Source organism: Macaca thibetana, chromosome 20 (genome assembly GCF_024542745.1).
Source record: "Macaca thibetana thibetana isolate TM-01 chromosome 20, ASM2454274v1, whole genome shotgun sequence".
Lineage (NCBI taxonomy): Eukaryota > Metazoa > Chordata > Mammalia > Primates > Cercopithecidae > Macaca > Macaca thibetana.
Window position 1 is genome coordinate 72,509,038 of NC_065597.1, and position 67,648 is coordinate 72,576,685.

Sequence of the window (67,648 nt, forward strand, 5' to 3'; positions counted from 1 at the left end):
ATTACAGTAGTGAGCCACCATGTCTGGTCGACGAATTTTTTTATTTTTATTTTTATTTTTTTGTAGGAACGAGGTCTCACTATGTTGCCCAGGCTGGTCTCAAACTCAAACCTGTAATCCCAGCACTTTGAGAGGCCGAGGTGGATGGATCACTTAAGGTCAGGAGTACAAGACCAGCCTGGCCATGGTGGTGAGACCCTGTCTCTACTAAAATTACAAAAATTAGCCGGGTATGGTGGCACACTCCTGTACTCTCACCTACTCGGGAGGCTGAGGCAGGAGAATTGCTTGAACCCAGGAGGCAGAGGTTGCGGTGAGCCGAGATTGTGCCACTGCACTCCAGCCTGGGCAACAAGAATGAAACTGTGTCTCAAAAAAAAAAAAAAAACAAAAAAACTATGAAGCCCAGTAATAAGCCCTTGATAAGCCCTTGATTTGTCATTCAGATTGTATTTTCTTTGGATCATCTTTTGCCGTTTTAAAAACTTGGGTGAAATCTGTTCATTTCCTTTGTGATTTCTGACATCACTATTCTGCCTGGAAATCCTTTTACCCTAGTAATAGGCATATGCACCTGTATTTCATATCAGCACGACATTTAAACCACCAGCTCATGACCTCAGGGGGTCACCTTGTTGGTTTATCCAGCAGGAGTAAAGCCTACCTTGGAAATCTGAGGGTGGCCGCGAACCCACAAGTCCAGATTCGCAGGTGCGCGCGCTAAGGACTGAGCTATTGGGGCGATGGAAAGAGTCTCTCTCTGCGCCAAGGGCGGAAGGACATGTTAAAAAAAAAAAAAAAAAAAAAAAAAAAAATTAAAGCGCGGTTCCTTGGTCTAGGGGTATGATTCCCGCTTTGGGTGCGAGAGGTCCCTGGTTCAAATCCCAGACGAGCCCTTTTTCCTTCTCTTTTTTCCCCTTTCGCATTTTCAGCAAGGACGGGAGACTAGGAAGGCGAAGGGAGGCTGCTGTTGGCAGAGCCTCAGTGGGGACCTCCCGGGGTCCCGGGACGCAGACGGACGGGCCTGAATCGCTCGCCTTGCAGTCGGTCCGTCACCCTGAAATGGGATCCAGCGCTGCCAACTGCGGTAACCGTGGTTAAAGGAGACGACCCCGAGCAGCAGGAGGAGGTTATTTAGAATAAGGAAGAATGCGCCGGGCTCGTTTATTTATGGGCATACATTTTTCGTAGGGTTCGAGAGTATGGCGGCTCCAGTCCCAGGTGAGCCCTACCAAGGTTTAAAATTGCATGGTATTGCGGGGAGTAATATGTGTGGCGGGGGGCCAGTGGGAGGGGAGTGAGGGAGAGACGGAGGGGCAAAGGCCCGGGCATCCTCCGGCAGCACTTTAGTGTGTCCTGGCGGGGTGGGGGTCTCGGCTCCCGTCTCCACGCCCAGACCCCGAGGCCTTCCCACTGAGAGCCAGGAAATTCGAGGCTTGGATCTGGAGGGGAGGAGGAGATCCTTTCAGTCCAGATCTGCCGGATTCTCGGGCTCCGGGTGAAATTTGGACACAGAGAAGGACAGAGTGACAGCAAAAGGTGCCCCGGAACCGACGCCTGGACGCGGCCTCTGCTGCCCCAAGGAGCCTCTGCTTCCCCACGTCCTGGTGACTGGAGGTTCCGCCAGTTCCCCAGTGAAGGGGAAGGAGGTACATCGCTGACTCCGGCGGGCGCCGCGGGCCTAATGGAGCGAAGCGACGCTCAGTGTCAGCCTCTTGAATTGAGGTTCCGTGTGGGAAGCTCGCCTTCTGGGTTTTGGCTTCCCTGGGGAAGAAGGGAGGACCGGAGCTGGAGAAGCGTGGGACGCGGCGAGGTAGCGGGCCTGGTGGCTGGTTCCTGGTGCAGTCTCCAGGCCTTTACTGACCACCCATCGGCACCACGCCGCGGGGCTGCAGCGTTTCCAAGGCGGGCGTCCAGTGGTCGCTGTTCGCGGACCCTCAGCGCAGCAGCTGCCCGCTCTTGAGACGTTCCCATGTCCTGCCGGAGCTGGAGCTCCTCACTACGCGGCGTGACGGGCGGATCCCCAGCCCAGGGCTGAGTGGCGGAGGCGGGCGAGGGCCCGGGGGGTCCCGGATTGTGGGGGCACAGTGGATGTTCCCCATTTTGTGCGGCGCAGGGAGAAGAGGGGGCTCAGGGCTCCCTCCGCGCCCACCCGCGCTTGAACTTGTCTCTTCCAGACTTCAGGAAACCGGAGTCTCCTCCTAGCTCTGCTCTGCTGGGTCCCCACCTCTCGCCACGAGGACGCCACGAAGGCCACAGAGAGAAGCCGGAATCAGTAGAGTATGTGGCTCGTTGGTCTAGGGGTATGATTCTCGCTTAGGGTGCGAGAGGTCCCGGGTTCAAATCCCGGACGAGCCCAAGTTTTGGTCCAAAACATCGGTTTCTACCCTTTCCTACTTTAGATGAAGATCAGAGATCCAAACAACTCTGACAGGTCAGCGCAGTCCGAGTCCTTCGATGTTAGTTTGTTTGTTTGCTTGTTTTGAGAGGGTGTCTCTGTAGACCCAGCTGAAGCGCAGTGGTGTGATCTCACCTCACTGCAACCTCCTCCTCCTGGGTTCAAGCAATTCTCCTGCCTCAGTCTCCCAGGTAGCTGGGACTACAGGCACGTGCCACCATGCCTGGCTAATTTTGTGTGTGTGTGTGTGTGTGTGTGTGTGTGTGTTTTAAGTAGAGACAAGGTTTCTCCGTGTTGGCCAGGCTGGTCTCCAACTCCTTACCTCAGGTGATCAGCCCGCCTGGGCCTCCCAAAGTGCTAGGATTACAGGCGTGACTCACCGCGCCCAGACTTCGAAGATAATTTGTACAAAGATCCAAAGCTGTCTGACAGCACCCAGTGCCACATTTAAAATTTATTTGGAGTTTTGTCGCCAGTGTCGCCAGAGCCCTATCCCCTGATAAGCTTATTTTGTTTTCTGCTTTTTTATTTTTATTTTTTGTGACACTACTTTTGTCAGTAGGAACTCACTCGAGGCACTGAAGAAGAGGTAAGCCGTCCCTATATACAGTAAGAGCCGAGTCTTCACAGTCAGATACCTTAAAAGGTCTACCCTGGGATTCCCACCCAGTGTCCCTGGCTCCGGCGGCTAGAGCCTTAACGGGAGAAAGCCGGGCACTTGAGCAGAGGAGAAGGGCTATGGGCGTTTGCATCTGGGGTCCAGAGTCCTCTCCCTCCCCACATCCCGACACTCCTCACCTGCGTGTAGCCTTCTGGGGCTCCTCTGCTCCCCCATCTTAGTTCTGGAAGGAGTGCAGACCGAACCCAGGAGCCCGGGTATCCGCGTCCTGAGTCCTAGCGCCCACCAGGACTGGAGCCTCCTCGCATCTACTCTGAGGACAAAATCCACTGGCAGAATCTTCGTTTTTGTTTGGGATGCTGGGTTTGAGAACACGCCATGAACCAAGAGTCGTAAATAATCCAATTTTGAGCACTTGAGAACCAAGTGGAAAGAAACTCAAGCCGATTCAAAGTGACCAATATCTGGTTATGCCCTTGAGCCCCTGCAGAAGCAAAGAATAATTTGTGTGTGCGTGTGGACAAATACATTTGTATTCCAGATCTCACAGAAATTCCTACACCAAGAAATTTACAAGGAAAATGAACACTGCGCCCTAAAAGTTAACAAGGAAACAAGGTACCAGGAGCAACAACTCATTAACAGGAACAGAAACTAAATTGCAAACATTTCAGATGTAAAGTGTATCAGACTCATAATACAACTATTCCTACAGTGTCTAAAAATATGAAAGGCAATAAAGAAAATATCTTTGACAAGAGGACCTCCAGCCTTCTAGACTGAAAAAAGAACCAAATAGTTCTAGATATAAAAGCACACAGTAATGGAAACGGAACAACTAAATGCACATCACGGTAGGTTACAGTGCGGAGCAGTATTGCGAGGGCTTCTGTGAGTCCCAGTGAGCTCTGGGCATTCTGTCTGCAACTGCAAGGATGGCCGATACACAGCAGAACTCTCCTGTGCCTGTAACTCGAGTGGCCTCAAAAAAAAAAAAAAAAAAAAAAAGGGTTGTCATTGACTCTTTAAGTGCGTGCAGTCGCAGTCTGGGGACATTTTTTCTCTTTCTGAAAGAAGGCCATTTCAGCGGAGGGCACAGATTGGGAGAACACAGATTCATGCCAGCGTGGTGCGGAAGGAGACTCTGGCGGGTCACCCCCATTTATGGGAGAACGCAGGGTGGTGAAGGAAGTCCTGCACTAGCGGGGACGTCGGTGGGGACTGAGGCTGCTGTGGGGGACCCCAAGTGCGCTCTGGTTTCTGGGGCTGATTCATTACCTCACTTTGTTTTCACCACCCTTAGGCCACCCAGTCCATTTGTAGGTATAGAAAGAAGTCTATAAGGAAGCCCGGCTAGCTCAGTCGGTAGAGCATGAGACTCTTAATCTCAGGGTCGTGGGTTCGAGCCCCACGTTGGGCGTATATTTTGATTCTGGCTGTCTCTCCCAGAATCTACCCTCTATCTGTGGAGATAGAGGCCCCTGACAGATGCAGACTTGCTGATACCTTTTAGATGTACCCCAAGGGTACGTCTTTTCCTCCCAGCTCTCTGCCCCTGGCAATGCAAGACTTGGTGAAAGAAGAAACTCAGGCCGGGCGCGGTGGCTCAAGCCTGTATTCCCAGCACTTTGGGAGGCCGAGACGGGCGGATCACGAGGTCAGGAGATCAAGACCATCCTGGCTAACACGGTGAAACCCCGTCTCTACTAAAAAATACAAAAAAAAAAAAAAACTAGCCAGGCGAGGTGGCGGGCGCCTGTAGTCCCAGCTGCTCAGGAGGCTGAGGCAGGAGCTTACAGTGAGCTGAGATCTGGCCACTGCACTCCAGTCTGGGCGACAGAGCAAGACTCCGTCTCAAAAAAAAAAAAAAAAAAAAAAAAAAAAAAAAAAATTAGCCAGGCTTGGTGGTGCCCACCTATACTCCCAGTTACTTAGGAAGCTCAGGAAGGAGAATCGCTTGAACTGTGGAGGCACAGGTTGCAGTGAGCCGAGATGATGCCACTGCACTCCAGCCTGGACGACAGAGCGAGACCTTGTCTCAAAGAAAATTATAATTATATAATAAAATTATATTATGATATAATCATATTACTAATAGAATTATATGATACATATATACTACATATAATATAAACATATATAAAATATGTATGTTTAGGTATAACATACACATGTTTTTCATATGTGTGCATATTATTCAATACCGTAGACGTGAAATCTAATTTCCATGTGTAATGAGAGAATGAGATATCTTATTTTTTTGGTACGAAGTCTTCAAAATCCCGATGCGTATTCCGTACTTACAGCAGCACATCTCAAGTGGACCAGCCCTATTTCAAGCGTTTAAGAGCCATGTGAGGCCGGGCGCGGTGGCTCACGCCTGTAATCCCTGCACTTTGGGAGGCCGAGGCGGGCGGATCACGAGGTCAGCAGATCGAGACCATCCTGGCTAACACGGTGAAACCCCGTCTCTACTAAAATACAAAAAATTAGCCGGGCGCGGTGGCGGGCGCCTGTAGTCCCAGCTACTCCGGAGGCTGAGGCAGGAGAATGGCGCGAACCCGGGAGGCAGAGCTTGCAGTGAGCCGAGATGGTGCCACTGCACTCCAGCCTGGGCGACAGAGTGAAGACTCCGCCTCAAAAAAAAAAAAAAAAAAAAAAAAAAAAAAAAAAAGAGCCATGTGTGGCTCCTGGCTACCTTCCTGGCCAGGGCAGCAGGGGGCCATGGGGTCAGGTAGCTTCGACCTGCTCTCAACGAGCTTCATCTGCGGATCCGCCTTGGCCCGCAGAGATGTGGGTTTCTAGGGCGAAGGGGGGAGGTCGAGGAAAGAGTAGCTCTCCAGGGCCCACCTGGACCGCGCACCCCACTCTGATTACTCACAACCCAACTACCAGCCTCCTCCATACCGGGAGCCCATGTGGAGCTGAGCGACCGGGGCTGCGGAGGGTACAGCTTCTCTGGTCTGGGGCTGGGAAGGAGGAGAAGGGCGCGGGGCTCCAGCGAGACCGAGGCAAGTGCCAACCAGGCCAGCCTCAGGAGCATCCTGGTCCCTTGCAGCTGAGGCACAGACCTGGACGGACCTGAAGCGGAGCAAGGCGACTGGTGGATGAGGCTTCAGGCTCGGTCCCCGATTTTCAAGTTCTGTATTCTCTAAAATGACGGGGGAAAAGTAACCACTTTTGGGGCTCGTCCGGGACTTGAACCCGGGACCTCTCGCACCCGAAGTGAGAATCATACCCCTAGACCAACGAGCCTCCCAGGTGTGGGCTTCCACTGACATTTCAGACACCTGCCTCCAATCTGGCGCGAGTCGGCTGATTCCGAAGTGAATAGAGCTCATCCCGGTATCCAAGTGATTGGCAGAATTCTGGGGTCGCTGCGGGGAGACCCTGGTGAACCAGCCCGGTGGAGACAGAGCCCATCCGCACTGGGCTCGGTAGGGGATGCTCAGGGTCAGACCTGCAACCTGGAGCTCCCCGCTGTATTTTCCCCTGCCCCGGGGTTAACGGGTCTGCGCTCAAATCTGGGGCTGCTGACTCATACCCAAGACCTTGCCCTAGGAGGATGGCTGAGCGGCCAGCCCACCTTGCATCCGACTGCAGCCGGTGGCTGGCTCCATCCCAGAGGCGCCCCCATAGCCTCCCCTGGGTGCAGCCCGGAGCCTCTGCTCTGACTCAGAAGCTAGCTCTGCCCTGTCTCTGCCTCTGTCAGCAAGAATTGAGGAGGTTCCGGGAGGTCACTGGGGATGAGCAGCGATGGCAAAGGGCATGACAGTGACACACACTCTCTCCGCCTCTGTTTCTCTCTCACTCTGTCTTTAGGCGCTGGTGGCTTTGAGGTTATGATTAGGGTGAGAGTGGGCCTCAGGTTCAAATCCTGATGGGCCAATACTGTAACACCTTCTGGATCCTTCATTAAGGACGTCAGCAGTTTGGAAAGCCGGGGGACACGGCCTGGGTGTGGAGAGGATCCAGCGAGCTCGGCGTGTGGTGGGCGAGAGGGTCCTGCCCATCGCCACAGGGCGCCCGCCCTATTTTGCCCTAGATCAACCCCACCCCAGAGCTGAGCGCTGTCCCACTCCGGGGACTCCCTCCTCCCCTCTGTTTGGGCTTCTCGCTGCCGCGATCCTGGGTTCCCGGCCACACTCCCAGCGCTGGCATCGACATTTATGGAGAGCGGAAAATACAAAGTTTTGGGTTCCAGAAAGATAAAGAGGGGGGTGTGGGAGTTGGGGAGCAAAGATGGTGCTTCCTGCCACCGAGGTCTGTTGGCCTAGAGGTATGAGCCTCGCTTTGAGTGCGAGAGGCCCCGGGTCGGAATCCCAGAGGAGCCCAGGCCGCCGTGATTAGCTGTTGTTTGTTAGCCTGGGAAATTCAGCGAGCAAGAACAACAATGGAGCGAATGAAAGAATCTTTCGCAGGAAAAGCAGGCCCTGCCTCCCTCTCCTACGTTCTTCGGTTTCTCAGACTGCAGGTGCGACCCCAGCAGGCGGGGCCTTGGGCCCCGGGCCCGGGTTTAGGAACCCGGGGATCAGCTACACCGCGACCTCCTGGATCCAGGACTGAGTATTCTGGACAGCGCGCATCTGGCCCTTTTTCTTCTTTTAGGGAAGGACTGCGGGTAGAAGGACTTGACTGCGGGTGGGAGTGAATGAAGACGGTGTCCGCGGGCCCAGGTGGCCGCAGCTAACTCAGTCTCTGCGTCCCTCACTTGTTGACCCAGAGAAGTAAGCGAAGGCAATGGACGCCTCCCCCGGCAGGAGCCTCTGTACTGCGCGGGGGCAGGCGGGCGGCCCAGCCCCAACGGATGGAGCCCGGGCACCTGGTCACCCTGCCTCCCAGATTCGCGGGCGCAGTGGGCACAGAAGCCCAACTTCCTTCCCTCTTCGACCCCCTTCCCTCCCTGCGATCTGAACTGAACCTAGGACAGTTCTGAAGTTAACACCCCTCTTCCAAAGTAAAAGACCCAGACCATATTTTAATTTTTTAAAAAAGAACAAGTCGACCGGGGGCAGTGGTTCACACCTGTAATCCCAGAACTTTGGGAGGCCGAGGCGGGCGGATCACGAGGTCAGGAGTTCTAGACCAGCCTGCCCAACACAGTGAAAACCCATCTCTACTAAAAATACAAAAAATTAGCCAAGCGTGCTGGCGCATGCCTGTAGTCTCAGCTACTTGGGAGGCTGAAGCAGGGGAATCGCTTGAATCCAGAGGCGGAGGTTGCAGTGAGCTGAGATGGGGCGACTGCACTCCAACTTAGGGACAGAGCGAGACTCCATCTCAAAAAGAAACAAAAAAGAACAAGTCAAGCGGGGTGGCTCATGCCTGTAGTCCCAGCACCTTGGGAGGCCTAGGCGGGCAGATCACTTGAGGTCAGGAATGAGACCAATCTAACCAACACGGTAAAACTCTGTCTCCACTAAAAATATGAAAATTGTCTGGGCTTGGTGGCACGCACCTGCAATCCCAGATGTTCGGTAGGCTGAGGCAGGAGAATGATTTGAACCCGGGAGGCGAAGGTTGCAGTGAGCCCAGATCGCCTCACTGCACTCCAAGCTGGGCGACAAGAGCAGGACTCAGTCTCAAATAAAATAAAATAAAATAAAATAAAATAAAATAAAATAAAATAAAGGCCAGGCGCGGTGGCTCAAGCCTGTAATCCCAGCACTTTGGGAGGCCGAGACGGGCGGATCACGAGGTCAGGAGATCGAGACCATCCTGGGTAACACAGTGAAACCCCGTCTCTACTAAAAATACAAAAACTTAGCCGGGCGAGGTGGCAGGCGCCTGTAGTCCCAGCTACTCGGGAGGCTGAGGCAGGAGAATGGCGTGAACCCGGGAGGCAGAGCTTGCAGTGAGCTGAGATCCGGCCACTGCACTCCAGCCTGGGTGACAGAGCGAGACTCCGTCTCAAAAAAAAAAATAAAAATAAAAATAAAATAAAATAAAATAAAATAAAATAAAATAAAACAGAACAAGTCAGGTCTAGATTTATCTACATGGACTCAAATTTTTTATTCTCAAAGATCATAGGCATCATGTGTTAAAGCATACACCTAATTTTTTGGTGGGCACAATGGTGGGCAGAAAATAAAGAGCACACAGTTCAAAGTGAAGATTGAAAATAACCAAGAATAATATGTTTAAAAAAACAGCCAGTGTTCATTTTCTGGCGTTGATGTTGAACCATAGTCACGGAAGTCTTAGGGAAAACTGGGTGAATGCTACACAAGAGTTTTCTGTACTTTTTTTTTCTTTTTGGCAACTTACTGTGAATCTATAATTATTTAAAAATAAAGAGTAAAATAGGCTGGCCCAATAATGCACATCGAGCATTTTGGGAGGCCGAGGAGGGAGCATCACTTGAGCCCAGGAGCTCAAGACCATCCAGGCAACATAGAAAGACTCGGTAACTAAATTTAAATAAATCAATCAGGCCGGCTATGGTGGCTCACACCTGTAATCCCAGCACTTTGGAAGGCCGAGGTGAGTGGATCTCTAGAGGTCAGGACTTCAAGACCAGCCTGGCCAGCATGGTGAAACCGTGTCTCTACTAAAAATACAAAAAAATAGTCTGGCGTGGTGGTACATGCCTATAATCCCAGCTATGCAGGAGGCTGAGGCAAGAGAATCGCTTGAATCTGGGAGATGGAGGTTGTAATGAGCTGAGTTCGCATCACTGCACTCCAGCCTAGGTGACAGAATGAGACTTCATCTAAATAAATAAATAAAATTAGCTGGGTGTGGTGGCACACGTCTGTTGTTCCAGCTACTTGGAAATCTGAGGTAGGAGAATTCCCGAGTCCAGGAGGCTGAGACTGCAGTGAAGTAGATCACACCACTGCACTCCAGCCTGGGCAACATAGCAAGACCCTGTCTTGGAAAAAATAAAAAATAAAATGAACAGACTTACAAAAATTACAGGATGTCATAACAGTGTTGTCAGATATAGATGAGTTCTTGACATGGGAACAATGAGTCTAGGAGTGACATTAAAGCTCAGACATGAGAGAAAATAAGGGGCTAGTCAAGAAAGAGGAGGAAAAACGGCATTCCAGTCCAGAAACTGGTAGCTGATGGGAGTTGAAGCAAAGAAGGAAAATAATGGGCCGGCACAATGTCTCATGAGAGGACCCCTTGAGCTCAGGAGTTTGAGACCAGCCTAGCCAACATAGTGAGGCCCCATCTCTACAGAAAACACAAAAAAATTAGCTGGTGCATGAGGTGGGAGTATTGCTTGAGCTGAGGAGGTTGAGGCTGCAATGAGCTGTGTTCTCACCACTGTGCTGCAGCCTGGGTAACAAAGTAAGATTCTGTCTGGTCACGGTGGCTCATGCCTCTAATCCCAGCATTTTGGGAGGCCAAGGTTCACCTGAGGTCAGGAGTTCGAGACCAGCCTGGCCAACATGGTGAAACCCCAACTCCACTAAAAATACAAAAATTGGCTGGATGTGGTGGTGGGCACCTGTAACCCCAGCTACTCCAGAGGCTGAGGCAGAGAGAATTGCTTGAACCGTGAGGTGGAGGTTGCAGTGAGCCGAGATTGCACCACTGCACTCCAGTCTGGATGACAGAGCAAGATTCTGCCTGTAAAACAAACAAACGGTTAATACAGGTGTGAATTGCATGAAGCGCCCTTCCAAACATTAAGATCGCCACATGACTTCTTTTTTTATTCTGTTAATATGATGAATTATTTTGATAATTTTCTTGAATTTAAGGCCAACCTTGTATTCTTGGAATATACCTAGTTCACCCTTTATTTGATAGCTCCAGTCTTTCTTTCTTTTTGCTTTTTTTTTTTTTTTTTTTTTTTTTTTGAGACAGAGTCTGTCACCCAGGCTGGAGTGTAGTGGCGTGATCTCGGCTCACTGCAAGCTCCGCCTCCCGGGTTCACGCCATTCTCCTGCCTCAACCTCCCCAGCAGCTGGGACTACAGGTGCACACCACCACACCCGGCTAATTTTTTGTATTTTCGGTAGAGGTGGAGTTTCACCATATTAGCCAGGATGGTCTCGATCTCCTGATCTTATGATCTGCCCACCTCTGCCTCCCAAAGTGCTGGGATTACAGGCATGAACCACCGCGTCCGGCCTGATAGTTCCAATCTTCCTAAAAAGACGCAAAGACAATCACGGGACAGCCCTATCTCCTCCCTGAAAAATGCCCAAGATGGATAGTTTCAGACAGAGGGCACCAGTCCCCAACCCACCCCTGGCTCTGCAACCCTCACAGGCCAAGGATACAAGTGACCCCTAGCCCCATTCCCCATGCATCGCTGTGACACAGGGTCATGGTTATAAGGCCCCATAAGCCAACATCCTCCAGGAGGGATTCGAACTCTGACCAGAGGCTGAGGCAATGGCGCCATATTATTAGGACCTGGGCTGTTGAGATGCCTGTAGCGTTTTGTCGTAGCCTCTGATCTGCCTTCCTTGGGGCCCCCAGACAGCCTCTATCTCAGCACCCCCACTGGCAAATGTGTCCAAAACCACTCTAAAGCCCAGACATTAAGGTTTGACTCCCATTCCAAAGACACACCTTGGCTGGTTACAACCATAATGCAAACCTACACCCAAAGTCCAAGGAAGGTGCCAGGCTGAAGAAAAAGACCAACAAATCATCTTTCTTAGGAAAAAAACATTTAATAGGGACTTATGAACAGAATCCGGGTCTGGGTCTCTGGTGGCAGGGGGACAAGATAGTGGGTCTCCATGCCTTACTGTCCAGACCCAGGGTCTACATACCACAGGGAAAGGGTGTATGTGCTTCAGAAGGAATGTATAAGGCACTTGCTTAAGGGCAAGATTTATGGTAAATGCAATAGCAGCAAGGTTGTTTTGACCTAAGGGCAGAATTTATAGTTAGTCTTACACAAGAAACAATAGATGAACTGGAACTCTTGGAGGCTGTCCCAGAAGTGGGATTAATCAGAAATCTTTACGACAGATTAGCATCCTACATGGGATTGCCTTAGCCTCCAAAAAATCTGTTAGGCACGTTTTGGAGGGGCTGGGTGGCTGCATTCCTGGTCTCCTAATAACAAGGGCCACCGTCCAAACAGTGAGAGAGATAAGTAATGGCTGGGTCATACTGGTTTCTGGGGTTCTGGCCTCTCTCACAAGAGCCTGAGTTAGCCAGGGGACTGTAGAGCATATGGGAGGTGGTCTCTCCATGTTGACCTGTGGGCGGCAAGCCACCCAGGTGCCAAGGCAAGAGACCGAGGGCACAAGCTGTTCCAGTATAATAAAATATATAAAATAACAAGAGTTATACTAGATATAGATCATAGATATGATTATATATAAGTATCATTAATCATTAGTTTGTAATAATTACTCTTTATTCCAACATTATAATAATCCTCGCTCTACAATCATAACCTAGGAAAACCCAGGCCATAGAGAGATAGGAGCTGAGGGGACATAGTGGGAAGTGACCAGAAGACAAGAGTGTGAGCCTTCTGTTATGCCCGGGCAGGGCCACCAGAGGGCTCCTTGGTCTAGTGGTAACGCCAGTGTCTGGGAAGACGCCCGTTGCCAAGTGGACCGTGGTCTAGTGGTAGCGTCAGTGCCAAGGAAAAGCACCTGCTACTTAGCAGGCCGGGAAAGGGAGTCTCCCTTTCCCTGGGGGAGTTTAGAGAAGACTCTACTCCACCATCTCTTGTGGAGGGCCTGAGTGATGCCCGCAGTTATCCAGAGGCCTAACCGTCTCCCTGTGATGCTGTGCTTCAGCGGTCACGCTCTTGATCCACTTCATGTTCCATCCTGTACACCTGGCTCTGCCTTCTAGATAGCAGTAGCAGAATTAGCGAAAATATTAAAAGTCTCTAAAATGCAGAAATAATGGCGTAAGCTGTCTCTCCTCTCTCTCTCTCCGCCTCGGCTGCCAAACAGGGAAGGGCCCCCTGTCCAGTGGACACATGACCCACGTGACCTTACCTATCATTGGAGATGGCTCACACTCCTTACCCTGCCCTCTTGTCGTGTATCCAATAAATAACAGCGCAGCCTGGCATTCGGGGCCACTACCAGTCTCCGTGTCTTGGTGGTAGTGGTACCCCGGACCCAACTGTCTTTTCTTTTATCTGTCTTGTGTCTTTATTTCTATGGTCTCTCATCTCTGCACACGGGGAGAAAAACCCACAGATCCTGTAGGGCTGGCCCCTACAGTGACCCATAGTCTCAGCTGAACTGGGTGGGTGGACACTTCTCCCTTGGCTGAACTTCAAAGCAGCACATCCACCCCCAGGCCTGGGACTGAGTCTCCTGGGGGAGGGGAAGAAACTTTGGGTCTTATGCTAAAGGAAAGGTATCCAGGTTCTCTATCCCAGTCTAGGGGTGAGCAGACAGACCTTCCTGGGGTACAAAATCTCCTGTTTTTTTCGTTAGAAACCCTGGTTCTGGGACACCCACTGTAAGAGAAGACACAGCAGTTGTCAGCTTGATGAATTTGGGAGGAGGTCTTCAAAGCTCTCATGCTGACACAGATCGAGACTTGGGACTCAATGAAAGTTTACCTTCCAGTTAGGGGCCAAGCATCGGAACCTGTGTCACTTGTGATGATGCTGAATTCTGTGCATCAAGAATGGTAAAAGCTGCGCCCAACGTGGGGCTCGAACCCACGACCCTGAGATTAAGGGTCTCATGCTCTACCGACTGAGCTAGCCGGGCTGACATCATGGTTCTTGCTTCCCACCCTAATGTTCAGAATCCTCAAAGCAGGTGCTGCCAAAAAAAAAAAGGTTGTGGTGACTCTAGCCCTGAGGAGGTGGTGCAGGCATGGCTACCCGTGGAGCCGGCCTCTGGCATTCAGACAGCTGGGTGCACAGTCCTTGCCAGGGTCTCCGGACATCTGGGAGCCCCTATCCTCCCCTTCTCAACGAGTTGTGGGCAGACTGTGAATCCCTTAACCTCAAACCGGAGCCTCCAGTCAGCTGGAATTTGTAGTCAGGGACCATTAGCCATGGCTCCAGGCCGGGACCGCTCAGGGTGGTCCTGAGTGGGAGGTGGGGAGGAAAGGAACAACCTTTCTCTGGGGCCCAAGTGCGGATCCAAAGGGGTTTAGGTCCAAGCTTCGCTGCCAATATAAATCCCAATTCCTACTTAATATCGAGCCTGGCCTCTGTATAGCTCCAAACCGTTTCAAATGACCCAAAGAGCCCAACTCTTCCCACTTCCCTGCAGATCTGTGTGCACGGTGGAGGCAAGCGGCTCATGACAGGGGTTTCTCCATGTTGGTCAGGCTGGTCTGGAACTGACAACCTCAGGTGATCCGCCCGCCTCGGCCTCCCAAAGTGCTGGGATTACAGGCGATCCCGGCTGCCGGCCTGCGCGGCTTCTGAGTTAATGATGAGTGTGGAGTCAGCCGGGAAGTGGAGGCCAGGAAGGAGGGGCTGAAGGGAAAGAGTAGAGCAGCAGGGTAGGGCCTGTCCTGAGTGTGCGCCTCACGAAATGGACCCCCTCGACTTGGGACCCAGTTCTTTCTCATCTCCCCTTCCCTTCCTTAGATCGGAACAGGAACTGCAGGGCGGCCTCTGTCAAGCGCGTCCGTGAGAAGAGACCACCAAACAGGCTTTGTGTGAGCAATAAAGCTTTTTAATCACCTGGGTGCAGGCGGACTGAGTTCCAAAAAGGAGTCAGCAAAGGGAGATGGGGAAGGGGTTGCTTTATAGGAGTTGGGTAGGTAATGGAAAATTACGGTGAAAGGTGGTTATCTATTGTTAGCAGAGGAGGGGGTCACAAGGTACATGGTAGGGAGGTCATAAGATTTATTTTCCAAAAGAAGAATGTCACAAAGTCGACTGATCAGCTAAGGTAGGGCAGGGACAAGTCACAGTGGTAGAATGTTGTAATGTTGGTTAATCACTTAAGGCAGGAACTGCTGTTTTACTTCTTTGTGGGTTTTTTTTTTTTTTTTTTTTTTTTTTGGCTTCTTCAGACTTCTTGGCTCCTGCAGGCCATCTGGACGTATTTGTGCAGATCACAGGGGTTGTAATGGCTCAGCTTCCGCTCAGAGGCGTGACACCTCGACCTGTGACCCAGGGCCCAGCAGCAGCCTCTGGCGGCCTGGCAGTCATCGGAAATCGGCCCAACTTCCTCTTTGTCCACATGGGGAGCAGTCCCAGTCGCCCCTCCTGCTCCCAGCCAGGGAGTATCATCGCAGACCTGGTCATTCTAAAACCCTGGAAAATCCTAACTTGAAAATGTCAGTCAGGCCAGCCACGCAGGCGCCGGGGCTCACGCCTATAATCCCAGCACTTTGGGAGGCCGAGGCGGGTGGATCACCTGAGGTGAGGAGTTGGAGACCAGCCTGGCCAACATGATGAAACTCCATCTCTCCTAAAAATACAAAAAATTAGCCAGGCATTGTGGCGCCCACCTGTCATCCCAGCTACTCGGGAGGCTGAGGCAGGAGAATCGCCCGAACCCCAGAGGCGGAGGTTGTAGTGCGCCGAGATGGCGCCACTGCACTCCAGCCTGAGCAACTCCGTCTCAAACAAACAAACAAACAAACAAACAAATAACGTCAATCAACGGACAACAGACACCAACACCAGTGTTGGACCATCTGACAGGATGACAAAGATGGTGAAGTGGCCACCGTAAACATGCTTCAAGGAGCAACCCCTGCTTCATGCAAATGAAAAAATATGAAGTCTCAGCAAAGGAGTAGAAAATATAAAGAATAACCAAGAGGAAAGTTTAGGCCCGAGAAATACAAAACCAAAGGAAGGAACTTTAATGAATGGGTAGCAGCAGAATGGAAGAAAATAGAAGACTCCGCAAATTTGAAGACAGAACAATAGAAATTACCCGGAGAGAAAATAAACTAAAAAAACAAAACAAAACAACAACAAAAAAAAAACAGACCGGGCGCGGTGGCTCACGCCTGTAATCCCAGCACTTTGAGAGGCCGAGGTGGGTGGATTGCGAGGTCAGGAGATCGAGACCATCCTGGCTAACACAGTGAAACCTCGTCTCTACTAAAAATACAAAACTACAAAAAATTAGCCGGGCGTGCTGGCGGGCGCCTGTAGTCCCAGCTACTCGGGAATGGCGTGAACCCGGGAGGCGGAGCTTTCAGTGAGCCGAGATCGTACTGCTGCACTCCAGCTTGGGAGGCAGCAAGACTCCTTCTCAAAATAATAATAATAATAATAATAATAATAATAATAATAATATAATAATAATAAAACAGAACCTCGGGTGTTTGTGGGACTTTAACAAAAGATCTAACATCACAGTTATTGCAGACCCAACAGAAGAAAAATATGGGCTTTACAAACGAAAGCTGGCCGGATAGGGTGGCTCACACCTGTAGTCCCGGGCCCGGCTAAAATGTCTTAAAATGGCCGCGTGCGGTGGCTCACACCTGTAATCCCAGCACTTTGGGAGGATGAGGCAGGTGGATCACGAGATCAGGAGTTCAAGATCAGCCTGGCCAAGATGGTGAAATCCCGTCTCTGCTAAAAATACAAAAATACAAAGAAAAAAAAAAAAAAGATTACCTGGGCATGGCGGCAGGCGCCTGTAATTCCACCTACTCAGGAAGCTGAGGTAGAAAATTGCTTGAACCCGGGAGGCAGAGGTTGCAGTGAGCCGAGATTGCGCCACTGTTCTCCAGCCTGGGCGACAGAGTGAGACTCCGTCTCAGAAAAAGCAAAAAACAAACAAACAACAACAACAATTAAAAAAAAAAATCATCTTAAGAGCAGTTTTAGGTTCTCAGCAAAATTGGGTGGGAAGTGCAGAATTGCAAATTCTCCTCTGTGCCCACAGGCGCACAGCCTCTCCCATTCCCATGTATGTTTGTTTTTTGTTTGTGTGTTTGTTTGTTTGTTTTTGAGACAGAGTCTTGCCCTGTCACCCAGGGGCATGATCTCGGCTCCCTGCAATCTCCACCTCCCGGGTTCAAGCGATTCTCCTGCTTCAGCCTCCCCAGCGGCTGGGATTACAGGCGCCAGCCACCGCGCCCGGCTAATTTTTGTATTTTTAGTAGTGATGGGGTTTCACCATCCAGCCAGGCTGGTCTCGAACTCCTGACCTCAAGTGATCCAGCCGCCTCGGCCTCCCAAAGTGCTAGGATTACAGGTGTGAGCCTTCGCGCCTCCACGTTTGTTTGTCTTTTGAGACAGGCTCAAGCGATCCTCCTGCCTCAGACACAGGAGTAGCTGGGATCACAGGCACGCACCACCACGCCCTGCTAACTTTTAAAATTGTTTTGTAGAGGTGGGGTTTCACTATGTTGTCCAGGCTGGTCTTGAACTCCATGGGCTCAAGCTATTCTTCCACTTCGGCCTCCCAAAGACCTGGGATTACAGGTGTGAGCCACTGCGCCTGGCCGCCGCGATTTCCAACCACATTTCCCCCCTGCGCACCACAGGGGCTGAGGGAGGTTGGCATGGGATCCCGGAGGTCCTGACCATCATGGTGCCAGTAGGGGAACCCCAGGGGTGGCCACCTCTGCGCCCGCTCTCCCGAGGACCTGAAGTGCCTGATCATTTTGATTATTTCACAACCACGCCCCTGCCACCTGTGCAGCCCGGCCTTGTACGCCGCTAGCCAGCCAAAGCTCTCTCTACACTGGATCCCGGCCCCGCTTCATTTCTCTCTGAGCAAGGCGACTTTAGAATCAGTCCTATCGGGGATTTGAACCCAGCTACCAGACAAAGCCACCCACAGTTTTCCTTAGTTTAGTCAACGAAGTGAGCCACTGCTATTAGTCTTGCCTCTGCAGGAGAGCATGTCCGCAGTCGTAAAAAGCTCAACTTCTGCGGGACACTCTCCCTCGCGGGAGTAGGTTTTGTCTGGGAGTTCCAGCAGGCAAGCCTCACTCATCATCCTCACTCATGGAACCACTACTCCGGTCACTCGGGGGAGTCCCTCAGGACAGATCCGCCCTGAATGCCCCAGAAAAAATTCTCTGGTTAAACAGCCTGTGTCCCACGACGCATATGCCCCAAGGACAATGCCACAGACACAAACACTGATTTTTTATTTTTTATTTTATTTTATGTTTTTTGATACTTTAGTCTCACTCAGTCGCCCAGGCTGGAGTACAGTGGCGCGATTTCTGGTCACTGCAAGCTCCACCTACTGGGTTCAGGCCATTCTCCTGCCTCAGCCTTGCCAGTAGCTGGGTCAAAGGCGCCTACCACCACGCCTGGCTAAGTTTTTGTATTTTTAGTAGAGATGGGGTTTCACCGTGTTAGCCAGGATGGCCTCGATCTCCTGACCTCGTGATCCGCCCGCCTCGGCCTCCCAAGGTGGTGGGTTCTTAAAGTGTGGGCTCTTCCGGGATTTGAACCCAGGACCTCTTGGGTCTCCGAGGCTTGTCCCTGTGGTCCCTAAGCGAGAATCATACCCCGGACCAACTACTCATGCGGAAGAGGGGTCGGGGCCTTTGTCGCCCTTAATGAGCCCAACGCGGCTCCGCCTTCGCTGTTCTGGATCAGTCCTAGTTTCCTCGGTCACAAACTGTCCCCCTTTCCCGATGCTTGTCCCGGACGGGATTCTAGTTCCTATGGGAAGGAGGGGCACGGCGAGCTTCAACATTGCCACATCCTGCGACTCCAAATAGGAAACGCAGCTGGCGTTTTGGGGCTTCTCGCTCTCCCCGCCGCCTCTGGAGAACTGAGACCATCAGCTAGGGGAAGCCCCCCAGGTCCTCCTCCGTCCTCAGACAAAGGGCTAGGAGCCGGACTTGGACTCCCCAGAGGCGTCGCAGGCTCCCGGAACCGCACCTCTTCCCCGCCATGTGCCGGAGGGACGCGCCGCTGCGACCTCAGGACCTGGAAGGAAAAGGAGGCAGCTGAGCATGGTGGTTCTGGCCTGCAATTGCAGCACTTTGTGATGGGAGGCTGACGCAGGAAGATTGCTTGAGTGTAAGCTGGAGACCAGCCTCCAGAACACAGCGAGACCTCGGTTTTATATATATATACACACACATACACACACATATATATACACACGTATATACACGTATATATACACACATATATATGTGTGTGTGCATATATATACACTTATACATACACACACACACACACACAATTAGCCTGGCGTGGTGGTGAGCACCTGTAGTCCCAGCTACTCCAGAGGTGGAAGTGGGAGGATCTCTTGAGTTTGGGAGGTTGAGATTGCAGTGAGCTGAGATGACACCACTGCACTCCAGCACTCCAGCCTGGGCAACAGAAGGAGACGCTGTCAAAAAAAAAAAAAAAGAAGAAGAAGAAGAAGAAAGAAAATAAAAGAGAAGAGAAGAAAAGAAAAGAGAAAGAAAGAAAGAGAGAAAGAAAGAAAGAAAAAGAAAGAAAGAAAGAAAGAAAGAAAGAAAGAAAGAAAGAAAGAAAGAAAGAAAGAAAGAAAGAAAGAAAGAAAGAAAGAAAGAAAGAAAGAAGAGAAAGAGAGAGAGAGAGAAAGAGAGAAAGAGAGAGAGAAAGAGAGAAAGGAAGAAAGAAAGAAAAGAAAGGAAGTTCGAAACACTGGGCTTGTCCGAAATTTAAACTTAGAACCGTCCCACTCAAACGAAAACTACACGCCCAGAACAAGTTCCATGGTCACCCGGGACCTAGGGCCACGTCTGCAGAGGCAGACGCGGCGGGGGAGGCGTTTGCCCTCTTTTAGGGTCCCGTATCTGGGGTCTACTGCCCCAGCGCCAGGCCTCAGGCGCACTCAGAATTCCCAGGTGGAAGGCTCCGGTCAGGAGGCGCAGGCAAGTCCCGCCTGCAGCTGGGCAAGGCGAAGGGCTGCAAGCCGGGCGGAAGCGGGAAGTCGGATGGGCCCCGGCGCCTGCGGCTGCCACGGAGAGACCAAGTTCCCTGCGGCCGGGACTCCGTGAGAAAATGACGGTGTTCGGAAAATAGAGGAGGGCTCGTCCGGGATTTGAACCCGGGACCTCTCGCACCCAAAGCGAGAATCATACCCCTAGACCAACGAGCCAGCGCAATAACAATTTTCTGACGTCTGTCCTTGGTCTACACCCGCGGTTCCACTCTCCTCCTCCAAGCACCTCCCAGTCCCCGCCTTCAGTCCATCCCCACCCTGCCCCTCCAGGGTCCCGGCTACACCCCAATCTCAAGGCCGTCGGGGACGGTTGCGCAGGGGGAGGTTTCGGTTTCGATCCCAGGACGCTGGTAGAAGGTGCAGTGCGGCGGGGACCAGCCCCAGGAGGAACTCCTGCACGACCCCCGCCCTCAGGCGCACAGAGGCGGACCCCGCACCCTGGGCACTGCGGCGCCGCCTCCCTCGAGGGCCACCCGGCTCCCAGCGGCTCCAGGCGGCCCCAGCACCGAGAGGAGGGCCGGTGACCAGGGGATGCAGCCCGCGGGGAGGTGGTCTGTCTGGCCCGCGTGAGGCAGGGGTCTCGCGTGCTGAGCCCCAGCCCAGAAATTTCAACCAATGTGAAACCCGAGTGCAGAACCCTGAGGAGGAGACCACGCCGCCTCCCAGCAGGCCAGCCCGGGCATCCTAGGAAGGGATCCCGTCTCCGGCACAGACCCCTGGCTTCTGTTCTCAGCCGAGCCCCTTCTTGGCCTGAGCTCTGCCCAGGCGACCCTCGCAGCCCTGGGACCTCCCATACAGGGACCGGAGCTGGGATCAGAGTTCATTTCTTCCCAAACGGGCGGCTCTACGAACGCTCCAAACTTTTCTTGCCTTTTCCACTGGCAAGGGACCCAGCATTCTACTGCGAGCCTGAGGGGGAGAAAGGGTCTCCCGGGCTTGTCCCTGTGGTGAGGCCACTCTGCCCGCCCTAAACAGGGGCGAGGGTTTGAAAATGAGGAGACCTCCGTGATTTGACCCCGGAACCACTCACAACCGTAAGAGAGAGTCACGCCGAGTTTCCCCCCGGCCATCTCCAGAGTCCGTCCCTTCAGCCCTTGTTCCCGACGTTCCCGCTCCCAGGAGCTGCAGGGGCCGCACACACCCACGAGGGACTGCAGACAGGGGACACACACCGCGAGAGACGGCAGACGGGACACACGCCCACGAGGGTCGGCAGAGGGGACACAAGCCCACGAGGGTCGACAGACAGGATACACCCCCACGAGGGTCAGCCGACAGGACACACACCCACGAGGGACGGCAGACCACACGGGCCTGGCGGCGTCCTCGGTCCGCGTGGAGCTTAGGGCTCTAGTGCTCGCTCAGGATGTAGCGTGTCTCGGATCCTGGACTCATCCCCAACAACTTTATATAGAATAGGGACGTTCTGGAGAGCTCCAATGGCAGTGTGGGAAGCAGTTTTTCTTGTAACCGCCCGGCTAGCTCAGTCGGTAGAGCATGAGACTCTTAATCTCAGGGTCGTGGGTTCGAGCCCCACGTTGGGCGAGAGGTTTTGCTGGACCGATGAGTCTTGCAACTTGAAAAAATCAATTAAGTGCAAAAGATCGGAAGCGACTCCGTATACCTGGGAAGTTCTGGAGAGCTCCAAAGGACGTGTGGGAAACGGCTTTTCTTGTTACCTCCCTGAGCATGAGACACAATCTCTGGTCGTGGGTTCGAGCCCCACATTGGGTGGGAGGTTTTGTCGGACCGATTAAACTTGGAAGAAAGTCAAGTAAGTAAGAAAAGGTTGGAAGTGACTCCGTATACCTCCCAAATCGGGATTTGTTGGGCAAGCAAACACAAAACGCTCCACCAACCAACTGGCCTCAGGATATATAGGGATCCCTTTAGTTCTGGTTCATAAAAAATGGGCCGAGCATCGTGGTCCATGCCTGTAATCCCCTCACTTTGACCCCAGGAGTTTGAGACCAGCCTAGGCAACATGGTGAGACCCCAGCCCTTAAAAAAAATACAAATTTTCTCCAGGTTTGGTAGCGCGCCTATAGTCCCAGCTACTCCAGAGACTGAGGCAGGAGAATCGCTTGAACCCGGGAGTTAGAGGTTACAGTAAACCGAGATCGCGCCTGTGCACTCCAGCCTGGACAACACAGTAAGACTCTGTCTCAAAATAATAATAATAAAAAGAAATTGGCCAGGCGCAGTGGCTCACGCCTGTAATCCCAGCACTTTGGGAGGCCAAGGCGGGCGGATCACGAGGTCAGGAGTTCGAGAGCAGCCTGGCTAACACGGTGAAACCCCGTCTCTACTAAAAAATAGAAAAAATTAACCAGGCGTGGTGATGTGCACCTGTAGTTCCAGCTACTAGGGAGGCTGAGGCAGGAGAATGGCGTGAACCCGGAAGGCGGAGGTTGCAATGAGCCGAGATCGTGGTACTGCACTCCAGCCTGGGTGACAGAGCAAGACTCCATCTCAAAAAAGAAAAAAAGAGGCCGGGCGCGGTGGCTCAAGCCTGTAATCCCAGCACTTTGGGAGGCCGAGACGGGCGGATCATGAGGTCAGGAGATCGAGACCATCCTGGCTAATACGGTGAAACCCCGTCTCTACTAAAAAATACAAAAAACTAGCCGGGTGAAGTGGCGGGTGCCTGTAGTCCCAGCTACTCGGGAGGCTGAGGCAGGAGAATGGCGTGAACCCGAGAGGAGGAGCTTGCAGTGAGCTGAGATCCGGCCACTGCACTCCAGCCTGGGTGACAGAGCAAGACTCCGTCTCAAAAAAAAAAAAAAAAAAAAAGGAAAAAAAAAAAAAAAAAAAAAAAAAAAAAAAAAAAAAGAAATTAAAATTACATATATATGACATTTACATACACGTTCTATTCAGTACACAGAGCATTTGGGACCCTCTCTGCATAATATTTGCCTTAAGAGGAATTCCCCTTCTATTTCACCCTAGTGTAACCCTGGCAAAAATTCTCATAATTGCACACTACAGCACACCAGGGACTCTCACTTTCCATCAGGGAAGTGGTCCTCATTGCCAGCCAGTTATCAGGGGAGTCAAATTTAGAATCTCACCCTTATAATCTGGTTCTAGGCTAGGTACCATGGCTCAGGCCTGTAATCCCAGCATTTAGGGAGGTCAAGGCAGGAACACCACTTAAGCCCAGGAATTTGTGGGTGCAGTGACCCATGATTGTGCCACTGCAGCCTGGGCAATACAGTGAGACCCTGTCTCCAAAAACCAAAACAATTATTTATACCTATCTAATAACTGTCATATTAAATATTCTGTGAAAATAGCTAATGAGAGGTGTGGTGGCTCATGCCTATAAGAACAGCACTTTGGGAGGCCAAGGTGGGAGGATTGCTTGAGCCCAGGAGTTTGAGATCAGCCTGGGCAACATAGCAAGACCCCATCTCTACAAAAAATGAGCAGCATGTGCCTGCAGTCCCAGCTACTCAGAAGGCTGATTGGGGAGGATCACTCGAACCTGGGAGGTCGAGGCTGCAGTGAGCTGTGATCACACTCCAGCCTGGGTGACTGAGAGAGACCCCGTCTCAAAACAAAAACAAAAACAAAAACAAAACAAACAAACAAGAAAACATAGCTGATGGTTTTCTGACTGCTACCTGGACAATTTTGGCTTGAATGCAGTGTTGAGGTCCTTACCAATGGACATGAGATGCTGTAATTCACAGTATACAAGGGCATCATGATCAGGCAACGTGTGACTTGGTTGATTATGAGGAGTTACAGACTGAAGCAAGTGCCGTGGGGGACCAGTGGCTGCTGTGCTTGACTGTTGCAGCACAGGCGACCACATGGACTTTCATTAGTTCATGGCATGGAAAGAAGTCTTCTGAAGGAACTGGTTAGCTTACAGAAAGAAAATGACAAGATCAGGTGTCTAAACTTCTAGACTAAGTCATATTCAGAGACCCAGGGACAATTTATGGCAACTATACAATAACCTTAAAGCCACAAGGCTGATATTGCTAAAAATCAAACATGTCATTTAACTAGGCGTGTTGCAGAATGGCAATGTAAATTGAATTCACAGCCTTAGGAAATCTTTGGTGTGAAAAATAACAGTACTGATTAGGAAGAAGTGGTGACATCAGATTGGACTCAAAATTGAGAATCTTGAACGACAAAGGCTGACCTTGGAGAAAACAGCATACATGACAAAACAAAACAGATACAAAACAAGTTTTGCTACTTTAAGCCATCATAAGGAGGATGGGATATGATTTTGTATCTGGTGAATTTATCCATCTGGGTGCACATTCCAAAGAGCCTATAGTTAATATATTATCTCATGCAGCTGACCATGGCCCTACCAGGTTTCTTGGTTGGTTGGCTGAAAATTGACCTCAGTGATGGCCTATGTTTAATGAGACTGGGCTGGTAGAACGTCTCGGGCAAACTGTAGAGAAAGAAACCTAAAGACACCAAGCAATATTGGAGTGTATCTATCATGCATGATGCGCACACCACTGAGAAGACCAGAGAAGACTCCCTTTCTTTCTTTTTTTTTTTTTTCTTTTTCTTTTTTTTTTTTTTTTTTTTTTTTTTTTTTTGAGCCGGAGTCTCACTCTGTTGCCCAGACTAGAGTGCAGTGGCATGATCTCGGCTCACTGCAACCTCTGCCTCCCAGGTTCAAGTGATTCTTCTGCCTCAGCCTCCCAAGTAGCTGGGACTACAGGCAAGCGCTACCACACCCCGCTAATTTTTATATTTTTAGTAGAGATGAGTTTTCACCATATTGGCCAGGCTGCTCTCGAATTCCTGACCTCGTGATCCGCCCGCCTTGGCCTCACAAAGTGCTGGGATTACAGGAGTGAGCTACCGCACCAGGCCAGGACACTCCCTTTCACAAGGCCTCCCGAAAAAATCCATCACGGAAGCCTCAGCTTCCTTAAGGAGCTCTGTGGTGGCCATTCTCTGCAGGTGGCCTATGATGGTGGAAGGTAATGCCATTGAGGTGAGGAAGGTAACGCCATTGAGGTGGGGATGATGGGGTCCAGGATGTGTGGGGAAGTGGGAGAAGCCAGGCCAGAGCTGGAAAAACAGAAGAGTCCCAATTATGGGTTTTATTTATTTATTTGAGACGGAGTCTCACTCTGTCACCCAGGCTGGAGTACAATGGCCCGATCTCCGCTCACTGCAACCTCCACCTCCCGGGTTCAAGTGATTCTCCTGCCTCAGTCTCCTGAGGAGCTGGGATTACAGGCGCGTGCCACCACGCCCGGCTAATTTTTCTATTTTTAGTAGAGACGGGGTTTCACCATGTCGGTCAGGCTGGTTAGTGATGGTGATCCGCCGGCCTCAGCCTCCCAAAGTGCTGGGATTACAGGCGTGAACCACTGGGCCCGGCCCTATTACGGGTTTTAAAGGCAAAAGCCAACCATGTTTTTATACATATTTATGACAAAATTCTAGCAGTGGTCCCCATCGGGGCAGCTTCTGATTTTACTTTACACCATGTCCTGTAGTTCGGGAATTTTTTACCTTGAAGATGGCGTCATATATTGCATGGATTTAAAAAAAGAATACCATGGACTATTTCAAACATGTATTAAAAGAGAGGAAATAGTGCAATGTCCCCTCATGTCCCCCATTATCTACTCATGGATAAGTAGTTTCATCTATACCTCCATCCAGTTTATGATTTTTTTTGAAACGGAGATTACAGCCTGGGATTACAAGCGTGAGCCACCGCGCCTGGCCTCAGTTTTATGATTTTTAAAACAAACCAGTTGTCCTGTAATTTAATCTGTGAATCATTGTGTGTTTATTAAAAAATAAGGATTTCAAAAATATATGTAACCATTATAGAATTAACAAACCTGGAAAAAGAAACAATCACTTCTTTCTACCAAGTTAAATGGATGGAACTTAAAATCCTGTAAAACGTCCAACTTGTTTCTCCTGTAACCTGAAATAGCTCGTCTTATTTTAAAACAGGTACGAGTTTCTGATTTACAGCTTGTCTAGGAAACCTCCCGGAACTCCGCAACTCCACCGGAGTATAACGAAATTCCAGTTCTTTTCCCCGTTCAAGAACCTAAAATTCATCCCATTTTTACCCCGGGTGGGACTCGAACCCACAATCCCTGGCTTAGGAGGCCAATGCCTTATCCATTAGGCCACCGGGGCGGACGGTAGCAATATGGCGCTTGTCTTAGACCAGTCTCTCAGTCACTCCGCGATGGTTCCCCCACAGCCTGCCTGTCCTATCCTGGCCTTTCTCCCGCCCCTCCACGGGAATCCAAGCTCTGGTTCAGATCTCGTCCGCTCCTGAGCATCCTCGGTGCCCCAAAGAGACCGCGCACGTGCAGAGAGACCTGAAGGACACAGAACAGCAGATTTTTGCCTCGGCTCTTTGGTCTAGGGGTATGATCTTCGCTTAGAGTGCGAGAGGTGCCTGGATCAACTCCCTCACGAGCCCTAGTCTCCATTCAGAAGAGAACCCAAGTCTAGGGGTAATTAGTAGTGAAAGATGCATTTGAGATGGATGGAGTGTATGGGAAGGGGCACGCGATGCCTGCTCAGCAACCCGCTCCTCATCCCGAGCCCGCCGCTTGCGGAAGTGTCGGTCTCCGTCGTCCTCCCCTGCATTATCCATTACACGAACGGTGCCGCCCAGTGGTCGGAAGCCTCTTAATAATGACCCTCCAAAGTTTGCCCTCTACATCCCCAGCTGGCTCGGTGTTAATCTCAGGATCGCAACGTTGGGTGTTTACTTTCCTGCCCCAACATGTGTGTTATTTTCCTTTTCAAAAAATCTATATTTTAATGAAGTTCTTTTCCCTTAATACCTAGTAAACGCTTCAGTCCAGGAGTTCGAGACCAGCCTGGGCAACACAGTGAACGCCCCGTCTCTACCAAAAACAAATACCTTCGTAAACCACTGAAAACTCAAAATAAGTTAAAGGAGAAAGCGACACCCTGCACGATCCCAGGTCACTAGTGTCTGCCGACCGGAGGACATACCTGCAGCTGCGACTCTCCGCAGCCTTCACCCGGTGGAAGGATACCCCAACGCGGCGCTGCTCGGCACTCGGACTAAACTTGGGTTCCGCTGGTAAACATTTTTTTTTTCTGGGTGAAATATTAACTCAATCCTGGCGATACTCTTTGAAATTGAAATGTTTATTTTATTTATTTTCTATTTTGAGACGGAGTCTCGCCCTGTCACCCAGGCTACAGTGCAGTGGCGAGATCTTGGCTCTCTGCAACCTCCGGCCTCCCAGGTTCAAGCGATTCTCCTGACTCAGCCTCCTGAATAGCTGGGACTGCAGGAGCGCACCACCACGTCCCACTAATTTTTATATTTTTAGTAGAGACGGAGTTTTATCTTTTGAGTCAGGCTGGTCTCGAACTCCTGACCTCATGATCTGCGCGTCGGTCTCCCAAAAAGCGGGGATTAGAGGCGTTGAGCCACCGCGCCCGGTTCATCACCGGTATTTATGATTGTTTTCTTTTTTACTTTGCTACCCCGTGATCAGTTGATAGAGGATACAAAGTTTTTCATTACAATAATCAATTAAACTACGCATGTCGCTGGGCGCGGTGGCTCACGCCTGTAATCCCAGCACTTTGGGAGACCGAGGCGGGCGGATCACCTGAGGAGTTCGAGACCAGCCTGGCCAACATGAAGAAACCCCACCCTCTCTACTAAAAATACAAAAATTAGCCGGGCGTGATAGCGCATGCCTGTGATCCCAGCTATTCGGAAGGCTGAGGCAGGAGAATCGCTTGAACTCGGAAGGCGAAGGTTTCAGTGAGCGGAGATCACGCCATTGCACTCCAGCCTGGGCAACGAGAGCGAAACTCCGTTTCCAAAACAAAACAAAACAGAAAACTACACATGTCCTTTGACCCCATGGGGCAACTCCTCACCGCAAGCAATCCCAGCCCCGCGTCTGTCACGGTTTCCATCACTTGAGCTTTAGTTTGTGAAGTCAATCCAGCTCCCAGGACTCGCGTTCTCTGTCTTCAAGCTCCGCAGTTCCCCAGGGCCCTGCCGGAGCTCTCTGGGTCGCCCTCTCTGCTATTCTGGCCCTAGGTCCTTAGTTGCGCGACTGCAGGAGCAGGGCGAGGTCCGAGTGTTCCTTGGGCGGTCCGGGGCGACTGACCGGCTCACTCAGTTCGGGGGTGCAGTGTACTTGTCGCCCACGGTGCAGTGACAGGAGAAGAAAACATTAACCTCGCAACGACCACGAAGGGACTCGAACCCTCAATCTTCTGATCCGGAATCAGACGCCTTATCCATTAGGCCACGCGGCCCTGCGGCTACAATTGCCGCAGCTTTTCTCATAAAGCTTTCTAGAGCCTATGCTGTGACTTTAATACGCATGCTTAGAGTGAGGGGGAGGCCCGTCCTTCCGGGCCTTGCGGTGGGCTAGTCTGCGAGCTCGGCCACCGCGCCCAACTTCTGAGGCTGCTGGGCGGAAACTGCCGCCGTGGGCCCAGAGCTGTGAGTTCGAGCCCTGGCGAGCCCGCCCGACCCCACCCTCCCCGCCGCAGGCCCCTCCGAGACGCCGTTTGGGAGCTCTTTCCTCCATGTGCCTCCCGCCGCTTTGGGTCAGGGTCTGCAAGCTGCTTTCGCAGCCCCTGTGCTTGCTCCATCACCGGTGAACCTGCAAAGGTGTGTTTCAAAGGCTTTTGGCCCCAGACTTTATTCTGGCCGCCTGGAAAGCGGAGGCCGTGTCTCCTGCGTTTCTATGGCCCAGCGCGGGGTGGAGGTGGGGCGCGCATGCACAGGGACATGGCTGGGAGAGGGATATGCGTCCTCTTCCTGGTACCCTTCTTCCCCCTGGATGCTCCCATAACCGAACTGCCAACCCAGCCCAGCCCAGTCCAGCCCATGTTGGGTTCCCGAGTCCCGGAACCTGGGCACAGGCCCCAGCTCAGTTCCCATGGACACTATTGCGTCCATATGCAGTGCCAGGTGCTTTACACACATTATCTCACTTATTTCACACGTCTTTGAGAACAGGCACTGTTCGCAGCAGATATTTATTGCACGGCCACCCCCACGCTGCCACGCTTCGCTCTCGGATGTGGAAACCGGGGGTTGGGGGGTGGATGGAGGCAAGAATGGCGCTGGAGTTCTGCCACCGTCTCAGCAGCCCCCGGGTGGCCGCGGCGCCCTCAGGGCTGGAGGCAGAGCCGGCGCCGGAGCGAGCTGCGGATCTCCAGGCAGGCCTTGCGGAGTTCATCGCAGTCGGGGCCCAGCACGTCCTGCTCACACATCCGCCTGTTGACCTGAGGACCACACCCAGCCTGTGCCTGGGGTTACAGCCCTCCGGGGCTCACCCTGCCCCAAGGGAGAGCTGCTGGCCTGGTGCATTGCAAGGCCTAAAATTTCAAGGGCTGCCGGGAGGGATATCTCTGAGGCTCACAGAGCTCCAGAGGACTAACGGTGAATTCCTCTGCTCTGGCCGGACATGTCCCCACCCAGCAGGACAGGCTCCCACCCCGTAGGTCCTCTCTCAGCAGACCAGCTGCACCCCACCTGGTCCTCAGCCTAATGGACTTCAGCCCCCTGACAGGCCTTGGAAATACTCAAACCAACCAACCACATCTGCCTGTGAGAACCAGGGGGCATCTCATTCTCTTGTCACTACAAAGCCAGCTTCCCCCTGGCCCTGCAGGTTCACCCTGCTCTGAGCACAAGCCCAGGTGGCCCCGCATGGTGTGCAGCGTCCTCCTCCCCACCCAACTGCAGTACGTGTGAGTAAGAACTGCTATGGATGGCATCTGTGCAGCGTCGGGCATCCTGTGTTTGGTTATCTTGTAGTATTGAGGGCAGAGGATCCCTCTTTTGCCAGTGGAGTTCATAGGAGGTGATCAGAATAGAAGGGCTGGGGAGAAGGGCAAATCCAGCTCCTTGCCCCTTGTCACCCCGGAACCCCCCAACACACCTCAGTCAGCAGCTCCAGCAGGTCTCTCCCGGGGTTGGCTCTGAGGACCTCCACCAGTGTCTGGATAAAATCTGAGCCCTTGTCATCGCGATAGGCCACATAGCCTAGGTCAGGGGACCAGGGCCAGAGCATCAGACCAGGGCCCCAACCCTCTGCCTTCCAATTCCAGGGGTCCTACTGTTGGTGGAAGGTGGGGTACAAGCAGGCAGGACCCAGGAATCAGGCAAGAGAACAGGGCAGGGAGCAGGGACTTCTTGCATCTGGAACAAGTTGTTGCTAGATATTTGCAGAGGTGAGCCTATGGAGAGATTGACTACTGAGCACACATTTACTGTGCACCTACTATGTGCCAGACACTGACCAGTGCCTCCGGGCAGGCAGATCTCCCCGGCCTCGTGGAATTCACAGCCTAGAGGAAACCTGCACACACAGTGGTTGGCACAGCGGCACCTCACAGCACTCACCATCACTGCTGTTACTACACATCGTAACCCATGTAGGGAACATGGCTGGACCACAGCTGGGCTGGCATCTCTGTGCCCCAACCCTAAGCCCTAGCTGCCCCTAAGGCTACTCTAGATCGTAGGCCAGGAAGTTGGGCCCTGTGTAACCACGGGCTTCCCGATGACCCATCTCCTTACCCTCCGCGGCTGAGTAGACCGTCAGGATGTCTGCTTGGTCAGACCTCCCTGGAGGGGCGCCCCTGCAGGAGCTGCCTGCAAGAGGAATCAATTCCAGTGATCAACATTGTGGAACTCCATCAGCTCCAGGAGCTCCCAATCTGTGGCTTAAGGGCAGCCCAGGGAGGTGGAAAGAGCGCAGGGCAGGAAAGACAAACGGAAGTTCAAAGCTTGGCCCAGCCACTTACCAACTGTGACCTCAGAAAAGCTATTTGAGCTTGCCGACTCCAGCGTTCTTTTCAGGCTCCAACAGGGGAAGAAGTTCCCATTTCCCAAAGGCCCTTGCAGTTAAGGAAGATTTTTTTCTTCCCATTGTCTTGGCAAACAGAGGATGCAGGTGGCAGCCATACCCCAGCTTAGAGCCCTGGAGATGCTCTCTGGACAGTCCCCACCACCAGCCCTGCCCAAACCCAGGCCCTGGAAGGAAGGCAGAACCCACCTTGGGCCTCAGCGTAGATCTGTAGGACATCTGCATGGGAGGGAACAGATGGAGGTGCCCGCAGCCAGCTCCAGTACCAGGGGAGAGCTGTGGGCCCCACACCAGCATCCCTGTTTCCTGAAGAGGGTGGGGAGAGGCAGATAGTCTCACTCCGGGGATACCTGGGGGTGCTCAGGGGTCTTGTGTGAACGTGAGGTCAAGGTGAGAACCCAGCTCCAGAGCTCCAGGGCAGGCTTGCCAGACTGGAGACATTCAGAGCTCTGAATGACAAGTGTTGAGAGTTAAGGGTTCAAGGTCATGGACTTGACCTCTAGGAGAGGACAGGAGAGGGGACAGGGAAGGGCGGGTACCCAGGCTTACTGGAGGAGGTAGACAGTGAGTCCTGGGGACTAAGGCTGGCCGAGAAGTGAGGGCAGGAGGCCGGGCCACTCACCCCCACGGCAGGCCTGCAGCAGGAAGACCTTGGGGCGGCCCCACAGCACCCGGCAGCGGCTCAGCTCCTGCATCAGTGCCTCGGGCTGTACTTCTTGTCTGTCAGCCCCCAGCAGCTGACCCTGTGGTCCCCCATGGGCCATCAGGGCCACAAGGACACAGCTCACAGGGCCCCTGCAGGTGTCCAGTTGCTTCTGGAACTGGGCCAGCTCCTCCTGGAAAGCCTGGGTGGGAACAATGTTGAGGCCTGGGCCAAAGCCACCACCTCCCCAGCCCCTGGCTGCCCTCTGCCAGGCTGAGAAGGTTTCCCAGATCCTACCCACCTGGCCTCCCACCACCTGCCACTCACAGACCCAGGGAGGAAGCCCTCTTTTTTTTCTTTTTGAGATGGAGTCTTGCTCTGTCACCCAGGCTGGAGTGCAGTGGGGCGATCTCGGCTCACTGCTATATCCGCCTCCCAGGTTTACCCGATTCTCCTGCCTCAGCCTCCTGAGTAGCTGGGACTACAGGCGTGCAGCACCACGCCCTACTAATTTTGTCTTTATAGTAGAGACAAGGTTTCACCATGGTGGTCAGGCTGGTCTCAAACTCCTAACCTCAAGTGATCCACCCGCCTCGGCCTCCCAAAGTGTTGGGATTACAGGCATGAGCCACTGCGCCCAACCAGAAGCCCTTTTCTAACTCCCTCCTGCAAGGCCTTGGCATGGCCTCTTTAGAGCTGACATAGAGACCCAGCTTCCTGGAGCCAGTTCTCCTCCTGCCCTGGTGGGGAAGCTGCACCAAGAAGTTGAGAGGTGTGAGGAGAGCGGAGTGGGCTGCTGGGAGCCAAGAGGGAAACCAAGACTTGCAGCTAAAGCTTTAAGCTGGGGGGGGGTGGGGGGGGGCCGAGAACCAGCCAATGAGGGAGGCCTTGGAGACCCTGGAGACCAGGCTTCTAGAGGCAGGGAAGTGACAGGCCCGACGCAGGCAGTAGGAGGACAGAGGCTAGACGTGTGGTGCACTTCCTGCCAGTGATGGAGAGAGGCCCAGGAGAGAGGCCCCAGGTTCCTAGGGAGGGGTCTTCCTTCAGAGCACCAGCATAAGTTCTTGGTTTCCCCTCACCTGGGCTGTAGGGTCCGTTCTCACGGTGGTCTCAAAGCCCAGGGCCCGGCATAGGCCCCCCAGCGCCTCCACGTCATGCTGGGCCCCAGGCCGGCCTTGGATCACAGCCAGGAGGAGGGCAGCCCTGGTCTTGGACAGGTCATACTGTGTGTTGGGACCAGGGGCCAGCTGCAGAGAGGGTTAAGACGCATCTGAAGTGGCCTGAGAGGACTCCAGCTCCTGGCCTCCCCGGCCTGGGTCTCCCTAAGCTTCTTCCCACTGGAAACTGTGGCCATGTGATTGGACCCCTGCCCTGTCCCCCTCACCTCAGGCCTCCAGGGCTCCACGCCTCCCAGGCACAGTGCTCCCCGCAAGGAGCTCCGAAGGACAGGGCAGCAGGTGCCCCCTGTGGACTCTTCAGTCACCTTGCGGAAGAGCTGAGGATGGGGCCGAGAAAAGACTCAGCCAGGCTTGTGGCTTCTATAGTCTCTTCAGGGTCACCTGCTAGAATGCAGAGAGGAGGAGGCCGGCAAAGGACAGACAGGCAGGATGGCCTCAAGCGAGACCCAGGCTCCAGTTCAGGCTCAAGGTTCTGGACTTAGCTGGGCGTGGATGGTCTCGAATGGACAGTGGCCACACCATTGACCCCTGCCCTGGGATCAGTGCGCGTAGAGGTGGGGATGTTCCCTAGAGTAGGGCAGGGCCTGCTGGGAAGGCTCACGGGGTGGGCACTACCCTGCTGGGCAATCTGTGGAGGACAGCTGGGGCCCCCTCACCTCCAGGGCTGCCCAGGGGCCACCCAACTGCATAGTGAGACCTTCAGCCTTGGAGACCAGACTTGAATCATTCCTAGTCCCAGCCTCCAGGGTCCTGTGATCTAACAGGGCGGATAATCACTGCCTGGTGTGGAAAGGGGCAGTCTGAAGTGCATGCATGGATGCAAGGAAGGGCATCGCTGGCAGCCTGTAGAGGACTGTGCAGGGCTCCTGGGACAACAAGAGGGCATGGCAGGCAGAGGGAACCGCTTGGGCCAAGGCATGGAGTTGGGAGGAGTCTGGAGTGTCGGGGCATCCTGAGTGGGTTGTCGGGGGTCCCGAGTTGGGGGTGGGGGGCTGATACCACTTCTGTAGACAATAAAGGTTTGTAGAATGAATCGGAGGGAGGATACACGTGAATGAATCTAACTGTAACTGACTCAGGGGGACACAGCAGAACCAGCAGAGACAGCAGAAGCAGCCCCACTTCCCTGGGCCTCCCCCTCCAGCGTCCCCACCTCCGTCAGCAGCTGCACCAGGGACCAGTGAGGAAAGCGGCCACAGAGCTCTCTCAGGCCAGCAAGGAAGGCTCCGGACTCCAGGGCAGCTGAGTGGAGAAGCAGCGCGTTGGCCTGGAGTGAGGCCCGAGGCTCTGCTCCTGGGTTCCTGCCCAGCCCCTGGATCCTGAGCCAGCTCACTCACACCCAGGGCCACTCGAGAGCAGCAGGAAGACTTTGGGGCAGCCCCTCAGGGCCCCGCAGCCACTCAGCTCCCGGACCAACTGCTGTGGCTGCTTCAGCTGCCCTCTGGGGGCCACCAAGGCCACTAAGGCACACCCCACAGGGTGCCTGTGGGCATCCAGCCGCTCCCGGAACCAAGCCAGCTTCTCGAGGAAGCCCTAGGGGCAAAAGTGAGACTGGCTTGAGTCCGGGGAGGTTTGGGGTCGGGAGGAGAACCTGGGTCAGGGGACAGTGGGGAAGGGCTCGGTGCTGGGCCTGAGGGTAGAGGTAAGAGGCAGAGGCTCACCTGGACTGGGACCTGCCTCCTCTCCCAGCTCTCAAAGCCCAGGGCCTGGAACACATCCTCCAGGGCAGTGACTGCAGCGGCCACCACCCCAGGGCTGATGAGCATCAGGGCTGCCTTTGGACCCCGGACATCGTACTTCCCCTGGGGAGGTAAGGCCAGAGCTAGGCTGGGCTGGGCTGGGGCTCAGCTGGGAGGCAGGAGCAGCTGGGCCGGGTGGTGCCGCCTGCTACCTTTCTCCCCAGGCTGTCTCGAGTGTCTGCCATCTGCGTGGCCACCCGCAGGGTCCCAGCCACCAGAAAGGCCATAGGGCCAGGCGGGGCTTCCTCCAAGCACCAAGCACGAAGCTCGCCTCCTGGCCCTGGGCTTTCAGTGCCCTGGGTCCTAACCCTTGCCCTCTCTCCTAATGACTGCTATCAGCTCTGCTTATGAGCTGAGCTGGACTCTGCCCCTTCCCTGGAACCCTGGGTCCTGGCCCCGCTCTCCCAGCTCAGGCTCCATTCTCTGGCTTCTGCCGGTGACTTCTTTGCTGGCACTGATGTGCCCGTATCTGAGCCAGGAACCTGTGCTGAATCCTATTCTTAGCTCCTGGCCTACGTGCTTATCTGATCTCGTTACACCCGAGTGTCTCCCTTTGGAGCCAGCCACCACCACCAAGAAGTCCTTGTACCGTCCTGGCCACCCACCACACGCATGCACACAACACCAGGCCCCCAGAGGTAAAAATTACCAACTGGAATCAGTCCTGTCCACAGCAAGACCTCTCTTGCTTCTTACGGCAAACCATGGCAGGCACTGCAGGATGATGTGTGCATGGGAGGTTGGCTGAGAAAGGCCTGGGGGCAGAGAGGGCTGCCACATGCACACCTGTTACCAAGGGACCAGAGCATCTACTGGCCCCCGCCTCCCCTCAGCCAAGGGCCCTGAGGCCACCAGCAGGTGAAAGAGATGGAACCAGCACGGGTGGAAGGAGGGGTCGTGCCTGGGTGATCACTAGTTCTGACCACACACCCACCAGCTCGTGGTGGGCCCCGGCCTGGGGCTCCTGGTAGGGAGAAGTTGGATGTCAGGGGCTGGTGGGAAGGACAGGCCCACTGTCAGCCCCTTCTCTAAGGGACTCAGTCTGGGGCAGCCTTGAGTTCTGGATCCCCAACGCGCAGCAAGAGGGTCCCACCACTGACCAAGCAGCGTCTCTGGGCCCTTCTTCCTTTCACAGTTGTGAGAGAGGAGTGGCCTGGTGAAGACCCTGAGTCCTGCTCAACTCCCTGTTCTGCAAGGGCACAGATGGTGCCCCCAGAGCAGGGCAGGCACTGGCTGACACATGGGGACAAGAGTCCCAAGGGACACGGCTGCCCATTGGGGCCCAGCCAAACTGGACACCAAGGATGTGGCTCCCCTTGGTGACAGCGCAGCAGAATGTGCCACCAGGACACAAGGCCAGGGCAAAGGGTTTATATTCCAGGTTTCCCCACATTCCAGACACCGAAAGAACAGAACACTCTGGAGGGAAGTTTTCACATTTATTAATACTCTTCTGTTGCCCTTTGGAGGCCCGCAGGGCTGAGTCCTTGCAGGGCCTCTGGTCTGTCCCTGTTCATGGAAGGCAGTGCTCAGGAGGCAGCAGCAAAGTGCCCATGAAGTGGGGCGCCAGTGCCGGTGGAGCTGGAGGTTAGTGACGATGGAACCTGGCACCAGTGCCGATGGAGCAGGCCGTTAGTGCCGATGGAGTTGGACGTAGTGACGATGGAGCGAGGTGTTAATGCCAATAGAGCTGGACGTTAGTGACAATGGAGTGGGGCGCCAGTGCCGATGGAGCAGGGCATTAGTGCTGATGGAGTGGGGCGCCGAGTGGGGCGTTAGTGCCAATGGAGCGGGGCGCCAGTGCTGATGGAGCGGGGGATGGAGTGGGCGCCAGTGCCAATGGAGCGGGCACCAGTGTCGATGGAGCAGGGCATTAATGCGGATGGAGCGGGGTGCCAGTGCCGATGGAGTGGGCACCAGTGTCGATGGAGCGGGGCGTTAATGCCGATGGAGCGGGGTACCAGTGCCAATGGAGTGGGATGCTAGTGCTGATAGAATGCTAGTGCTAAGTATGGTGCAGCCGCACCTCTGGAGGAGCAGTTGGCAGCCAGGCACCCTGTTCTTGGTCTCCAGGGTTGGCCTCCTGTCGCTGTAGCCACCATTATCCTCACCAGACTGGTGGGCAAGTGGCTCTCAGAGCCTCATGTTAGGGCAAGTAGACCGAGGGCAAGGGCAGGCCGAGTCCGTGTGGCCAGGACAGGGCAGAGTGGTCATGGCCTGGAAACGGAAGTGGGTGGGGGCCAGAAAGCCCCTGCGCCCTAAGACCCGTGGTCCCACAGGTGTGGGCTGACTGTCCGTCCCAAAGCCCAGCAACCCCCTGGGGGCCAAGGCCAGTCCTCCATGCCCACTGAAAGGCACAGGTTGGCAGGGCAGAGGCCTGACTCATGGACCCACCCCAGAGGGTGGGGGCCAAAGAGCCACACAGTCAAATGAGGCTCGGGGGCTTCTGGGAAGGGACCTAGACCTGAGTCCTCGCCACCCTGCTGCCCCTGTCAGGAATGTGTTGGGGCTCCAGAAACTAGAGGGGAAGAGAAACGCTAGGCGCAGAAGGGGGAAAGACGACAAGATCAGGGGACGGGAGGGGGGCTTCCGTTCCCTTTGAGTGCTGGGCAAGTCCTCAGAGCCGAGCAGGGCAGGCGAGCTCCGAGTGTGGGGTACCCTGGGGTCCCTCGGACAGCCCAGGAGGTGGCCACAAATAGAAGGAGAGTCCCAGTGGTGAATGAAGTAGGATGTGCCGTGGCTGGGCCTCCCCCAAGTTTCCGGCCACGCTGGCTGCTCACCCCACGGGCTGGGCCATCTTGGCGTGCAGGCTCTGATGCGCGATGAGGTGCGCACGCTGCTTGAAGCTCTTGTCGCACTCTCCGCAGCCAAAGGGCCGCTCACCGGTGTGCACACGCCGATGGTCCAGCAGGTAGGAGCGCAGCGAGAAGCTCTTGCCGCAGTCGCTGCAGCCGAAAGGCTTCTCGCCCGTGTGGATGCGCTGGTGGTCAGCCAGGTAGGCGCTGCGGCTGAAGCTCTTGCCGCACTCGGAACAGGAGAAGGGCTTCTCGCCCGTGTGCACGCCTTGGTGGCGCACCAGGTCCGAGGAGCTGCGGAAGCTCTTGTCGCACTCGGGGCACTTGTGCGGCTTCTCGCCCGTGTGCGTGCGCTGGTGCCGCGCCAGGTCCGAGCCCCAGCGGAAGCGCTTTCCACACTGCCCGCAGCTGTGTGGCTTCTCGGCTGCCAGGTCCCGGAACTGGCGCCGGCGAGTGGGTGGCCGCCCCCGTCGCGCACCCACCACTGGGCCCAGGGCCGCCCTCGGCCGGTTCTCACTCTCCCAGGTCTCAGCCTCCTCCGGGCTCCAGGACACAGTCACGTCGCTGCCTGTCTGGCCCGGCAGCACCGGCACCACCTCCTCCAGCCGGGACTTCTCATTTTGGCCTTTGAGCCCCAAACCTGCAAGGGGAAGGAGGCGACCTCTTCAGTCCCACTCGGTTCTGGGGCCAGAGCTGAGGTGAGGAAGAAACAAGGCTAGGGAAAGCTTCCTGGCCTCCAGGTTCAGAAAGCCCTGCGCTCACACTGCCGAATCCTCAGTTTCCTTATCTATAAAATGGGGGTGATTGGCCGGGCGCAGTGGCTCAAGCCTGTAATCCCAACATTTTGGGAGGCTGAGGCAGGCGGATAACCTGAGGTTAGAAGTCCCAGACCAGCCTGGCCAATATGGCGAAACCCCGTCCCTACTAAAAATACAAAAATTAGCAGGACGTGGTAGCACTTCTCTGTAATCCCAGCTACTCAGGAGGCTGAGGCAGAAGAATCACTTGAACCCAGAAAGCGGAGGTTGCAGTGAGCCGGGATCATGCCATTGCACTCCAAGAGCAAGACTTTGTCTTAAAAATAAACAAACAAAACAAAAACAAAAACCCAAATAAAACAGGGATGATGAAAAAATGCGGCAGAGCAGCAGTCTGAGCAAGCCTCTGATCCTGCCTGCATAGGCCAGCCCCCTAAGCCATCTGTGCCCTGCAAGCCACACTGGGATCCAATGTCCCACTCTGAACCCCAGATATCAAGCTCCACAGCAGAAAAGATTTACAGTAATTTTGAAAATTTTCAAGGGCTAGGCGTGGTGGCTCACGCCTGTAATCCCAGCACTTTGGGAGGCCGAGGTGGGCGGATCACGAAATCAGGAGTTCGAGACCAGCCTGACCAACATGGTGAAAACTCGTCTCTATTAAAAATACAAAAAAATTAGCCAGGAATGGTGGCTCATGTCTGTAATCCCAGCTACTCAGGAGGCTGAGGCAGGAGAATTGCTTGAACCCGGGAGGTGGAAGTTTCAGTGAGCTGAGATCACACCACTACATTCCAGCCTGGCGACAGAGGAAGACTCCATCTCAAAAAAGAAAATAAAGAAAAAATTTTTCCCAACTGTCACAGTCGGAAACTGAGAAACCAAACTGGTCTGGCTAGTGTGGCTCCCTTCACCATGCAGGCTCTAGTTCTCCAAACTCAACACATGACAGATCTGGGCAGAGGTCGCAGCCCATCCTGCTGGGAGTGTGGACTCAACAAGATGATCCCTGATGGTGCTGAGAAGGGGCCTGGCGTGGAGAGGGAACTGGTAAGGGCAGTTCTGACAAGCAGGGGCCCAGGCTGGTGAGCAGCTGGGGTTCCCCGTCAGCACCCCTGCTCCTGGCAGCCCAAAGTGGCCTCACAGCCATGCCTGATCCAACTCCCAGCTGTGTCCCTTCAGCATCCACTGACCTGAGTCTCAGGTCCCTTATGTGTAAAATGGGGACAATTCTTCTATGCACTAGGCAGTGAGACTCAAAGGAGAAGCTGCCCTTACGAGCACTCAGGGCTCGGCAGCGCTGGCGCCGTCCCATGCTGCATGTGGAAAGGCACAAAAACTGATCGTCAGCCAAGAAAGGAGTTACTCAGGCTCTTGGCAAGACTTGGGGATAGGCTGCTTTGGAACCAGCTAAGGATGGGGTGAGAAAGAAGACTGAAGTTCCAACAGGATGGGGGGCGGCCAGCCTGGACCCAAAGGCCCTGGGTGCTTACCCAGGGTGGTGTTCCGGGAGTTCTCCCGCTTTATGTCCCAGAAGAGATCCCGCTGAGCAGGGTCCAGGGTGCCCCATTCTTCCCGGGAGAAATAGAATGGAATGTCTCCCAATGCCACAGGTCCCTGGAATGGGGCGAGAAGACCTGGCTCAGGGCTCCCTTGCTCAGGCCTCCCAGCAGCACTGGCGGGGACAGGATGGGTCAGATGAAAGAGGCCTGATGGGACAGTAAGTCCCATTTTACAAACTCAACAGAGCCAAGTGCCTTAAAGAAGACAAAGGGACTGGTGACTCACATGGACCCCAGAGACAAAGCAGGTGTCCGTCGTCTCTCTGGTACGCCCCTCTTTAAGAAAAGCAGGAGGCTGGGCTGAAGGAGAAGAATGGAGCCTTAGAAAGGCCAGCCCAGGCCTGACACCGATGCCTATGGCCTCCCCAACCTGTGCGCATTCACACATGCCCTAGACTTCACAGAGGGAGCTGTCCTGCCTATGACCCTTAGGGCAATACCGGTGACAGAGCTAAGTCCCTGCCCAGCCACTCTACTGCCCACAAGGACAGAGGCTTACTCACCGCTATGGCTGTGCTGCTCTTGGGGAACAGATGGCCGCCTCCGTGCCCCCACCATCGGGGGAGGCCCCTTGGCCTGAGATCCCTGGCCTGCAGCCTCGGGTTCCGCCTCCTCCGAGGGCACATCCTGTGCAGGAACCACAATATGCTCATCAGCCCGAGACCAGACCAGGGGAGACAGAGTTTATTCCCTGGGAAGGAGACACAGGACATGACCCTCAGGATGCTGGGGTGTGGGAAGGAGACCAATATGGTGCCCCAGGAAAGTCCAGAGGAGAATGTGATACCAGGCAATGCTGTGTGCCCGAGGACGCTCCCTGATCATTCACGAGGCAAGAACCAGCCCTGAAAGGCCAGAATCACAGCCACTTAGCAAGCGGGGAGCTGGGGACCCTCCTGCCAAAGGCACAACCCCATCCCCTAGCCACTCATCAGAACCTCCCCAGATGCATCCAATATGAAGGATCCAACATCCCACAAGGTAATTGGGGCCCCGGACAGCTCCACCTTCTAGCCCCACTCTGGAGCTGGCTCTCTGCACACCCTAGTGTCCTCAGAGCCAGGCCTAGAGCAAAATGCAAATAAACATCAGCAGACCCTGCATGGAGCTAAAACTTCCTTTCTGGAACATTCACACTTCAGCCCTATTGTTGCCTTCCACAGCCGCAAAAAATAAATCACATTTACTTTGGACTGCATCTTTCAGAAAGGCACCCATGGCATGCTGTGCTTGTGTGCCTGCTCCTGGGGGCTCTGTGTCTCCCCTACCCTGTGAGCCTCTAGGAGACTTATCTCTGCAGGGTACCTACTCGCCAGGTACCATCCAGGTGACTCTGGATATTGAAGGGCCCCTCACCTGCGGCCAGGCTTTCAATGGCTGCTTCTGTAGGTCCTCCACCAAGGCGACAGCCTCCTCGCCACTTCCTGGGTGCTGCTCGCGCACCCAGCCCTGGATCTCCCCTGGAAGCACCGTCAGGAACTGCTCCAGCACCAGCAGCTCCAGGATCTGCTCCTTGGTGCGCAACTCGGGCCGCAGCCAGCGGCAGCAGAGCTCCCAGAGCTGGCTGAAGGCCTCATGAGGCCCATGCACATCCCCATAGCAGAACTGCCGGAAGCGCTGGCGGCAGGCTTCGGAATCCCTGCTGTCCTCATGCTGGGCAGATTCCTGTTCCCAGGAGGAATCTTCCACTTTGACAATCAGAAGCCCTTCTCCCTCCCCAGAGGTCTGGTCCTGGGGCTCCAAGGGGGCTGCCATTCCCCTGGCCTGAGGCTCAGGGTTGGTCGGCCTCAACCTGGGCCCCAGAACCTGTACTTTTAGTCTCCCAGAGGGATCCCCTGTGGTTGCTGGGCCGGCATCTGGATGTGTACTCCTGGGGAAAGAGCAAAATGGCAGGACTGAGGAGGAAGGATGTGGAATACAGGAGCAAACCCCAGGCTGAAGAGCCATCCAGTCCCATCCTTTCATGGCCCTGAAGCCTTTTCTAGGCTTTACTGTAATGCCTTGCTCACGTGACTATCTCTATTAACACAGGCCCACAAGCTCTCATCCCAAAGCCAGAAATACAAAACCCGGGTATTTCATAACTCTTTGAAAGCAAAACCCAATATCAATCATTTGGCAGCACCACCTGACCTGATATAAGCATATTTATAATCTCAATTTATTCCACTAAATGTAAATATTCAAAATTATGGCAGAAATATTAATAACATATATCTTCAGTTTATAAAAATTCATTGAGCTATACCCACTGATGTGTTTTTCTGTATGGACATTATACATCAACTAAAAATCTTTTTTTTTTTTTTTTTGAGAGAGTCTCACTCTGTTGCCCAGGCTGGAGTGCAGTGGTGCAATCTTGGTTCACTGCAACCTCTGCCTCCTGGGTTCAAGCGATTCTCCTGCCTCAGCCTCCCAAGTAGCTGAGACTACAGGCACCAGCTACCACGCCCAGCTAATTTTTGTATTTTTAGTAGAGACGAGGTTTCATCATGTTGGCCAGGATGGTCTCGAACTCCTGACCTTGTGATCCACCCGCCTTGGCCTCCCAAAGTGCTGGGATTACAGGCATGAGCCACTGCGCCCTGCCTAATTAAAAAATTTTAACTGATGTGTTTCATTATTTAGTGTTGCCCCAGATCCCTCTGGAGATGTGCTTGATATATTGTATGTGCACTATATTAGTTTTCTCAAATTTGAAAACCTCTGAATTCCAAAACACATCTGGCCCTGAGGTGTCACAGAAGGCCTCATAGACACCATCCAAAGCCATTTATCCACAGGTACATATAAATGTATGACACCTTTATACCTTACATCGTTACTCTTTACTGAAAAGTGTATTATGCAATTTTCAGTAATCGATTTTTTGTTTCAACAATACAAATACAAACTGGCCGGGCTTGGTGGTTTATGCCTGTAATCCCAGCATTTTGGGAGACAGAGATAGGATGATTGCTTGAGGCCAGGGGTTCAAGACCACTTTGGGAAGACAATGTGAGACGCCATCTGTACCAAAAAACAAAAAAAGCCGGGTGGGGCTCCTGTAGTCCCAGCTACTGGGGAGGCTGAAGAGGGAAGATCTCCTGAGTCCAGGAGTTTGAGGTTGCAATGAGCTATGATCGCACCACCGTACTCCAGCCTGGGCAACAGACTGAGGCTGTCTCAAAAAAAAAAAAAAGTAAAAAAAAAAAAAAAAAAAAACCATCGTAATAAAAAAGGGGGGAAGATTCAAACAATACAGAAGTCCGTAAAACTCTCCCTTCCTCAATGCAATTGTACCCCCCGACTTAACAGTCTGACAAGTGACGTCCCAGACCTTTTCTCTGTGCTTTTACTAAAAAAGCCATCCATGGGGGGAGAAAAGAAAAGAAAAAGAAGGTGCTTCATGTGTTTTTACATAAATGAGACCTTACTGCACAGACAGCGGCACTATGAGCTTCCGCGGTACGGATACGCTCCAGTTTCTTAATCAATACTCAAGTGATGCATTCGGGTTGTTTCCAATTATTTAGTCCACCCTAGGCGCTTTATTTATTCTGCTCCTCACAAGACCCCTGAAAGGTGCGTGCACCATTCTCATCCTCTGGTGACTTCGAAGAAGACTTTCCTCGAAGAGGGCCGGGACTCACCAGGGTCGCTCAGCAGGACACGGCAGGCGGGAAGGCGAGCCAGCCAGAGCCCCGTGCTGTCCCCCGCAGCCTCGCCCGCGGGGCGAGCGGCGATCGTGCAGGGGCGTCTGCCCGCGGACCAAGAGGGCAGAGCGGCGCGGGGGACCCAGCACTTCCTAGTAGTGCGCCCGCCCTCCGGCCTCTGCCTCGGGGCGCTGATCCCGGCCACCCGGAGCCCGGTGCTTGATGTCGGAGCCAGGCGGCCAGAGCCCCCGTCCCCGCCCCCGCCCCCGAAACACACAACGCCCACGGCGGCCCAGGAGACACCACTTCCGCCGCCAGTTCTCGGCGCCGGAAGTGGTCGCAGGGCTCGCTGGGAAACTACGCGGCGCAAGCATTCCCTAGCTCCCAGAAAGCCGTTCGTTCACTGAGCCCGCCTTCTCCCTGACTGATGGCCAATGAACAGGAAGAATTCTCAGGCTCCCTATTAGAAGACGGAAACGCCATATGCGTTATACACCTGCATCCGGGAGGAAAGGCAACGTTTTACGTCTAGATTTGCTTTGTTTTCTTTCGTAGCCGCTTTTCTGTCACATTTCCTTGCGCCTCTGGCCCTTGAGCGACAAAAAGGGGAAGCCAAGGCTGGCCCGAGGAAAGGAGAGGGCATATGGCCTAGCCACGAGTGGAGCGCCTGCTCCGCCGGAAGGGATGCGCTGGAGCGGCGTTTTCCTTCCGCCACGGTCTTTCTATGCCAACTCGTAGGTGAGGGCCGAAAGGCCGTGGGCGGTGGAGCTTGGGCCTGGGAGACTTGTTTCCAGCCTCTTGGGTCCCGCTCCTCCCAATTCCCTGGAGAGGCGTGTAGCTTCCTGGGAAATGCCGTCGGGTAAGGGGCGCGGAGCCTCCTGCGGCGATCCTCTGTCTTCGGGTCGCCTTAGCAGGACGCGGCAAGAAGACACTGACCTGGCCGCAGTCCCGCGCTCTCCCACCAGCTGCTTCGTCCACCAGGAGCTGCGGGGCGTCAGGGATCCAACGGCCCTGAGGGATCTAGAGCAGGGGGGCTCGGGGTTCTCCTTTCCATACCCTCGGATCCTCTCCCACTCTTTCCACGCCTCGACCCGAAGATAATCTCAGGCTCCAGATATCTTTCATAAATGGAAAGAGCTTTCCTGGTTTGTTTTGTCTTAATTTTGTAGGTGTTGCATGCTTGGAAGAGAAAATTAAGAAAATTAATTGGCAAATCATAAAGATAGCTTTCTCATGATAGCCACAAGGCTTGCTCCCTCACTCTGCTCATACGTCACCCCCTCAAGGAAGCCTCCCGGAGCTCTGTAAACAGCCTCAGCTCTGCCTTGCTTTTCTCCCTAATGTTTATCACTACCTGACATATACTTGTGTAATATTTGTTTCCCACGACTCAACGATAAGTGTTCATGAGGGCAGACACTTTTTAATGCCCTACCACGAACACCTAGAATTGTGCCTGGCACATGGCAGATGCCTAGTAAATATTTGTTTAATGAATGAAGGTAAAAAACATTTCTAATACGACCATCCAGGAATAAGCACTGTTCATATTTTAGTCTGTTCTTACAGTTTTACTGTTTAGTTATATGTCTGTGAATGTGTATATATATATTATATATAGTTTATATATATATATATATTTTTTTTTTTTTTTTTGAGACGGAGTCTCGCTCTGTCACCCAGGCTGCACTGCAGTGGCCCCATCTTGGCTCACTGCAACCTCTGCCTTCCGGGTTCAAGCGGTTCTCCTGCCTCAGCCTCCCGAATAGCTAGGATTACAGGCATGTGTCACCATGCCCGGCTAATTTTGTATTTTTAGTAGAGATGGGGTTTCTCCATGTTGGTCAGGCTGGGCTCGAACTCCCGACTTCAGATGATCTGCCTGCCTCGGCCTCCCAAAGTACTGAGATTACAGGCATGAGCCAGTATGCCCGGCAGAATTTTCATCTTTTAAGTCCGCCACCCTTGGACACTTACATTGTTTCCATCTTTCTGTATTTGCAGATATGCTTCTACATACACCTTTATGCATTTGCTTGAACATTTCCCTGAGAACAACCAGAAATGGAATTGCCAAATTACTTTGTGTACATATTTCCAAACTGTCCTCCAGAAAGAATGTAATGCTTTGATCTTCCACTTGAGAATCAAATGTTTACCTTCCTCTGTTCCTCCAGATTTGGACATTTACAGTGTTCAGCCTTTGTTGTGGCATTCCAGTTCAACTGGGAAACAGCTTGATGTAGCGTCCCCAGGTCCACAGTAATACATATTAAACTTTTTTTTTTTCTGGTGCAGTGCTGCAATTTCGTGGCTCACTGCAACCTCCACCTCCCAGGTTCAAGCGATCCTCCCACCTCAGCCTCCCTAGTAGCTGGGATTACAGGTGCACGCCACCACACCAGGCTAAGTTTTGTATTTTTAGTAGAGATGGGGTTTCACCAGGTTAGCCAGGCTGGTCTTGAACTCCTGACCTCAAGGGATCTGCCTGCCTCAGCCTTCTTCCAAAGTGCTGGGATTACAGGTGAGAACCACTGTGCCTATCCTATTAAACTTTTAAATCATGATAGTTACCATGTATGGAGTGTTTATATTGCCAGGCAGTGAGCTGAGTCCTTTACATCTCACGCTTATTCTGTGCAACAGCCCAATGGGAGAAATTCCATGAATATAGTTACCATTTCCTTGATTTCTAGGGAAGCTGGATATGTTTTCTTTTTTCAAGTATTATTTCTATTTATCCTTTTGTGAATTGCCTGTTATTTTCATTGGAATATACTTTTTTTTTTTTTTTAAAGAGTCTCATTCTGTTGCCCAGGCTGGAGTGCAATGGTGCGATCTCAGCCCATTGCAAACCTTTGCCTCCCCGGTTTAAGCAATTCTCCTGCCTCAGCCTCCCAAGTAGCTGGGATTACAGGCACCCACCACCACGCCTAGCTAATTTTTTGTATTTTTAGTAGAGACGGGATTTTGCCATGTTGGCCAGCCTGGTCTCGAACTCCTGACCTCAGGTCATCCACCCACTTCAGCCTCCCGAACTGCTGGGATTATAGGCTTGAGCCCCCGCGCCCGGCCACACCATTGTTTTGAAGAGAAAAATTGGTAAAAATAATTGTTTAGTTGTGAAGATGGTTACCCAAATGGGTAAGAGAGATTTCTAAGAGTTACAGAATAGCAACTGCAGGAAGGAACTTGTGCCCTTAGGACTGAGGAAGTAAAAAGGGAGGAAACTTGGAAACACGAAAGAGCCCTTCCCCTTTCAATTCAAGGCAGAGACTGGACCTCAGAAGAGGGAGTGGGTGCCCCGAGAACTCACTGCTGGCGGACAGCGGAAAGGGCAGCTGCCGGACCAAGGTGAGGACAACGGAAGTGAAGGCCACTGGCTACCTCTCCTGCCCTCCGCTGGCCGCATTGGAGAACTGCACCAGGAAGAAGACAGCCCCTCCCTTCCGCTCTGACCTGACAGTGTTCCTCCATCGCCCTCTATTGGAGAAGAACAACATCAAGCTGGCTAGCAAGGAACTGCGTAGAGTCCCGCTGGGTATCACGCTGGATCTCACCCAAAGCTGAGATGTCATCCAGCTCAGTATCACAGAGCAGAACGAAAAGGATGTGTTTGGGCTGAGAGGCCATACATTGGTAACTGGCACATGAACTGTATTTTCTATTGAGCATTGCTGGTATATGGCAAGTTTGCATACAATTATATTGAAATTGACCACCTAATTGCACTTTCTTATTCCTTCTGATAATTTTTCACGTGTTCTTTTTCTTTCTTTTTTTAGAGGGATTCTCACTCTGTCACCCAGGCTGCAGTCCAGTGGCACAATCTCGGTTCACTGCAAGCTTCGCCTCCCAGGTTCATGCCATTCTCCTGCCTCAGCCTCCCTAGTAGCTGGGACTACAGGCACCTGCCACCATGCCTGGCTAATTTTTTGTATTTTTAGTAGAAAGGGGGTTTCACTGTGTTAGCCAGGATGGTTTATATCTCCTGACCTCATGATCCGCCCACCTCAGCCTCTTTTTTGTATTTTTAGTAGAGATTTCACCATGTTAGCCAGGATGGTCTTGATTTCCTGACATCATGATCTGCCCACCTCAGCCTCCCAAAGTGCTCGGAATACAGGCGTGAGCCACAGTGCCTGGCCATTTTTTGTTTTGTTTTGTTTTTTGTTTTTTGAGACGGAGTCTTGCTCTGTGGCCCAGGCTGGAGTACAGTGGCGCAATCTTTGCTCACTGCAACCTCCACCTCCCACGTTCAAGCAATTATCCTGCCTCAGCCTCCCAAGTAACTGGGGGTACAGGAGCACACCACCACATCTAGCTAATTTTTTGTATTTTTAGTAGAGACAGGGTTTTACCATGTTGGCCAGGCTGGTCTTGAACTCCTGACCTCGTGATCCACCCTCCTTGGCCTCCCAAAGTGCTGGGATTACAGGCATGAGCCACCACGCCTGGACCCTTTTTTTTTTTTTCTAAAATGGAGTCTTTCTCGGTCGCCCAGGCTGGAGTGTAGGGGTGTGATCTCAGCTCATTGCAACCTTCCCCTCCCAGGTTCAAGCAGTTCTGCCTCAGCCTCCCAAGTAGCTGGGATTACAGGTGTGCGCCACCATGCCCGCTAATTTTTGTATTTTTGGTAGAGATGAGGTTTCGCCATGTTGCCCAGGCTGGTCTCAAACTCCTGACCTCAAGTGATCTACCTGCCTTGGTCTCCTATAGTGTTGGGATTACAGGCGTGAGACATCACGCCCAGCCCACTGTTTTTTTCTAGCTAGAAAATATAGTCTAAGGCGGCTGGGCGTGGTGGCTTACGCCTGTAATCCCAGCACTTTGGGAGGCGGAGGTGGGTGGATCACAAAGTCAGAAGATCGAGACCATCCTGGCTAACACGGTAAAACCCCATCTCTACTAAAAATAAAAAAAATTAGCTGGGCATGGTGGCAGGCACCTTGTCCCAGCTACTGAGCAGGCTGAGGCAGTTGAATCACTTGAACCCGGGAGGCGGAGCTTGCAGTGAGCTGAGGTCGCGCCACTGCACTCCAGCCTGGGCCACAGTGAGACTCCATCTGAAACAAACAAAAAAAAAAGATTGACAGAATGAGTATAAATTCTGGACCAAAAAACCACAACTTTACTTTCTTCATTATTTATAGACTATATTTTCTTTTTTTTTTTTTTTTTAGTAGCTGGGACCACAGGCGCCCGCCACCACGCCCGGCTAATTGTTTGTATTTTTAGTAGAGACGCGGTTTCACTGTGTTAGCCAGGATGGTCTCGATCTCCTGACCTCATGATCCGCCCGCCTCAGCCTCCCAAAGTGCTGGAATTACAGGTCTGAGCCACTGCGCCCAGCCTCTGTCAATCCTGCAGCATTTACAACTCAAAACAATGTTAAAAATTGAAGACTGCAGTCAAAATTGGGATCTTAAGTTCATGAAATTGCTTTTTATAACATGATTAAGTATCTGTTGTTGGTCTCTGATACGTATTTGTGCAAAAGAACAAGACAGGGTCTTGTTCTTTCACCCAGGCTGCAGTGCAGTGGTGCAATCACTGCTCACTGTATCGTGGAACACCTGGGCCCAAGTGTCCTCCCACCTCAGCCTCCCAAGTAGCTAGAACTACAGGCGCCCGCCTTTATGCATGGCAGATATTCATGTTCTTGTTAAGGACGTTCTATATATTCACATTTCCAGCAGAAAGACTTCTAGTTATTCCCCAATATCTGTTCTCCCCTTCTATAATGGGAGCTTTTTGATGGACACATCAAAAAGAATTGCTTGGACTTGGGAGGGGAAGATTGCAGTGAGCCATGATCGCACCACTGCACTCCAGCCTGGGTGACAGAACCGTTTAAGAAATGCCGTTTAAGAAAAAAAAAGAAAGAAAAATAGAGAGGGCTAGGTGTGGTGGCTCATACCTGTAATCCAAGCACTTTGTGAGGCCCAGGCAGGTAGATAACTTGAAGCCAAGAGTTCAAGACCAGGCTGGACAACATAGTGAGACCTTGTCTCTACAAAAAAAAAAAAAAAAAAAGGCTGGGTGCGTGGCTTATACCTGTAATCCCAGCACTTTGGGAGGCTGAGGCAGACACATCACCTGAGGTCAGGAGTTCAAGACCAGCCTGGCCAACATGGTGAAACCCTGTCTCTACTAAAAAAACAACAAATTAGCTGGGTGTGGTGGCGGGTGCCTGTAATCCCAGCTACTTGGGAGGCTGAAGCAGGAGAATCGCTTGAACCTGGGAGGCAGAGGTTGCAGTGAGTGGAGATCACACCACTGCACTCCAGCCTGTGCAAAAGAGCAAAACTGTGTCTAAATATATATATATATATATATATATATATTTTTTTTTTTTTTTAGTTAGCTGGGCTTGCTGGCACCTTAGTCCCAGGTAGTCAGGAGGCTGAGAATGGAGGATCAGTTGAATACAGGAATTCCATCCCGGGTGCTGTGAACCAGGATCATGCCACTGCACACCAGCCTTGGCAACAGAGCTAGATACTATCTCTAAAAAATAAGTGAAAGTAAAGAGTATCTTTACTCCTTATATGTATTCGTATAATTTCTTCTAACAGACATTGGCTACTCATAATTTCTATATCTTCTTGAGTAAATTTTGGTAGTTTATATTTTCCAGAAAATCATTTCTTTCATCTACAATTTCAAATTTATTAACAGAGTTGTGCATAGTATTCACATGTGATTAAAAAATTTAAATTTGGAATTGTGAGATGGCACTTCAGTGCCCCAGGAGGGGTAGCTTCAATGATGGAGGGGCCGCAGGCTGCAGGGAACCTGAGTCCCTGATCACTTTGTGGGGTAGGGCTGCCGAACCGGCCCCACCCCAGACTGCCTGCCTCCTGCCCACCTCCAGATGCTACCATGAGAAATAGGCTTCTATCTCTTTAAAGACACTGTTGAAGACTCAGCACACAGTAAGTGCTCAATAAATAGCAGCTAGTCCCAGGGAACTACACATCACCAGGCATACCCCCAGCAGGGTGGGGCACATGACAGAGTGAAGGAAAACAGCGCAGGACAGACACAGGAGGGTCCATCTGTCTGACAAGTATGCAGGGGTATGACCCGGGCAAGAAGTCAAGTTCAGGGAAGTTCTGTTCTGTAGCAGCTCTTTGCAGGGCAGGCGAGTGCCCACAAAGGCAGTTCCAAAGGAATTTCCTTCCTCACCTATCAGTTCTGCTTTTTTGGATGGGCAGGAAGCACTTCTTTGAGAAGACCCAGGGCCCTGGTTAGAAACACTTGTTTCTGGACCCAGCAGGGAGTAAATTTTGCTGCCCACTGTCTTTACCATCGCGTTGTTTTTATTAAATGGATTTCTGTATTGAGAAGCAGTAGAGCTGAACAGTTACAGTCAAGTGCTCTGGAGTTCAATGGACCTGGATTTGAATCTCAGCTCCACTGCAAATATCAGAGATCCTGGGAGGTGACAGCCTCTCCGAGCTCAGTCTTCACTTCTGTAGAATGGGGATAATAATGACGCCTTTAAGGGCTGGTGCAAGGACGGAAGATGACACAGGTCAAGTGAAAACATTTGTTTGCTGCAAATTTGACAGTTAAAAAAGCATAGGCCGGGCGCGGTGGCTCACGCCTGTAATCCCAGCACTTGGGGAGGCCGAGGCGGGCGGATCACAAGGTCAGGAGATCGAGACCACGGTGAAACCCCGTCTCTACTAAAAAATACAAAAAATTAGCCGGGCGCGGTTGTGGGCGCCTGTAGTCCCAGCTACTCGGGAGGCTGAGGCAGGAGAATGGCGTGAACCCGGGAGGCGGAGCTTGCAGTGAGCCGAGATCGCGCCACTGCACTCCAGCCTGGGCTGGGCGACAGAGCGAGACTCCGTCTCAAAAAAAAAAAAAAAAAAATTAAATGAATAAATAAATAAATAAAAAAGCATAGGACGCAGCATGGGGACAGCCAACAGATGGCAGTAGTAACCCTTGGTATTGGCATATTACCACTGTAATCTATTTATTTATTTAGAGACAGGGTCTCACTGTATCACTCAGGCCGGAGTGAAGTGGCATGGGGACAGCCAACAGATGGCAGTAGTAACCCATGGTATTGGCATATTAGCGCTGTAATTTATTTATTTAGAGACCGGGGGTCTCGCTGTGTCACCCAGGCTGGAGTGCAGTGGCATGACCATAGTTCACTGCAGCCTCGACGTCGCCAGCTCAAACAATCCTACCCCCTCAGCCTCCCCAATAGCTGGGACTACAGGTGCATGCCACCATGCTGAACAACATAGTGAGACCCTGACTCAAAAACGATACATAAATAAAATAATAGGCCAGGCGCGGTTGTTCACGCCTGTAATCTCAGCACTTTGGGAGGCTGAGGTGGGCGGATCACGAGGTCAAGAGATCAAGACCATCCTGGTAATGTAGTGAAACCCCATCTCTACTAAAAATATAAAAATTAGCCAGGCATGGTGGCACACGCCTGTAGTCCTGGCTACTCTGGAGGCTGAGGCAGGAGAATTGCTTGAACCCGCGAGACGGAGGTTGCAGTGAGCCGAGATCGTGCCACTGCACTCTAGCCTGGCGACAGAGCAAGACTCCATCTTAAATAATAAGAAGAATAATATAATAAAATAAACTGTTTCATTGAGACACTTGTGTCCTCTGAAATATACTTGTCACTGTTCTTTGCTTGCATTGAAACCCCATAGTGCATGGCCAGACCCAATTCAATATGCACATGCTGTCTGCTGCCCCCATGGAAGGTTCTGGGTCATCCCCTGGATCTAGGGCCCTTGTGGCTGAGACACAGTTATCAAGTAGGTGGCATGGCCACCCTGTCCCCAGTGCTTCTCTTGTGCCTTGGAACAGAGGAGCTGGCAAGAGGAATTAAGAGAGTCCATGCAAGTCTCCCAAGGCCCCCAAATTTTTGGTGCTACCCACATAGCCCCCTGACTTACCTACCTCTTCAGTGCTGCCTCGTTGGCCCCATTCTGCCTCTTTAGCTGCGCTGGCTGGAGTTTCTTCAGTGTTTACTTGGGGAAGTGGTTTACCTCAATGCTTTGAAGCAACAGAATCTCCTTGTCCAGGAATCATAAGAGGAAGTCCAACGTGTAGGAGATAGCAGTGGCTGCTCTGATTATATAGCTGGTGCCTGAGATTTGCCCAGCTGGCTGTATCCTTCATTGTCCCTAAAGCTCCAAAATGGACTGTTGTAGCCCCATGAGGGCCACAGTTGGAAGAACGCAGGCTCCAACACTAGCTACTGCCTAACATTTTGGGGAGGCTCCCATAGTTCCGCATGGGTGCTGCCTGCTTGCCTGGGGGATCTTGGATTTTTTTTGTTGTTTCTTGTTTTTGAGACGGAGTTTTGCTCTTGTTACCCAGGCTGGAGTGCAATGGCGCAATCTCAGCTCACTGCAACCTCTGCCTCCTGGGTTCAAGTGATTCTCCTGTCTGCCTCCTGAGTAGCTGGGACTACAGGCACCCACCAATGCGCCTGGCTAATTTTTATATTTTTAGTAGAGGCGGGGTTTCCCCACATTGGCCACGCTGGTGTCGAAGTCCTGACCTCAGGTGATCCACCTGCCTCAGATTCCCAAAGTGCTGGGATTACAGGCATGAGCCACTGTGCCTGGCTGGCTGGGTGCTCTTGTAACCACGCAATGGATTCTCCTTGCCAGCTGCCCAGATGAAGCCGGTTAATCAATACAGGGAATTGCAATAGAGAAACGGCTTAATTCACACAAAGTTGGCTGAATGGGAAACCGGAGTTTTACTACTCAGATCAGTTGCCCTGAAAATTCAGAGGCTGGGGTTTGTTAAGGATAATTTGGCAGCTATGGGGGCCATGGAGTGAGGAGTGCTGATTGGTTGGGCCTGAGATGAAATCACAGGTTGTCTAGTCGGTTCTTGTTGTCTTCCCTTCCTGGGTGGGATTGAAGAACTGGTTTAGCCAGATTACTGGTCTGGGTGGCGCCAGCTGATGCATCACAATGCAGGGTCTGAAAAATACCTCCAGCACTAATCTTAGATGTTAAGATAGTGATGTTATCCCTAGGAGCAAATGGAGAAGTTTGGAATCTTACAGCCTCTGGCTGCATGAGTCCAAAACCATAATTTCTAATCTTGTGGCTAATTTGTTAGTCTTACAAAGGCAAGCTGGTCCCCAAGCAAGAAGGGGGTTTGTTTTGGGAAAAGGCTGTAACTATAAACTAAATTCCTCCCAAAATTAGTTCAGCCTACACCCAGAAATGAACAAGAGCAGCTTGGAAATTAGAAGCAAGATGGAGGCTGGCCACGGTGGCTCACGCCTGTAATCCCAACACTTTGGGAGGCTGAGGCGGTCGGATCACAAGAGGTCAGGAGTTCAAGACTAGCCTGGCCAATATGGTGAACCCCCATCTCTACTAAAAATAGAAAAAGTAGCCAGGCATGGTAGCACATGCCTGTAATCCCAGCAACTCAGGAGGCCGAGACAGGAGAATCCCTTGAACCCAGGAGGCAGAGGTTGCAGTGAGCCGAGATCACACCACTGCACTCCAGGCTGGGTGACAGAGTGAGATTCCATGTAAAAAAAAAAGGCGCTGGGTGCGGTTGCTCACGCCTGTAATCCCAGCACTTTGGGAGGTCAAGGCAGGCGGATTACCTGAGGTTGGGAGTTTGAGACCAGCCTGGCCAATATAGTGAAACTCCATCTCTACTAAAAATACAAAAATTAGCCGGGCGTGGTGGTGGGTGCCTGTAGTCCCAGCTACTCGGGAGGCTGAGGCAGGAGAATCACTTGAACCTGGGAGGCAGAGATTGCAGTGAGCCAAGATCATGCCAGTGCACTCCAGCCGGGGGGACAGAGCGAGATTCTGTCTCAAAAAAAAAAAAAAAAAAAAAAAAAAAAAAAATTTTTTTAAAAGGCTGGGTGCAGTGGAATCCCAGTACTTTGGGAGGCCGAGGCAGGCAGATTACTTGAGATCAGGAGTTTGAGACCAGCCTACTCAACATGGTGAAGCCCTGTCTTTACTACAAATACTAAAACGAGTTCAGCATGGTGGTGCATGCCTGTAATCCCAGCTATTCAGGAGGCTGAGGCATAAGAATCATATGAACCTGGGAGGTGGAGGTTGTAGTGAGCTGAGATCATGCCTCTGTGCTTCAGCCTGGGCAACAGCAAGACTCTGTCTCAAAAAAAAAAAAAAAAGAAAAGAAAGAAAGGAAGAAAGAAAAATATGCGAGCTGCTAAGCTAGGCAGTTCTGGCTCAAGATCATGATATTGCACACACCACACCAACGAGGACCCCAGTCCTCTGTCACTGGAGGACCCACTTGGAAGGCGGATCACTCACATGGCTCTTGGTAGGAGACTTCAGTTCCTCCCCACATAGGCCTCCCTATAGGACTGCTCGAGTGTCCCATTTGCCAAATGATCTACATATGTTCCAGTTTTGACTGGCTGCTCTGCAATGTGGACCCTTATCTAGCAGATTCAGTGGGGCTTGAAGGGTCAGTTCCTGCTGCAGGGATGTTATGTGGAACCTTTTGTGGGCCGCTATAGATGAATCATAATATAAACCTGTGCTAGTTATTGATTACGTCCCAGTTCCTGCATTGCCTGCTGTGTGAAATGGTTGTGGCCCTTTAGTTTTTCCTTTACTAGCTGGCACGATCTTATGCTTTGTCAGTAGAGGGCGCTGGAGAGACATTTCAGGAGAGTGGAGTTCCCTTCCTGCTTCTGGTGTGTTCTCTCCAGGTTCCGGCATGACGGGTGTCTTCCGAGTCTGGCTTCTGCAACACACAGGGCTTCGCCAGCACCCAGCTCCTGCAGCACGGGCAGCTCCTGTGACAGCAGGCGCCCACAGCCTACAAAGTTTCTCCAGTGCCGCCTCCTCAGTGAACCGCAACCGGCGGCACCTAGCAGCTTTCTCCACCGCTCTCTTCAGGTAGTTCTGTAACAGAGCCGTCTCTCGTGAGACCCCTCCCAGTGAGCAGTTTTTTCTACCCCTGCGGATGGATTTCCAGCAAGTTCTGCCCATGTGGTACCACAGCCACTTCTCTGCCATTCAGTTAAACTGCAGTTAAACCTCTTCAAGGTCTGGATCTAAGCCCAGGGACCAGGAAACCTCTTGCTTGAGTGCTGGAACTCAGGCCAAGAAGGTATGGCTGCTGCTCTCTGCTGTGACACAAGAGAATGAGAGTTCTCTTCACTTACCAGCCAACCTCTTGAAAATACCAAGGTGTTTTTTTGGTTTTTTTTGTTTTTTTTTTTTTTTTTTTTTTTTTGAGACAGAATCTCGCTCTGTTGCCCAGGCTGGAGTGTATTGGCTCACTGCAACCTCTGCCTCCTGGGTTCAAGTGATTCTCCTGCCTCAGCCTCCCGAGTAGCTGGGATTACAGGCATGTGCTACCACGCCCGGCTAATTTTGTATTTTTAGTAGAGACGGGGTTTCTCCATGTTGGTCAGATTGGTCTCAAAACTCTCGACCTCAGGTGATCCACCCGCCTCAGCCTCTCAAAGTGCTGGGCTTACAGACGTGAGCCACAGCACCCGGCCTAAGCCCTTTATAGCTTAATTCTGTATATTAAATTTCCCAGTTCAAATTACTGTGTGCTTCCCCTGTCCTGATTGGACCTTGCTTGATACAAAATTAGTATAAGGAGTGGTCTCAAGAGATAGATGCACAAAGAAGGGATATGGGGACTGATTTGGGTATTTGGGCTTGAGTGCAGACTGAGCTGCCTGACAATGAGAAATAGGATCTTTATTAGTAAGGGTTCTCCAGAAACAGAATAACAGAATCTATATATATATGTGTGTGTGTGTGTGTGTGGAGAGAGAGCTTTTATGTAGATATATATTTTATATATATATACACACACACACACACACACACTAAAGTATTGACTCACATGATTATGGCGGTTGAGAAGCCCCACAATCTGCTCTCTGTAAGCAGGACACCTTACAGTGGTGTAGTGTTTTTTTTCAGACGGGGTCTCCCTCTGTTGCCCAGGCTGGACTGCAGTGGCACAATCACAGCTCACTGCAGCCTTGACTTCCCGAGCTCAAGCAATCTTCCCATCTCAGCCTCCTGACCAGCTGGGACTACAGGTGGACACCACCACACCCAGCTAATTTGTTCCATATGTATATATATATGTATATATATATATTTTTAATAGAGATGGCCTCTCCCTATATTGCCTAGGCTGGTCTCGAACTCCCCTGGGCTCAAGCTATCTGCCTGCCTCTGCCTCCTAACAGTTTTGTAATTTTAAGGCCTGAGAGCCAAAGGCCAATGGTGTAGATTCCAATTCAAGACTCAAGGCCTGAGAATCAGGAGCACAAGACCAGGAGATGAATGTCCCAGTACCCAGGTCTCAAGTACTCAGACACAGAGAGAATTCAACCTTCCTCTGCCTTGATGTTCTGTTTAATTCTATACTGGATGAATGCTGCCCACCCATGTTGGGAGCTGTCTGCTTTACTCACTTGGCCAATTCAAACGTTAATATCTTATTGAGAAACCCTCACAGACACACCCAGAAATAATGTTTAACCAGCTGTCTGGGCATGCCTTGGCTGAGTCAAGTTTATACATAAAATTAACCATCACAGGATGCTGGTTATCCACGGCATGTGGTGATAGCATAATTAATCAAGTAGCCACCTGCAGGTGATTATGAAGTGCCAATGAAAGCATGTACCTGGTGGGAACAAGTAGCTGCCGCACTCAGCCATTACGGTGTCCACAGATGTATCATGATGATTATACAACCATGGGATGGGATACATGATTTTTAGTGCACTTGAGCATTTACAGTGAGAAAATGGCAAGCCCAAATCCCTTAGCTCAGTTCAAGTCACGGTCTGAGAACCTGAGAACTTCTGTGATAGCTTAAGAGCAGCACTTACTTCTTATAGCCATAATAGCATCCCTGAAAATCAAACAGAAAACTTAACTGTAGAGTCGCTGAATAATAATGACAGCTAAATTCCCAGTCCCAACACATTTCTCACGTGAAAGCTACTGTGCAGATTGGTAAAGACAGTCATCCTGGCCAAGTGTAGTGGTTCAGTCCTGTAATCCCAGTTACTCAGGAGGCTGAGGCAGGAGAATCGCTTGAACCTGAGAGGTGGAGGTTGCAGGGGGCTGAGATGGTGCCACTGCACTTCCACACTGGGCAACAGAGCGAGACTGTATCTCAAAAAACAAAACAAAATGAAAAAACAGAAGGTGATCCTGAAACTCAAAGTGGGGATATATGTTTGGAACCAGATGAAATTGACAGTCTTGATTCCTTAAGTCACTCTGAGCCTCCTTTACCAGTAGAAGTAGTTTGCCCTCAGTATCTGAATAGATTAGCCTTTCTCTGCTTGAAAACCTTAGGATAACCTCCCCAGGGGCAGATGACCTAAAAGGGGATGTCCATTCTCCTGAAAACCCACCACAATTGCGCTGCATTGCCAGGAAACTCATAACAACTAGAGTTGTCTCAACAGAATTTATATGTGTGTGTAGAGAGAGGCTGCACAAGTGTGTGCAAGAGACAGAGAGAGGGGGAAAGATACACATTATGACCCGGGAGGAAATAGCTTATACACTAAAATAATTCACTTTGTTAATACAAACTAGCAGAAACCTGGGGAACAGGTGCAAGAGTGGATTCTAAGGGTAGCATACCAAAGTGAACAGAATATAAAAAGAGGTAAGATTAGACCCGGTGTAGTGGCTCACGCCTGTAGTCCCAGCACTTTGGGAGGCAGAGGCAGGAGGATCATCACTTGAGTCCAGGAGTTTGTTGTCAGTTTGGGCCACATAGCTGAAACATAAAATACAAAAATTAGCGGGGTGTGGTGGTGAGCACCTATAGTCCCAGCTACTCAGAAGGCTGAGGTGGGAGAGTCACTTGAGCTTGAGAGGTCAAGGCTGCAGTGAGCTGTGATCATGCCACTGCACTTCAGTCTGGGTGACAGAACAAGACTGTGTCACACACACACACACACACACACACACACAATGAGAGATCAAATTCAATGATATAGGTGCATTTAGTAGATTTCAAATTGAATGTTAGCATGTGTGGTGTTGGTGGCTTTTTAGCAGTTTACTCCATTGGTTGGCTGAAATTTGGACTCAATGGTGGCCTTCAGTTAACAAGGTTGAGATGGCTGAAGTGGCATGATAGGAAAGAAGGAACCCAAAGGCTCCTTTTCCTTAGAGAGATGGAAATGTTGGCCGGGCGCGGTGGCTCACGCCTGTAATCCCAGCACTTTGGGAGGCCGAGGCGGGCGGATCACAAGGTCAGGAGATCGAGACCACGGTGAAACCCTGTCTCTACTAAAAATACAAAAAATTAGCCGGGCGCGGTTGTGGGCGCCTGTAGTCCCAGCTACTCGGGAGGCTGAGGCAGGAGAATGGCGTGAACCCGGGAGGCGGAGCTTGCAGTGAGCTGAGATCCGGCCACTGCACTCCAGCCTGGGCGACAGAGCGAGACTCCGTCTCAAAAAAAAAAAAAAAAAGAGAGATGGAAATGTTGAGTGGCCTTATCATGGGTGACCTGTGTACCTACCGCATCCCCAGCTATCTTTTACCAGTAGACACTGGCCTCACTAAGTCTCTGAGAAGGGCATTAATGACAGGATCACCTGAATCCTTGAAAAGCTCTGTGGTTGCTCAGTTGCTCTGTGAGATGTGTGTTCATCTTCATGACTAGCCTAGGGCTTTGTTAGTTGAGAACACAAAAGTCGCTGTCTTAAGTTACTGAGGTGCAGGCCATTCATTGGGTGCCGCCTTTACAACAGGCAGGAAGCCCGCCTGACCCCATGTCTCAGGCTGCCAGAGGAGCATGCAATGAGGAAGGCTGGACTATCTTCACAGGACACCAGGGAGAAGCCTCAAGCCACAGCCTCCTGACAAGTCTCAGCTCTCCAGCCTCATCTCCCGGCTCCCCTCCCCTCCACACGGGGGGTGGGGCAGGGAGGGTTGGGGGGCTGTCATTTCAGCTCCTGGACACCAATCTCCTCCACGTTTGTCCTGTTCCCTTTGCTTGAAAGCTTCTTACTCCAGATCCTCGTAAAACGGCTTCTCACCCTTCGAATCTCAGCTTAAATGTCCCCTCCTTGGAGGGGTCTTCCCTGACAATGAAGCACGACCATCCTCTCCTGCTTTACCTTGTTTATTTCTTTCTGGCATTTGTCACTACTTGAAGTTAAAGTGTGTGCCATGTATGTGTCTGTCAGTCTCCCCCACCACACTGGAACCTCATGAGGGCAAGGGTCTTGTCTGGAATCTTCATCACTTAAGACTCCACATTGAGCAAAGGACCTTTGCTAAATTAGCAGGCATTCATTTCCTATTTGAAAAATGAACGAGTGAGGCTGGGCGTGGTATCTCACACCTGTAATCCCGGCACTTTGGGAGACCGAGGCGGGCAGATCACTTGAGGTCAGGAGTTCGAGACTGGCCTGGCCAACATGGTGAAACCCCATTAAAAATACAAAAATTGGCTGGGCGCGGTGGCTCACGCTTGTAATCCCGGCACTTTGGGAGGCCGAGGCAGGGGGATCACGAGGTTAGGGGTTCGAGACCAGCGTGGCCAACATAGTGAAACCCCGTCTCTACTAAAAATACAAAAATTAGCCGGGCATGGTGATGGGCGCCTGTAGTCCCAGCTACTCGGAAGGCTGAGGTGGAAGAATCGCTTGAACTCGGGAGGCGGAGGCTGCAGTGAGCTGAGATCGCGCCACTGCACTCCAGCCTGGGCAACCGAGCAAGACTCCATCTCTGGCAAAAAAAAAGAAAAAAGAAAAATGAATGTGTGAGGAACGCAGCAAAGCCCCTACTGTTAACGTTTGCCGCCCTCTGTCCCACAGGCACTCCAGAGCCGCGAGCAGCCTCGCACAGTCCGCGAGTTTCTTCTGCTCCCCCAGAAAAGGACACGGTCTCCTTCCTGGCCTCTCTCCGCCGGCCGTACCACACGACAGCTGGCAGCACCGTCAGCCACTGCTCGGGAGTTAGGAAGATGCTCCAGCTTCGAGGCATGTGCAGCAAACGCACCCAGCCCTGGTGCAGGAGCCAGTGCCGCAAATTGGCAGGCAGTCCTCGGGGCCGGAAGTGGCCCTGGCCCTGCGCCGTATGCTTTCTAGGACTGCAGGAGGCTCGGCATCTCGGTGATAGACCCAGGAAATGAGTGACGGGGCGGGGCGCGCTGTGAGGACTGAGGTCTGCAGCGAAGCCGAAGCCGAGGCCAGCCCGGTGGTCTTTGCTACCTTCGGCAACCAACGCCCAGCGAAGGGTAAGAGGGAATGTTTCAAAGACTGGCGCCTGGAGCAGTTGCCGGGGCAACCGTGCGGCTTGGGGCGTGGCGGGGGGAGAGAAGAGGGCCGGACACAAACGTCTGCCGTGATTGGCTGGTTCTGCTGGCGGCGCCTTTCTCCCCCGCCTCGATGCCTGATTGGCTAAGGGCAGAGCGTGGGCGTGGCCTCCTGGATTCAGTCCTGCGGGAAATGGGGCCGCAGAGCGAGAGGCTAGGCCCAAAGGACCCTGCGGACTCTGGGCCTCACTACACGGCCGGGCCCGGGAGTTGGGAGACAGTATTCCAGGCTAGGAGGGCGCTGACGCCGATGCCCCCGGCCCAGGGGGGCAGCGCCGCCAGCCGATCCCTGAGCGCCTGCAACACGGACCTGGGGCCGCAGGGAAGCAGGTGGGAAGCCAGGATGGAAACGTTCTGCCTCTCCGCCTCTGCCCTCACCTTGCTCCTGACACTGCGTCGGTGATGATCTAGTGGGGTTCTCTAGTGGCCAAGAAGCCCCGAGGAAGCCAAGGAAACCTCTGAACCTGCTCACCCTCTACCCGGGGAGACACCAAGACCGTTCCCTGGCTTCTTCCCTCCAGCCTCCCACTTCTCAGTGATGCCCGTAACCCACCAAACTATGAGTACCCTTCAGCCTGGCGTTCCAGGCCCTTCCATGGCACAGCCACTACTCCTCCCTGTCTTATTTGTGCTTGTCGAATATTTCCCAAACTGCCAAGTTCCACTGTTAAGATACTTTTGCCAGATCTATCCCACAATGGGGCCTCTGGAGGGATCCCTAGAGGGAGAAGTGGGCCAGCCCTAGGGAATGGCCATCTGCAGGCACCCTCCATGGGGCCCTTGGAACCTGTGTCCCTGCACTCTGCCACAAAAGGGGAAACATTTCTCCAGGATACTTTGTGCTGTCTGGGCTCCCTGGAGGCCAGAGTGAAGTGTTCTGTTTTTGCAAAGGAGTCTCGTTCTGTTGCCCAGGCTGGAGTGCAGTGGCGCAATCTTGGCTCACTGCAACCTCCGCCCCTCCAGGTTTAAGCAATTCTCTGCCTCAGCCTCTGGAGTAGCCAAGATTAACAGGAGCGTGTCACCATGCCTGGCTAATTTTTTGTATTTTTAGTAGAGACAAGGTTTCACCATCTTGGCCAGGCTGGTCTTGATCTTCTGACCTCATGATCCACCCGCTTCTGCCTCCCAAAGTTCTGGGATTACAGGCGTGAGCCACCGCGCCCAGCCCAGAGCGAAGTTTTTAAATAACTCCCTAGATCACTCAACAGTCTTTTTTTTGAGACAGGGTCTTGCTCTGTTGCCCAGGCTGAAGGGCAGTGGTTTGATCACAGTTCACTGCAGCCTCAACCTCCCAGGATCAGGCGATCCTCTCACCCCAGCCTCCCAAGTAACTGGTACTACAGGCACACACCACCATGCTTGGCTAATTTTTTTAATTATTTGGAGACGAGGGTCTCCCTATGTTGCCCAAGCTGGTCTCAAACTCCTGACTTCAAGAGATTCTCCTGCCTCAACCTCCCTAAGTGCTCAGATTACAGGTGTAAGGCACCACACCAAGCCTCGACAGACCTCTGAATCACTCAAGTCCTGACATCTGGTCCCTGGCACGCTGTTCATGGAGCCTAAGGAACTGAAATTAAAGGAAGCAATAGTCACTGTGCGAGTGAGTACTCTGCTCAGCTCTCTTGCCAAGTGATGACGGCTTCCAGGGTCATTTTAGCAACTCTCCCACCTCTGTCTCTCTCCTTACTTAGAAAATGAGCTCTTTGAGAGCAACCCTGCTTTACAAATGAGTCTCCCTCACCCCCTCACACTGAACCAAGCAGAGCAATCCTATTTCTGGCTAAGTGACTGGCGCGTGAAGACAAACTGAAGGGAGAAAACAGCTTTTTTTCTGGCCTGAGAAATAATCATTTAATTCAACCAATCCTGCCAGCCTCCCTAGCCTAGATTCCAGAGACCTCCTAGACACCATCAAGTCCTACCTGGGCTTCCACTAGTGAGCAGCCCCCTAGTGTCCATTTGATTACATCTCACCCCACCCACATCCCTAGCTGAGTCTAACATTCCTGAAGGTCAAATCTATTGTCTTACTCTCTCTCTCTTTTTTTTTTTTTTTTTTTTTTTAGACAGAGTCTCGCTCTGTCATCCAGGCTGGAGTGCAATAGCAAGATCTCAGCTCACTGCGACCTCCACCTCCTGGCTTCAAGCAATTCTCCTGCCTCAGCCTCCCAAGTCACTGGAACTATCGGTGCCTGCCACCATGCCCAGCTAATTTTTGTATTTTTAGTAGAGACGGGGTTTCACCATGTTGGCCAGGCTGGTCTCAAACTCCTGGCCTCAAGTGATCCACCCACCTCGGCTTCCCAAAGTGCTGAGATTACAGGTGTGAGCCGCTGTGCCTGGCCTTGTCCTCCTCTTTTTAGATAGCCCTGCATGGGGCCTAGTAGGGTACACCAGTAGTCCCAGCTACTTGAGAAGCTGAGGTGAGTGGATCACTTGAGCCCAGGAGTTCCAGGCCAGCCTGGACAACATAGCAAGACCCCATCTCTATTTTTAAAAAGACAAAAAAAACCTGGGCTAACAATGCACACTTACATTGTTGTGGAGAGCCGGGGTGCTATATCTACAGTGCTTGGCCCTGTGCCTGGAAGAGCAGCTGCTTGACAACTGGCAGCTATGATTATCCTTCTCAGTCCACCATCCTCGGCAAGCCACTCTTTTCCTTAGGATCTGGGAGCCAACCAGGGCTGTGGCCACCCTGGTGGCCCCATAATCCACAAAGACAGGTAGGGTCTCAAGGGCCTCCCTGGTGCAGACATCCTCATGGTCAGTTGGTGTCAGAGCTGAAAGTTATCTTGGGACCTGGGCCACAAATAAGGGATGACAGGCCAGCTGAGTCCATCCCCACCCAGGGAAAAAAGCAGAGAATGGGAGTTGGGAGCTACAGAGGTTAAAACCAGGGGAAGAGGCCAGGCACGGTGGCTCATGCTTGTAATCCCAGCACTTGGGGAAGCCGAGGTGGGCGGATCACCTGAGGTCAGGAGTTCAAAACCAGCCTGGCCAACATGGTAAAACCCTGTCTCCACTAAAAACACAAAAAATTAGCCAGGTATGTGGCGCACACCTGTCATCCCAGCTACCCGGGACACTGAGGCAGGAAAATCGCTGGGACCCAAGAGCTGGAGGTTGCAGTGAGCCAAGATCGCGCCAGTGCACTCCAGCCTGGGCGACAGAGCAAGACTCAGCCTCAAAAAATGAAACAAAAACAAACAAAAAAGCAGGGGGCCAGGCGAGGTGGCTCAGGTCTGTAATCCCAAAACTTTGGGAGGCCAAGGTGGGTGGATCACAAGGTCAGGAGATCAAGACCATCCTGGCCAACATGGTGAAACCCTGTCTCTACTAAAAATACAAAAATTAGCCGGGCGTGGTGGCGGGCACCTGTAGTCCCAGCTACTCAGGAGGCTGAGGCAGCCGAATCACTTGAACCCAGGAGGTGGAGGTTGCAGTGAGTGGAGATTAGGCCACTGCACTCCAGCCGGCGACAGAGTGAGACTCTGTCGCAAAAAAAAAAAAAAAAAAAAAAAAAAAAAGCCAGCAGGAAGACTAGGAGTAAATCAAATCTCAGAGCCAGGCAGGGGCAAGCAGGGCGAATTATAAAGGACATATACCAAGAGGCCAAGAAGGTGAGACATAGCAGAGGCAGGTGACAGCAGCTGCAGCATGGGCCAAGAAGGAAAGTGGCCCCTGGTGAGGAGCACAGGCAGGCCACGGTGGGAGCAAATGGCAAAAGCCAGTCACAAAACTGAGCCACCGATGCCTCGGTGAGAAATGGGGCAGGCAGGAGTTTCCGGACCAGTTCTGCCTGTTCCTGGCTTCCAAAGAGAAGAGCCACGGGAGAGTGCGGGCTCAGTAAGCAGTGCCCTTGGGACAAGTGGCGGCAGCGGCAGACGGCCAGCGAGGGGTCCCCAGGTCCAGGAGTGGTTGACTGGCTTCAGCCCTGGAAACCTCTCTGTACTTGAAGCCTTTGCTTGCCAATGTGTGCAACGCTCTGGAATGGGCCTTTGACAAAAGGGAACCCAACCCCGGTGGGGTCCCAAGCCAAGAGTGGTGACTCGGGGATGCCTCGATGAGGACAGGAGATTGACCCAGGAGCTCCCCCACACTCGGGGAATCAGCACCAGGGCACCAGGAGACAAAGCTGTGTAGGCGGGCGCTTCAAGTCCAAGGCCTTTAATTCGCAGAGTGTCTGCCCCTTCTCGCCCTCCCCCGTCGCCATGCCTCACCCCATGCCCTCACCGCCCTAGCTCCCTTCCCGCTCCCCTCTCTCCTCCCTCGGAGCCTTGACTCCAGTGGGGCTGTCCCAGTGGCCCCGGGCGCCCCGCTTCCCCTCTCCTGGCCTCCTAGGTGGGAGCAGGTGGGGGTGTGGCCAGAGCCCCCGCCGCCGCCGCCCCCAGCATCAGCATGGCCAGGGCCTTCGGCCCGGTGGTGTGAATCTTCTCATGCCGGTGCAGGTTGGAGCGACGGCTGAAGCTCTTGCCGCACAGTGGGCAGGCGTAGGGCCGCACGCCGCGGTGGGTGCGCTGGTGTGCGGTGAGGTGCGAGCTGTGGCTGAAGCTCTTGCCACAGTCGAGGCAGTGGTAGGGCTTCTCGCCCGTGTGCGTGCGGTTGTGCGCGATGAGGTTGGAGCGCTGGCTGAAGCACTTGCCGCACTCGGGGCACGGGTAGGGCTTGACCCCGGTGTGGGTGCGCTGGTGGGTGACCAGCGCCGAGCTCTGCGTGAAGCACTTGCCGCAGATAGGGCACTTGTGCGGCTTGGCGCCCGTGTGGGTGCCCTGGTGGGTGACCAAGTCCGAGCGTCGGGTGAAGCGCTTGGTGCAGCGGTCGCACACGTAGGGCTTCTCTCCAGTGTGGATGCGCTGGTGCTGGATCAGTGTGGAGTGGTGGCTGAAGCTCTTCCGGCAGGCGGGGCAGGTGTAGGGCTTCTCGCCCGTGTGGATGATCTGGTGCTGGATGAGGTGCGAGCTGCGGCCGAAGCGCTTCCCGCAGTCAGTGCAGGCGTAGGGCTTCTCGCCCGTGTGCGTGCGCCGGTGCGTCACCAGGTGCGAGTGCCAGCTGAAGCCCTTGCCGCACTGCTCGCACCGGTAGCTCTTCCTGCCCGCCTCGCTGTCAGGGGCCAGACCCTCCTCGCCACTCTCCGGGGCTCCCTTCTCTTCCTCGCTGGGCTTCTCCGGGACGCGGCCCTCCTGGGGCTCCGTGGGACTGGGGTCTGGCGGAGCTGCAACTGGAGTGCCATCTGGATTAGCCAGCTGCCCGGAGTCTTTGGCCGGCCCTGAGTTCCGGCCGCAAGCTGCTTCCTGCGCGCACTGCGGAACGCCCCCCTGGACTCTCCCCGCCCTGTTTCTGAAGGGCTTCACATCTCCAAGGGCTGCCACCGATGAAGTCGGCATCCTCTGCCCCACCTCGATAGCTCCTGGAAAAAGAAAGTCGTTTCCAGCGAGGGACGAGCTTTCCTAAGGGCGCCAGGAGGGTGGAGAAGGCAGAGCTAAGGGTGGGGGCTGGATTCTCGGAGACCAAAAAGCGCAAGGGCCGCCCTGGGCGCAAACGGTCCAGGAGGGGGTCTGGTGTCCCTGCCCCACTCCCACAGACAACAGCCAGAAGGCCGGCGTCTGCACCCCACTCCCGCAGACAAAGGCGCGCGCCAGTCCCTCACCTGAGTACGCGCCTCTCCACTCCTCCTTCTCATCTCCTGTCTGCCGCCTGGAGCCTGAGGCCTCACCCTTGCCCAGCGCTTGAGGGGCCCAGAAAGGCCTGCTGAAGGGAAAGCCTGCCCAGAAAAGATGCGGTGCTGTCACAGGCCTTCTGGCACTGCCCAGCTGCAGACAGCATTCCCCCAAAACTGATGGGGCGCAAGTCAGGGGTGAGGCTCTGGAAACATGGGGTAAAATAAAGCAGTTTCAAGAAGTCCCCCTGGGTCAGGGGTCCTCCCCCTGGGTCAGGGGTCCGCCCCCTGGCTGGGGGCTGCCAGAGCTGAGTAGGCCTGTCACTTTCCCTGAAAGAGCAACAGAGTTTAAGGGAGAGGAGTGGGCAACACCCTACCTCACCTGGAGGGGCGGGGGTAGTGGCCCTCCAAGTGGGAGGACCTGGGACAGGAAGGCCAGGGTCGCCAACAACTAAGGTCATCCCATTTGTCAAGTCTTAGGGGTGTGTGGCCCCAGGAATTTTGGTCAAGTCAGTAAAAGAGCAGAGGGGGCCCTGGCTTCCACCACCCCTGGGAAGAAAGGAATGTGTTGGACCAACCGGGTGGCTTGGGGCTCTGCGAGTCCTGCCGTGGGGCTGAAAATGGGTGCTGAGTTCCTTCTGATCCCCCAGGACTTGCCTGGGCTTGCTGGCCCAGGCACCGGGGAACCGTAAGAGGGGTGGTGAGCAGCCTGAGCTAATTAAGGGGTGAGCATCCCTGGTGCCAGCCAGCGGGGCCTTGGGACCACCATGACGCCACCAGCTGGAACTGCTGAATCCTGGATTCTGCCCGGACTAGCAAGTGTGCTAGCTGGGTGTTGGCCAGGCGCAGTGGCTCATGCCTCCAGCACTTTGGGAGGCTGAGGTGGGCGGATCACAAGGTCAGGAGATCGAGACCATCCTGGCTAACATGGTGAAACCCCATCTCTACTAAAAGTACAAAAAAAAAAAGATTAGCTGGGCATGGTGGTGGGCACCTGTAGTCCCAGCTATTCGGGAGGCTGAGGCAGCAGAATCACTTGAACCCGGGAGGCAGAGATTGCAGTGAGCCGAGATCACGCCACTACACTCCAGCCTGGGTGAAAGAGCGAGACTCTGTCTCAAAAAAAAAAAAAAAAGAAAAAAGAAAAAGAAAAAAAAGCTAAGTGTCAACTGAATGAGTGAATGAGTAAATGAATACTGATTTTTCCATATGAAAACTGAAGTCTGAAACTGAGGAGTCCAAAGCTGTGGGATGGCTGGGCACAGTGACTCATGCCTATAATCCCAACACTTTGGGAGGCCAAAGCAGGAGGATGGCTTGAGCCCAGGAGCTCAAGACCAACCTGGACAACATAGTGAGATCCTATTTCTACCAAAAAAAAAAAAAAGAAAAAATTAGCGGGGCATGGTGGTACCTGTAGCCCCAGCTACTCAGAAGGCTGAGGCAGGAGGATCACTTGAACCCAGGAAGTCGAGACTGCATGAGTCGTGATGGTGCCACTGCACTCCAGCCTGGGTGACAGAGCAAGGCTCTGTTTCAAAAAAAAAAAAAAAAAAAAAGCTCTGGGACTTAAATACTTACCATTCAAGAAGCAAAGGGAACCAAGGCCCCTCAGAGACAAGCACCTGCTCCTCAAAGCAGATGGGACACCCCAGGGTCTG

The 67,648-nt window shown here is 52.8% G+C and overlaps 3 protein-coding genes, 1 long non-coding RNA gene and 8 other non-coding genes across 18 annotated transcripts in view; 4 read left to right on the top strand and 8 right to left on the bottom strand.

The window, feature by feature from the left end:
• Window positions 1-2,286: 2,286 nt before the first annotated feature.
• On the top strand, window positions 2,287-2,358 carry TRNAP-AGG (transfer RNA proline (anticodon AGG)). The gene has a single exon. It is a non-coding gene; the product is annotated as a tRNA-Pro (tRNA).
• Window positions 2,359-4,364: 2,006 nt separating this feature from the next.
• Window positions 4,365-4,437, top strand: TRNAK-CUU (transfer RNA lysine (anticodon CUU)). The gene has a single exon. It is a non-coding gene; the product is annotated as a tRNA-Lys (tRNA).
• Window positions 4,438-6,200: 1,763 nt separating this feature from the next.
• On the bottom strand, window positions 6,201-6,272 carry TRNAP-CGG (transfer RNA proline (anticodon CGG)). Its single transcript has one exon. It is a non-coding gene; the product is annotated as a tRNA-Pro (tRNA).
• Window positions 6,273-13,617: 7,345 nt separating this feature from the next.
• Window positions 13,618-13,690, bottom strand: TRNAK-CUU (transfer RNA lysine (anticodon CUU)). The gene has a single exon. It is a non-coding gene; the product is annotated as a tRNA-Lys (tRNA).
• A 6,198-nt stretch (window positions 13,691-19,888) lies between these two features.
• On the bottom strand, window positions 19,889-19,960 carry TRNAP-UGG (transfer RNA proline (anticodon UGG)). Its single transcript has one exon. It is a non-coding gene; the product is annotated as a tRNA-Pro (tRNA).
• Window positions 19,961-21,276: 1,316 nt separating this feature from the next.
• TRNAK-CUU (transfer RNA lysine (anticodon CUU)) lies at window positions 21,277-21,349 on the top strand. The gene has a single exon. It is a non-coding gene; the product is annotated as a tRNA-Lys (tRNA).
• Window positions 21,350-25,890: 4,541 nt separating this feature from the next.
• On the bottom strand, window positions 25,891-25,963 carry TRNAR-CCU (transfer RNA arginine (anticodon CCU)). Its single transcript has one exon. It is a non-coding gene; the product is annotated as a tRNA-Arg (tRNA).
• Window positions 25,964-28,023: 2,060 nt separating this feature from the next.
• TRNAR-CCG (transfer RNA arginine (anticodon CCG)) lies at window positions 28,024-28,096 on the bottom strand. The gene has a single exon. It is a non-coding gene; the product is annotated as a tRNA-Arg (tRNA).
• Window positions 28,097-28,467: 371 nt separating this feature from the next.
• Window positions 28,468-34,639, bottom strand: LOC126944647 (caspase-14-like). Of its 3 annotated transcripts, XM_050774354.1 has the most exons (12): window positions 34,379-34,639; window positions 34,149-34,289; window positions 33,825-34,020; window positions 33,641-33,729; window positions 32,694-32,804; window positions 32,389-32,556; window positions 31,289-31,511; window positions 30,856-30,972; window positions 30,605-30,697; window positions 30,378-30,452; window positions 29,737-29,840; window positions 28,468-29,077 (listed from the first exon to the last, which is right to left on the bottom strand). In XM_050774354.1, the coding sequence occupies exons 1-12, from the start codon at window positions 34,451-34,453 to the stop codon at window positions 28,964-28,966; spliced, it is 1,506 nt and encodes a 501-aa protein (XP_050630311.1). In that variant the 5' UTR covers window positions 34,454-34,639; the 3' UTR covers window positions 28,468-28,963. The 3 variants fall into 3 exon arrangements, with proteins under 3 accessions (XP_050630311.1, XP_050630313.1, XP_050630312.1); XM_050774356.1 differs by lacking the exon at window positions 32,694-32,804; XM_050774355.1 differs by lacking the exon at window positions 30,605-30,697.
• A 1,014-nt stretch (window positions 34,640-35,653) lies between these two features.
• On the bottom strand, window positions 35,654-43,115 carry ZNF213 (zinc finger protein 213). Of its 2 annotated transcripts, XM_050774406.1 has the most exons (6): window positions 42,974-43,115; window positions 40,698-41,211; window positions 39,845-39,968; window positions 39,568-39,641; window positions 39,273-39,396; window positions 35,654-37,661 (listed from the first exon to the last, which is right to left on the bottom strand). In XM_050774406.1, the coding sequence occupies exons 2-6, from the start codon at window positions 41,094-41,096 to the stop codon at window positions 37,003-37,005; spliced, it is 1,380 nt and encodes a 459-aa protein (XP_050630363.1). In that variant the 5' UTR covers window positions 41,097-41,211; window positions 42,974-43,115; the 3' UTR covers window positions 35,654-37,002. The 2 variants fall into 2 exon arrangements, with proteins under 2 accessions (XP_050630363.1, XP_050630362.1); XM_050774405.1 differs by lacking the exons at window positions 39,273-39,396; window positions 39,568-39,641; window positions 42,974-43,115 and having other exon boundaries at window positions 40,698-41,264.
• Window positions 43,116-44,640: 1,525 nt separating this feature from the next.
• On the top strand, window positions 44,641-46,694 carry LOC126944803 (uncharacterized). Its single transcript, XR_007722187.1, has 2 exons — window positions 44,641-45,500; window positions 46,246-46,694. It is a non-coding gene; the product is annotated as an uncharacterized LOC126944803 (long non-coding RNA).
• Window positions 46,695-64,482: 17,788 nt separating this feature from the next.
• The window catches only part of ZNF205 (zinc finger protein 205), an 8,346-nt gene continuing 5,180 nt past the window's right edge, over window positions 64,483-67,648 (bottom strand). For all 4 annotated transcript variants that reach the window (XM_050774342.1, XM_050774340.1, XM_050774339.1 and 1 more), the window contains exons 6-7: window positions 65,979-66,092; window positions 64,483-65,738 (exon numbers count right to left, since the gene is read on the bottom strand). In XM_050774342.1, coding sequence (XP_050630299.1) covers window positions 64,669-65,738; window positions 65,979-66,092 — 1,184 coding nt within the window. In that variant the 3' untranslated portion in view covers window positions 64,483-64,668. The remainder of the gene's footprint in view (window positions 65,739-65,978; window positions 66,093-67,648) is intronic.

Bases quoted from the DNA above. Each gene is read 5' to 3' on its own strand.
- ZNF213 (XM_050774406.1), bottom strand. From the start codon at position 41,096: ATGGCAGCCCCCTTGGAGCCCCAGGACCAGACCTCTGGGGAGGGAGAA. The intron at 39,397-39,567 runs GTGAGTCACCAG...GCCCCATTCCAG, and splicing joins GCTTTGTCTCTGGGGTCCAT to GGACCTGTGGCATTGGGAGA. The intron at 37,662-39,272 runs GTAAGCACCCAG...TTCCCCTTGCAG, and splicing joins CTCCCGGAACACCACCCTGG to GTTTGGGGCTCAAAGGCCAA.
- LOC126944647 (XM_050774354.1), bottom strand. From the start codon at position 34,453: ATGGCCTTTCTGGTGGCTGGGACCCTGCGGGTGGCCACGCAGATGGCA. The intron at 30,698-30,855 runs GTGGGTTCTGCC...CTTAACTGCAAG, and splicing joins GATCTACGCTGAGGCCCAAG to GGCCTTTGGGAAATGGGAAC. The intron at 30,453-30,604 runs GTAAGTGGCTGG...TTCCTCTTGCAG, and splicing joins CTTTTCTGAGGTCACAGTTG to GCAGCTCCTGCAGGGGCGCC.